At 28.7% G+C, this 72,089-nt stretch overlaps 3 protein-coding genes and 1 long non-coding RNA gene across 5 annotated transcripts; 2 read left to right on the top strand and 2 right to left on the bottom strand.

Annotated features, from left to right (window-relative positions):
• Window positions 1–4,207: 4,207 nt before the first annotated feature.
• LOC129304940 (dihydroceramide fatty acyl 2-hydroxylase FAH2-like) lies at window positions 4,208–8,646 on the bottom strand. Of its 2 annotated transcripts, XM_054944792.1 has the most exons (8): window positions 8,445–8,646; window positions 7,699–7,756; window positions 7,337–7,429; window positions 7,006–7,202; window positions 6,719–6,824; window positions 6,044–6,190; window positions 5,293–5,360; window positions 4,208–4,581 (listed from the first exon to the last, which is right to left on the bottom strand). In XM_054944792.1, the coding sequence occupies exons 2-7, from the start codon at window positions 7,747–7,749 to the stop codon at window positions 5,331–5,333; spliced, it is 624 nt and encodes a 207-aa protein (XP_054800767.1). In that variant the 5' UTR covers window positions 7,750–7,756; window positions 8,445–8,646; the 3' UTR covers window positions 4,208–4,581; window positions 5,293–5,330. The 2 variants fall into 2 exon arrangements, with proteins under 2 accessions (XP_054800767.1, XP_054800766.1); XM_054944791.1 differs by lacking the exon at window positions 5,293–5,360 and having other exon boundaries at window positions 8,445–8,641.
• Window positions 8,647–25,697: 17,051 nt separating this feature from the next.
• LOC129306554 (uncharacterized) lies at window positions 25,698–27,568 on the bottom strand. The gene has a single exon (XM_054947217.1). The coding sequence runs from the start codon at window positions 27,389–27,391 to the stop codon at window positions 25,943–25,945; it is 1,449 nt and encodes a 482-aa protein (XP_054803192.1). The 5' UTR covers window positions 27,392–27,568; the 3' UTR covers window positions 25,698–25,942.
• Window positions 27,569–61,175: 33,607 nt separating this feature from the next.
• On the top strand, window positions 61,176–63,826 carry LOC129304672 (tubulin beta chain). Its single transcript, XM_054944410.1, has 3 exons — window positions 61,176–61,675; window positions 62,382–62,651; window positions 62,935–63,826. The coding sequence occupies exons 1-3, from the start codon at window positions 61,282–61,284 to the stop codon at window positions 63,609–63,611; spliced, it is 1,341 nt and encodes a 446-aa protein (XP_054800385.1). The 5' UTR covers window positions 61,176–61,281; the 3' UTR covers window positions 63,612–63,826.
• A 1,333-nt stretch (window positions 63,827–65,159) lies between these two features.
• Window positions 65,160–67,307, top strand: LOC129307476 (uncharacterized). Its single transcript, XR_008592376.1, has 2 exons — window positions 65,160–65,599; window positions 66,974–67,307. It is a non-coding gene; the product is annotated as an uncharacterized LOC129307476 (long non-coding RNA).
• Window positions 67,308–72,089: the final 4,782 nt, after the last annotated feature.

Below are 72,089 nucleotides of genomic sequence, written 5' to 3'. Positions count from 1 at the left end.
ATAGGCATGGACCAAATTTGGGCTTGACTCTCTATGTGCCTATTTGGATTGAGGGATTAATCGATTTTAGGGGCAAAAAAATGGATTAAAATAAAAGTTACCCAACACCAACTTCTTCCCAAAATTGATTTTTTGGAAAAAAAAAATCAACTTTTTCCCACAGCTGCATGATTTAGCTTCTCAACTTTTGCATTTTTACAAAGTTATATGAGAAAATTATATAGAAAGTTCAAAAAAAATTATAAAAAAGACACAAAATTTAATAAAAATAAAATAAAACTCTCTTCTCTTCTTTTTTTTTTCTTAGTAACATTCAAACTTTAGATACTTTAAAAAACTACTAGCATAAGTATTCAAATAAATTACGTTATAATATAATTAAAATCCAAACGGATATTATGTCATCCATCACAGCAGATGATTGTAGATTTGAAATATCATATACATGAGAGAATCATAGCACAAAAAAGAAAAGAAGAGAGATTAAGGGAGAAGGGTTTTGGTTCTGTTAGGGTTTAATATTTTCAACTAATTCAAGCCATTTGGAGATGTAAACCACTAGGGTAAGCTTCTAATAATCTTTTCCTCCCTCTCTAGCTAGATTTTTTATTGGGTTATGGTTGTTTGATGGTGAATTGCAAAAAATCAGTGTAAATGTTTAGAGTGTTGCAAAAGTAACTATACATTGCTTGGAAATGAGTGCAAGTTTGGAAATGCAAAGGCTCTGAAGAACAAAGTGAGGAGCAAGGTAATCAATCTAGATGGCCTAGATCAAGGAGATATTTAGATTTGATTGAGAGTCTGTTGAGTTGTGGTGATGATTATGTGTCTTTCTTGTGCGCCTCCCGTATATTACATGCTCAAGCTGTCACTCCATGAAGGCAACCATAACTATTCACGACTTCCGTAGGAGCCAGGAATTCCGTGGTGAGGGAGAGTACCTCACTCAGGGCTCTGCGTTTCTCGAGAAGGCGGGTGTGTGGGTTGGACCGGGTCGTCACTCCATAAAATGTTGTGTAATGCACTCAGGTCCAGCCTTTGTGGGTTTGGCTTGGCCGAGCAATAATTAGTCTAGCCTAAAGATTAATTTCGGTCCAAACACGTTCATTCCATTATCTGTTTATTGGTTAATACTCATTGTTTAGTGCACATGGATATACCGTTAATGATGTCAATGTTTAGCTCCATGTACCTCTTTTTTCTTTTTCAATTTCTCTTCCAAGTCTAATTATATATAGATGTCATTTCAGTATATAGCAATACGTTTCATGAAAACAAATACTCCCTCCGTTCAAATACTCCCTCATTTTATCATGAAAAATAAAATAAATAGAGGCTATGTTACATTCTGAATCTCATTTTTCAGTATATCATGACAGGTTTTCATGGAAAAAAAAATATTGTCCCCCCATGTTTCAATTTCTAGGATGTAAATTTATCTGAATATCTATTATTGTTATCATGAAAATGAATAAACGGAGGCTATGTTACATTCTGAAATCTCATTTGTTAAGATATCATGATAGGCTAATGAAAAATATGGTCTCCTACATTTCAATCTCCAGGATGTAAATTTATTTGAATATCCATTTCTATTATCACAAAAAATGAATAAATAGAGTCTATTTTACGTTATGAAACCTCGTTTTCAGGTTATCCTAAAAGGTTTTCATGGGGAAAAAAAAAACATGTTGTCCATGTTTCAACGAAATGCAAGAGTCTTTTGTCAAATACAATTTTCTTCCATTATATACAATACTCTCCTGTTAGGGGCAAATTTATTCCATAGATGCAAAAATCCTTGAGTTAGATGAAATACTTTGTCAAAAAGTAGCATATATGTCCTCAGGTGCAATACATCTCCCGCAAAATGCAAATATCTTCTACTATATTGAAGGGTCATCTATTGGCGCACATTTTCTTTATCTATATGCAAGGTCCTTTTATGACATGCAGTACTTTCCCACCAAGTATATATTTCTTTCATAAATACAAAAATCCTTCCGTCATGTGCAAAACTTCATCACAAGTTGGCATATGTCCTTAGGTGCAATATATCTTCCATGAAATGCAATTCTCTTCTATCCATAATGTCTTTCATTGGCACACATTTTTTTCATCCACAGTGTTTTTCCATGATATGCAATACTCTCCCACTAGGTGCATATTTCTTGCATATTTCATGAAAACTTAGCCTCTATTTCATCATTTTTCATGATAACGAGAATTTATATTTGAATAAATTCACTTCCTAGGAGATTAAAACATTGAAAAACATCTTCGTTTCTTCCGTGAAAACCTGTCATGGTATCTTGGAAAACGAGGTTCCCCAATGTAACGTAGCACCTGTAATAACTATATTTTCATGAAAACGTTTTGACATGTCCTAAAAATTCAGAAAATGATGTGTCTAAGAAAAACATATGTTTTGCATCTCACAGAAGGAAGTTCGATCATGTGAAAACATTTGTTTTCATTCAATTTGATTAGTATATCCTGAAAACTAAGTTTAACTGATTTAAAATAGCTTATGTTTCTTAAGCTTTCATGATATCCCATTGGTATATCCTAAAAAATGTCCACCTTCTCCCCCATCTCTTCGATTGATGTCTGTCTCTTCTTATCAAGTCCCTTCTATTTCTTCCCTTCCTTAATGTTCCTTCCCTCTTGATCATGGTACCTAAATACATGTTTGCTTCTCTTCCAAGAACTCGCAATATAACAAAGGATAAAAGACAGTTGCCAACCTTGTTAGAGGATTGATGACAATATAGACTTCTAATTTTTGAAATCTCTTGAAAGGACCAAGGTCCTTTGCTGCAGGTAAAAATGATTTCATTGGATAATACTCCGGCAATTCTGACTTTTTAAATAGTTCAAAAAAAAAACTTATGAACCATGCGGAGAATGTGATACAAATTTAAAACATCTTTATTTAAATAGAGGTAAAATTAAAAATTTATTTTATTTTTAAATAATTAATAAAGATGCCTTATAATAGAGACTGAAGAGAGTACTCCGCTTATTAGTAAATGGTACATTTTTAGAAATCAGTTGTAAATTTATAGATAATCATACTTCTAAAATTTAGAATAGTCACTTGTAAATTTTTGGATTGTTAATTATGAATTTATATGTATTTGTGAAACTAAAGACAACTGCTTGTGAATATTTTAAATTTCAATTATGAATTAATAAATAATCAATTGTAAATTTTTTAATTGTCAATTGTGATTTTATAATAGATAGTCCTTTGCCAATTCTTAAATAGTTAGTTGTGAATCTTTAAAAAGCCAGTGATAAATTTATAGACAGAATCTTTTGTTGCTTGTGAATTTTTGGATAATCAATTGTCAATTATGAATTTATAGATAGTTATGTGAATATCTAGTCCAATGAAGTCACTTCTAATTACAACAAAAGACTTTGTTCCTTCCATGAGATTTTAAAAATTATAAATATGTAATTATGATTAATCCATTAACAGGGTTTGCAACGGTTTTTTCCCCTATATTTGAGGTTAAATTTTGGACTTTTGAGATTGCTATTTTGGATCTACCTTTGAGGAATCTCACAAGGATTACCGCCTAAGCCATTATTCCTCTTTGGAGATATGCATGGTATGTTTCTGATATTGCTGCATCACAATTTTACATGTTACCATTAACAACATTGCTATCAATATTTTAATAACGTGTTTGATGGAATGAGACTTAGTAATAACATGAAGAAATTATAGAAGAATCAGCAGAGAGATAGGGAGAGGGAGAGACTATATTGGATAACAGGATGAGGAAAGTCTGATAATTAAATAATTGTCGTCTTCTTTTGGTTGTTCTTTTCTCCCGTTTTTTCCTTTTCCTTGTTAATATAACCATTTCATACTTCATCCATCTCATCTCAAGTTTATAAGAAACATTTAAAATAATCTAGTGTCTCAAAATATAAAACTCTTGAATTGCAAATCCTTAATTTTATTAGCTTGTGAGCGAGCAAATAGTTCAAATACTAATTAGTTAGTTGTCCTAATAACAACACCAGCTCCCTCCTTCATTTGAAAGAGGTCAAAGGTTCAATCTTAATGTTGACATGTTTGTTTGCAACCATGGATTTGTGTTTCTCTTTAGGAAGGGGTAGGTTAGGGGTTAAAAAAAAAAAAAGTCACTGATACGGAGTGCTGATGTTCCCGCGCGGTTAGGTATTGGGCTAACTGAACGAGTTTCTCACTTAAATCTGATGAATAATATATAATAACACTATTACATTGTTCAACTGCATAATGGAGGCACCATTAAAATTAGCACAGGATGGGCATAGTGAACCTCCAAAACATCAATTGAGAGCAAAATCCAACTGCCAGAAAAAGCAGCAACCTCTACAGCTGCATTTTGCCTGAACTCTGAATTTAATTTTTAATTTTGCTGCGAATAACCAAATAATGGTAGGGACATTGGCAGCAAATCTAATTTATGCACCACCTGCTGGTGATGGAGGCAGCGTCCCAAAGATCCGATCCCACAGTGGGGAAGTGATCCCAAAGCCTTTGTTCTGGATACGAAAATGATGGTTCAAGTGGTACTTCTGCAACATCAACAATGGAAAATTGATTATTATCTTTTGGTATACCAGAAAACTGCAAAACTTCCTTTGCATCGTCGGTCCTTTTGGTGGCATCCAAAAAATTGAAACTCGGGATTTGTTTGATTGCTAGAAAAGATGAAAATGGTATAAATTAAAAAAATCAAAACAAAAAAGAACTAAATTATCATCCATCATAGTAGACATGATAAAATCTCACGTACCACAAATATGGAAATCCTCATGTCCTCTACAAACCTCACGAATCATAACTCTCAATTTCATAAACTAAATTACCCTTCCCTCTCATGAATATGATTAATGTATCTCTTCCAAATTTTGATCATTTTGTTTTTGCCTTTTTTTTTTTAATCTATTCTATTCACATCCTTTTTAACAACCAAACAGGCTCTTAATCTAGAAGTCATACTATTAAAACCAAAAACCATCCCCCTCAAAAACTGCTTTAAGATTTATACCCTTTTGTTTATTTAATGTTAACCTTGTGAGCAGTAGCAAATACCTGCCACTTGAGAAACTCACGTTTGTCATGGCGTATTTCTATTCATCAAGAAAAAAAGAAATAACTATTCGAGCTAGTTCATCTGTTCATGTTGTGGTAAATGAGGAAATAGACCAAAGAATTCGAATCTTATTTTATAAAATACAACAAAATGTTGAGTCAGACGCAGCAATTCTGGAAATATATGATACCTGATGCTTGGCATGACAGATTGACATCCACAAACATACTACACTGCCCCTGCATCTATGTATATATGCTACAAATGGAGTGGGAATACCAAAAATAAGAATCAAGAGAAAACATTAACAAAGCCGAGTGCTGAGGATGAAACTAGCTAAAAATTCTTCCGATTATGGAGTATGATATCAGAGCATTTGACTCATTTAAGGAGCCCAGAAGATAAGGTTTGAAAATAATGTGTCTATGTCCAGAGTCTGAACTAAGGGTGCCAGTCCCTAATCAAATATCTAAAAATGTTTTAAATGCAAGTTCAGATAAGCTTAACACATCTGTTAAATGGTAAGCTACAAAAATAAATAAATAAATATTCCTAGATCAAAATTAATTCTAGCTGGGGGAAACTTCCAAAGATGCTCACTCATCAACCCCTAACTATCAAACATCAACTAGTACCCCATTGATCCATTAAACTTTATTTGTGTTAGCAGAATTCAAACTTTTATTAAAACAGGAAAAGAAAAACAATCACAATAGTAATAACTATTTGATCAAAATTTTATTACAGTTTTTATTAAAAAAATTTTGATCCATCAAACTTGATTATTTCAACTTACATTAAAACATTTGGGATGTTAAGTAACATGTCTGATAAATAGTGATCTATAATAAAAACATCCCCAGATCAAAATTACTAAGGTAGCCACTTGGTTATTATGGCGTTTAATTGAAATCAATAGTTACAAGAGGAAGTGCTTTTACCTTGAGATTTTTGGGTGCATGACTCTTTGGCTGACCATGATGCAAGAAGTAATGGGTGCAATCATACATCACATAACCCAATAAACAACCACCAAGCAATGCCGGAGCAGTCGAAGGGGTCGATAAGAGCTTGATTAAGTTCCAGAACTGGACAAAGCAAACAAATCAATTGACACAGCCTTTTATATGCAAGAAACCTACTACTTGATTAAGTTCCAGAACTCAAAAAAGGAAACAAATCAGTCGACACAACCTTTTATGTACAAGAAAGGAGTATATCAAGTGAAAGGAGTAATCTTTATGAGACATCAAACAGAAAAGAAATGACATCACAAATTAGCAGTCAAAATCAATGCACAAATCATTCACGTAAAAGTCAAGGAAGTTATTATAATACAATTATGACAATATTGACAATAGTCTTGGGCATTAATTTGTGATCTAACAGTAATTACTTGATCCTCTCATTTTATACATACTCCCTTGCATGATTATCAATCTATGAACTGTCAAAGACAAAACATTCTATCCAATTATCAGGAATGAATTGAGCTTTTAGTATTTGGCCCCAACAAAGGGGGTCAGGAAGAAGTAAAACCACATACTTTTCATATAAAATGGAAAAAAGGGGTCAAATTCTTAAGAATTAAAGGAGTTATTGCAGAAAGGACATACCGGTACAAGCAATATAGCTGTTGCAGCAGGGGGGAAAACAAGTCTCAAGCCGTCCATGGGGTGCTTGTGGTGACAGCCATGAATAAGATAATGCATGGTATTTCCCCTAAACCAGATAATCAGCCAAAGTAAATAAACAAACCAAAATAGTTTCAGTGTTCTTCGAGCTGTTAAGAAGTTTGTCCACCTATGCATCCAAATAGAAAGAAAAATAACAAAATACGGCACAAGAAAAAATGGAGGGTAGCACAAGAAGAGAGAGAAAGGGGGGGGAGGTAGAGATCTACCAATAGCTCGAAGTTTTGATGTGGAAAAGGAAACGGTGTAAAGTGTATTCAGCCAATGTCCAAATGAAAAGGCCAAGGACCACCAGGAGAGCTACATGAGAGGGTGTAAGGCCCATTCTTGCAGAGACAGAGATAGAATAACATACAACTGGCAACCAAATAGCTGGAACAGCCCACCAGACTGTGCGCGTCAAGAACTGTTACATGCAGTTAACAAGACACCAAAAACCATAATATCTCAATATATTAAACATAAAGAAATCTTCATGAGTAAGTGTGAACATATGACCTTAAGGTAGTTTTACTTTCCATGTATAGTTACAGGTTATACCTCCATAAAATCACTTTCAAAAAATCGAGGTCCTTCCTTGCTAACAATTGGCTGGTGAACCCACTCTTCATAAGCTTCTCCAAGATGCCCAACCTGTAAAAAAGTTTTATAATAGTCAGATTCATGTTTTGAGTCCTGTTTATTTAAATTATTCATTGTTCAAGTAAATTATACATAATTTGGATTGTATAGTCCTTATCTGCAACTTTCCTAGCACATGTATTTCTCAATTTTCAGCCTTTGAAATGGCTATGATCTTCCAATTTCAATCTTTTTAACCCCTAGGTCGATTTTAGACAAATTCTTCATCTTAACAACCTTTAAAAAATTATGGCAAAACAGGATAAAAACACTTCCCGCACCTGGAAGACAAGGGGCTTGTTAAGATCAACTACAAAATTCTCTGCAACCATCTTGGGACTGCAGATGAGGGCCAAACAAATTTTAAAAAAATTAGAATACAAGCAAGAATTTAATAATAAAAGCAATAGCTAAGTAAAAATTAACTTAGTAGCATTCATCTAATAGGTTAGGAAACCGATGAACTGTTTCACAGATCAGGTGGCATAGATTCTGACCTTTCCAAAACTGAAAGATATAGGGGTGTTAAAATCAAAATATTGTGTTGAAAGTTAACCAAGAACGCACAGTTGCAAATAAATATGATAAGTTAATGTATCATGCAGTACAAACTCCAAAGGATTACTGAAAAGAAATATGTCCTTTAAATTTTAATGCTTGTACGCATACGAAACAGAAATATATATAAACAAGTTCCTGAAAATCATAAAAATCAATAGAACCACCAAGCCTCGTATTATATTTCAATCAGATATCCAATCAAGCAGCAGAATGACAAGGCAAAAACGCAAACCGGCCAATCATAAATAGTTTACAGCAAACAAGACCCAGTACCACAAAAATTTCCAATGCACGTCACAAAAGAGCTAGAATGCTCTCCACACATAATGTCCATTGCAAAAATTCCAAGAACCCAACTCTTTCCCTAAAAGATAATCAAATGAAACCAAACCCAGATCTAGAAACTGAAATCGAAGGACAAACAAATAGAAAAAAGAAAAAAAATGAGTTATGCCGATAAACTTACAAGGGTGCAGGTTGTGCGGCGAGATCGAAATCAATGGGTTGCTCTGGCAGCTGATTTGTCTCGGAAGAACAACCACACCGCCACCTTTACCACCTTGCGCTGCCCAGGCAATTAATTGATTTGCCTCCGCAAGTGGTGCAGTGAGGGAGAAAAAGCATGATTGAATTTGAAAGAGAGAGAAAAGGGCATATATATTTAGAAGATGATGAGGACCGTCAATTTGAAACTCCAGGTTAAGGAATTCAGCCAACAGATTCAATCACGTGGGATTCGAACCGTTAACAGGCTGGAACTTTGCAAGGCCCACGCACGCCACCTTCTTCTTGAAGGCTCATGGCGCCACCACAAATCTAATATATACTCCTACATCTTACATAACCAACTCCTAACTAATTTGTCAAAAACAACATAAATTAATTAAAATAATATAATTGTCTTAAAATTAATTTTTTTTAATTTTAAATTTTAAATTTCAATAAAAATGATTTGACATATAGAAAGAATTTTTTTGAAATTGGAATGTGCATTCCTTTTAAAATGTGTGTGGAAGGATATTTTTGACATTGTGCATAAAAAATTACATAAAATAAGGAAAAACTAGATTGGCTTATTAGAAAATAAAGATCAAAATGATCTTCTAAAAGGTAACTAATAAATAAGAACAGAGGGGGAGTATAAGTCAATTCTAGTTATTTTTCAAAATTAAGAAAGATAATATAATTATTGATATTGTTTAAAAGAAGAAAACAACTTTTAAATTTATTCTTATTAAATTAAATAAATCATGACATTTTTCTCTGTTATATGCAACCTCTTAACATACTCATAAAATTAAAAAATTTAAAAAAAAGTAATTAATAGTTTATATTTGGATTAAAATATACAAAATTTTCTTAAATTTTAAAGTAGTTGTACAAAACCTTTCTCATCTTTAAAAATTTAATATTAAACTCCCTAACTTTTTATTTTTTATTTTTTTACAATAGACTCTCTTACTATTATTTTTTAGTTATCGTTTTAACAAAAGTTATCATGTTATGTTAAAAAAAAAAAAATAGAGATGCTTATGTGACATTTAGTAAAAATTAATAATAACTTTATAAAAATTTTATCCATATTTTTATTATTATTAACTTATATCGGATGTCACATAAATTGCTATTTATCTTTTTTTAATATGACATGATAACTTTTATTAATAATATAATTAAAATAATAATAATATGGGAGTTTGTGATAAAAAAAATAAAAAGTTAAGGAAGTTAACTTAAACAATTTTAAAGTTTTATATATTTTCTCCTAAAGTGACCTATAGATGAATCATCAATTTCCTGTAAAAACTAACATGCATATGAGATCTTAAGGAGCATTTTCTAACTAAGTATGCAATTTTGGAAATACTTTGAAGAAACTCAATTTTATAAATTTCACTTTAAAAAATATTTAAAATAATTGGAGAATGACAATTAAATTCTTATAAAGAAAATTAATGACATTTAGGTCTTGATAAAATGTTCTTAAAAATTATTCAAACATTTCCAATTATTTATCATGCTTCCCACGTATCATCCACTCTGATTTCTAGATCTTAAACTTCTTTTCAAAATTCACGTTGATTGAAATGGATTTTTGGGATGTCAATTCCTAAAATGTTTTTGTATTTCACCTTATTCTATTTTTATTTTTATTTTTTGTACTTAACCTTATTCTTTGGAAACTTTGATTTCGATCAGTCCTTTCTACCATAGTAACTCATTATAATAATTGTTTTCTTTCTAATTATCATGATAAGGTTAATTTAAGGTTAAATTGGTAATTAAATATGTGGTTTAAATTGAGGGTATTACACTACACAACTCCCAAGTTACAACCAGACAAAAAATGATATATCTCTAATTCAAAGCAAATTCATCAGCAAAGATGACATCAATGATACATATCCAACATCAAAGGTTCACTTTCTACTACGCTTCTTTCTACATCTCTTTAAAATCCTACTTAAAAAGTCTTCTAGAACCAATATGAAAAGTCATTCATGCAGTGGTGTCCATCCCAAGCCAATAGTTTTGTGCGCGCATGCATGTACACATCTTTGATAGACTTGGGCAAGTATTTAGGTAATGTTTAGGATTTTTTTTTGTTTTTAATGAAAAGGAATAGAATGAGATGGCTGGAAGCCTTATGCCATTGTTTGGGAGAAATTTTTAAAAGATAGTAAAATGGTTTGGGGTGGCCTTCTAAGACATCTCTTACCATCCTAAACCCATTTTTCTTAACCACAGAATAATATGATATAAATAATATTCTTACAAAATTATCCTTATTCTTCTCACCCTCTCTCACTCTTTCACTCCCCTTTATCTTAAAACTAAAAAATATAATTATATGTAATTAAAATATATTAATTTTATAATTATTCTTAAATAATGATTAAATAAAATTATTTATTTTTTTAATGAAACTCTCAAACAATGGAATCCCATTTCATTTCACTCAGTCCCACTCCATCACATTGCATTCCTTCAATGATCATTCATTTTCATTTTGTCATATACTCTCAAACATACCATTAGGCACGAAGGCAGATGCTGGAAGAGGTAAATTAATCCTATATGAATAGCTTTTAAATGCGATTGGTAGGAAAATTTCTGGCTAGAGAGCCATACTACTCTCTCAAGCTTCACGTTTGACTTTGATTAAGCCTGTCCTATCAGCTTCTAATGGCTACGTACCTTCTTTCCCATCTTATCGAAGAAAATTTACAACTTAATAGATTTTTTTTTTTTTTTGTGAATTTGACAGTGACAAGAAGAGAGTGCATCTAGCAAAGAAAGAATTACTTTTTGCTCTTGTCTCCAATTGAGGTTTGGGCATTCGATCCACTCACCCAATGAACTTAGCTGTTCTAGCTAAGCAAATATGCAGGATTCTATCCTCACAACCAATTTTTTTCCTAGAAAATACACTCTAAATAAAATACATAGATACTTCCAGCAATTACAAGCTTAAGAAACCATATAATGCATATGTTTTGGAAAGGAATACTAGAATCTCAAGATGTCATCCTTAAAATTTTAACATGGCATCATCTTGATATTCGTTCCTCATATGTTATTTTATGTCTAAATGTTAAATCTTTATCTCATCTATTTGGAAGTTGTAGTCACACAAGACCTATATGGTTTGGTGCATTGTCCATTCAGTCCTCTAATGTTGTAGATGATGGTTTATCCAATTGGCTCATCTCTATGCTAGTTTCCAAATTTGCATAGGGATGGCTTAGACTATCAGCTGAGGAGTATCATCATGCTCCTTAACATTGCTTTCCATAGAGGTATTATCCTCCAGCCTTGTGAAGTAGTTTTAGAATTTCACAATCATTGTCATTATCCTCTGGACATTTGTCAATGGTCTGATACAGGTAGAATATGAATACTTAAATATCATTAACTCTAACTCATCAACTTTTGTGTGGAATAACCTTTCTACTGGGTTTATAACTGCTTCAATTGAGTTGGAACATTAGAATGCAGAAGTTCAAGCATAGCCATGAAGTATTTTGTTTTCCTATCACATATATTAATTTAGAGCATTTGCACAATTTTAAGTGGAGACGTTCTTCCAACACTAGGCCTCATTATTTTTCTATGTATACGTGCTCTGTTGATATGGATTAGGGGAGCTTCTGCTCACAGGATCTCCCCTCATTGTGGCTTCTCATTACTGTGTTACCGGAAGAAACTTTATAATTGTCTACTCCAAAACCATCATTATATTTCGCCTTTAGTTTCAAATGCGAAGTTCTTAGTTAAATCCTTCAGAGCTGTTTCATTTCATGTATCTCAGGATAGATTTTTCTTTCTTTTACCCTTTCTCGTTGACTTGTTTGCAAACTAATGTGTTGTTATCTTTTTAATTTTTTAATTTAATTGATATTTTTATAAAAAATAATTATATTTTAATAAGTTTAAGATGTCAAATCTAATTATATAATTATATGAAATTATTTTTTTAAAAAAACTACTTTTTAATACTAAATTTGCCCCTTCGGAAACGAGAATATCATAAACCACAAGATGTGACAATTGCCAAGCTTCAAAGGCCAGACTTGGTGACAAATTATATAGTCTCATGGGACATGAACGAAGACTCAAATGTTAATATAATATATCAAAGTTGCAAATCTTTAAAAGGGTCATATGTTTAACTTTAAGGAATCAAAGTGTCAATAATTTTTCTACAAGGGATTCAAATGTTATTCTCCCAACATTTCTTTTTAAAAAAAAAATCACATTCTTTTTATTTATTTATTTTCCAACGGAGAGGCAAGTTGTGAGATATTTTATGACTTGCTTCCCAGTGTCTTGCACTCTTTTGGGTGCAATCATAACCCTGATGCACTGGACCTCATTAAAATTTTACGGTTAAATATGTTTGGACCAGAGTAATAAAAGAATGGGTAACCTCATAAAAAGTTCTCGTATTTCTCCCATCCTTTAAAATTTTCTTACACTCTTTTATGACTTTAATCTAGAGCTTGATTAAATAGGGCTAACGCAATGTCATGTTACCCTAGACTTTTACTTAATTATAAAATTTTTTGTCCAAATATATTTCACATAATTTTGTATTAAAGTTCATTTTTGTTCTGAAGTTATTTTTGTAGAAGCACCAATGTCCTAAATTTTTTATCTTTAAAATAATTAAATTACAATAATGTTGCCCCTAATGTTAAATGAGAAAATGTTGACCATTAACTTTGCTAACTCAAATTTAGCATTAAGGATAACATTATTATGATTTAATTACTCTAAAGGCAATATTATTACTATTTGAGTCAAACTTATTTTTGAGTCAGCAAAAGTTAATCATCAATGTTTATCTATTTAATGTCAAGGGCAACATTACTATGACTTAATTACTTTAAGGTCAATATTGGTATAACAAAAAGTTTAGGACATCAAATGCTCCTCAAAAAATAGATCAAGAACAAAAATGGATCCAAAAAAAGACCTAAAATTTTTAAGTTAAAAATGTAAATTAAGTGTTATTGTAATTGGAGACTATTGAGCATGCATATATGAGACATCAAAATTAATTAGACTTACCCCTCCTTGAGATGCACAGGAACTTTAGGGCAATATTTTACTATTTATCTATTTATAAATATAGTATTTAATTTCAAATTATAAAATTGCATTTCAAAGCATGGCATCTTAAAAAGCAATATCATCATGAAAATTATACGATTCAAGAAAATTAAAAAAAAAATCCTTCCAAAAATCAAAGTGAAATGCAAAAGGCATGGAAGGAAAATTTTCAGAAAAAAAATATCAAAAAGTCATGGGATTTACTGATGTGTTGAGAAGCATTATAATTGTATATAGCCATCTAATTTATTTAGGAAAATGATCACATTGGAACCTCCTAAAAGAAAATTAAAAACGAAAGTACATAGATAGAAAAAGCTCCAAGGACAAAATGGCAATAGCACTGTTCTGTACTATTTCATTAATATCCTGCTTTCGAATTGAAAATTGAAGATGATGATGATTAAAGGCACTTTTTTTCCTTTCTCTGAATTCTTGTTGAAAAATACATAAATATAATAAATAAATTTGATAGCAGTTCCAGATTTGAAATATCACAAATTTGAACCATATCCACATTGATCATAACTATCATATCACACTATCATCTCCCTGTGTATCGTAAGTTATTGTACTCACGAACATCAATCATATGCATCTTTTGAAAAGAAAAGAAAACAAAAAAGAAATAAATAAGCACGTATTATTTAGTACTATTGAGTAAGATATTTAAGCATTGTTGAACCTAATTCAAGGTAATTTTCAATGTCATTTTTTTTATTTATGAACTCTCAACTTCACTTAAGAGGAATTGAGTCTCTTTCAATGAACTTAACTATCATCAGTATATAATGCCTTGAGGTATTTAGAAATGGATTTTTTTTTTTTTACACAAGTATCCCCAAACTAATAAATTTGGATCCACTCAATTGTTCCTCAGTTATTGGACATTAACCATTAGCTAAGCCAAGCTAAAGTTTCATCAAATAAGCCTAAATTTGTATGGATAAGCTAGAGGCATTAACATGACCGGCCTGAGCCTATACACGGCTTTTGTAAGGCTTTTTACTTTCCTTTTAAGCATGATTTTACTTAAAACTCAGTCTAGATTGTATTGTCTCTTTTTTCAGCATCCCTCATCATTCTTAGATCATATCTTTTTAAATGATTTGTGGCTTCATAATGTGCCTCATCACAAGGCTTTAAAAAAAAAGGAGAATAACAGTAAAGCTAAAAAAAAAAAAGAAATTAATGATAGTTAAATCTTTGACAAATATTTTTGAAAAAATGAGTTGTAGAAATTGATTCAAATAATTACAACCAGATATTTCAATTGTAAACTAAGAGTCATATTAAAATTTAAATATCTTACAAGTTTTTTAAAAAAGAAAAATGACAGCACTAAAAATTTAAAAATAGACTGTTCACTGTACAAACGTGTTTTTGAAAGGGAGAATAACAATTAGGTCCTAAAAGAGAAATTTAATAACAAGTAAGTCTCTAGTTTTAAAAAAAAAAGTCAGTTGCAAGTACTTGTCCAAATAATTGCAAATTCAAAAATTTTAACTCTACATAAGATATTTAAATTATAAATGTAACGTTCAATCTGCAATTAAAATTATTGTCTATAACTGACATATCATTCATCATACAAAAGTTAATTAAAAAAAAAATATAAGCAATGAATAATCTATCTAGCTAGTGCTTTCTAGTTTTGATTTAAAGGAAGAATAAGAAGAAAGGAGGTGGAGTTGATTATTTTCTAATTCCAAAAGTAAATATTGAAGGTGTTATATTAGATATATTACATTATATATATATATATATATATATATGAAATATATTACATAATAATGTGTGTGTGTGTCCGTTTAAAATTATGCATGGCCTATTTACCAAAATAAATATAATCAAATATCTAAACTTAACCTGTCTTATTTAGTAAATAAATTAGGATATAGACTCTCAATAAACTATTTGACCTACTTCCACCCCTATCTTGATATTTTAAACTTAACATAACTAACCCCAACTAACTAACGGTGCCATTATTTGAAATGCAAGATTTTATTATCAAGTTTGGCTACTTCCACCCCTATCACCAGCTAATTATATAATGAATGCTAATTATATAATGAATTTGGATCACTCAATTGAGCTCAATTAAGGGGCATTGACCATCAGCTTGTGATCTGATGGTAAAAAAATGATTAATGATTAAAATCGTTTGGTTATTTTTTTTTATGGTGATTTTTTTTTTATTTTTTTAAAAATTCGTATGCCCCTATACCATTAAATCACAATAAAATAGTTAATATCGCTCAATTGAGTTGAAGGTCTCCAACGAACAACAACAACTAAGGAGGACTAAACCCGTTTGAGATTTAGAGATTACATAAGTGGATTTTGCCTTTCGCCTAATGAAGTCTTTTTCACATACATGGCTAAGAATCAAACCCCCAATAACATTTTTAAGAGAACCAACTATTTATCAACTGTACCAAACCTTTTTGGTAATAGAAATGTATCTTTATTCAATACCTTAATACATTATATAAAAACTAACCAAATAATTTATTATCTTCACTCCCAGATATATCTGTTTTTATTTATTTATTTAGTTATTCATCATCATCATCATCATACTTATTATTATTCTAATCTTTACTTTTTTTTTATTTTCATCTGAATTTTGAATTTTGAATTTCTTTCCTATAGTATTATTCAAAGCAGTAAAATTTTCAGTGAACAAGTTTTTGTATCAGATTATATCGTCCACATCACATCCAAAAAGTCATGTTTCCACCCAAAAGAAAAAAAGAAAAACAAAAAAAGATACAAAACAATGGGCAACTATTCAAGAGTTGGGATGAGTGGGCTGAAATTTTTCCAGCCCAGTCTGTTTGGGATGGATTGGAAAGTCAATGGGCTACAAGTCCACCTTTTATTTAAAAAAAGAAATGCCTCTTAATTTTTTCCATCTATACTAGGTACTTTTCAATTTAATTAGCAATAAAAATGATTCCTGCCTTAACAACAAAACTTTTTTTATCCTCCCTCTAAATCACAATGTAAATCATCATTAATTAATTTATATTTTTCAAAACTAGTTGATTAAAATCTTTATTTTCTTAAAAATTTATATCTTTTCAATCACATTTTTAAATGTAATGAATGTAATATTTGATTTATTCAAACACGCACTTTAATTACTTGAAGTGAAATATAATGAAGTAAGGGTGTAATTAAAAAAAATATAAAACATACTCAATATCCAATGTTTTGGATTAAATAAGACTTCTTAAAAAAATGACATATATTGTAATTAAAAGCACATAATAAGAATGGTAACACAACCACAAGAAACTAGTAATGGAAAGACAACGAAAGTAATAAAGTTAAATGGTTTCACCTACTTTTTTCAACTATAATAGAAAGACAATAAAGTTGTTGATTGAAAGACAAGCTCACAAGCGCACGTTATTAACCAAATTAACTTCAAAATCTCTCCCTTTTTAAATATAGGAGAAACATGTTACATGACTAACTTTCAGGTAAATATAATAATTATGTCTGAAATTAAAAAAATTGAATTAAATTATTCTTATAATTAATAAAACAAATTTGATAAGGAGGAGGAAGTGAGACTTGCTAGAGGCCAAGGAGACAGAGACTCGTCTGGGTGAGATGGAAGCAAGCATGATGGAGTGGTGAAGAAAGCATGAAGATCCCAGTTTTTTGTAAGGAGGGTGACCAAGTAAATAGGTGGATTCCTAACTCAAACAAGATTTTGTAATTTTGCGGAATTATATGACAATTTCTTTTATAATAAAAGAATACATTTAATAAGTTGCATGAGCCATAATAAAATTTTTACTGATTCAATTTTGTATCAATTATCAATTTACTTTTTTAAATTTAATTTTCACCAATAAAGTTCTCAATATTTTTTAAATTATTATGTTAGTCTTTTAAATTTTAAAACACAAATTAACAGTCAAATTAATTTGATGATATGTAAAATATATTAATGATTTTTCCATGTATATATTGATAATTTTTGTAACACACCAAAATTTTTTTTTAAAAAATAATTTAACTTAACCATATAAAATATTTTATAATTGGCTTCAACCCACACAATATAACATTTTAGATAAATTTTTACCTCCCACATGCCATTAGGCTAAATTACATTTGTCCATCCTTATACTCCCAACAAGAAAAATAAATAATTTAGTCAATTTTCAACACAAGTCAGTTATTTGGCCTCATAATCATGCCATTTTAACCAATTCAAAGTAAACCAAATATTAAAATTACAGTCATCCAAAGTATATCAAAAATAGAAATAGTTTGAAAGACATGATTACACTTATATATTCATATAATTGTCAATAAACAAAAAGCTTTAATATTGGCAATATAACACATTATAAATCATAAATCAAATACCTAAAAGAGACAGTGGATCTAAACCACTAAGCCTCTGGGACTCCTCCACGTGTCACTTGTGGCTCTTCTCCTGAAAATTGTTAACCACATAATGAGACTCAAAAGTCCCAGTAACCAAAGCCAATTTATGATAGTATATACAAACAGTTAAGTGTGTGCTTATTAAGTGAGAATTAAAAATAATATAATTCTAACAAATAAGAAATATTACAATACACACAAACAACCATCCTTATATCCCTCCATTAACCTCGAGTCGTAGCCCTCACTCGGTGCTAAATTACCCGGCCAAAGGTAGATTAGCCCGAGCCCTTATAAGCCATCTATTAAGCTTCAATAGGGGCGTACCACATGGCACATAAATACAACAATAATAGCAAGTCTCCCAACACCTCTCACAATAATCAAACAAATTCATAATAATATTGCACAATTATACAATATTACAAAATTCATAATTTTCTCAATAATCACCCAATTAACATGAAATAACACTAATCACAAATTAAAAGTATGGTTACCTTGTGGCTTTTTCAATAAATTATTCCTTATAATTTCTCTCCCACCACAATCTTCACCAATAATACAATCTACAAATAACATTATTTATAAATATTAGTTTCAATTTTTTTGAAACTAATAAAATAATTCTAATAATAGAATTAAAAATATAACATAATTTCTAATCTCAATCTTAATACAAATCTAGAGTTAATACTATTAAGTAAAATTTTTAACTCCTCTTTTAATTATCAATAAACATTAATAATCTAAAAATCAACTTCTAAACTAATTTCTATTATCAAAATTTTCTTTTTATTTCATAAATTCGTACCTAAAATATTCAAAAATTAAAAATTGAGTCTCTAGCTTAGAATCATAATCCTATAGCCATAATAATTCATTTTTCATCCCAAATAATCATCTAAACCTCAATAAATCAACATATATTTTCAGATCTAGTTTAAAATTTGATCCATAAACCACAAATTCAAAGATCACCAATAAATTTATACTCTAGAATATTATTATACTACTAACAACCTCAAAAACCATATTTATTCAACATAAATTCATCCCTCTTTCAGATCTTAAATTTTCTACCACCACAAAATTAGAAACCAAAGAGGAAGGATGACTAAGAAAATTTTTTAGAACACTTACTTAGTCTTGAAAAGCTTAAAATCGCACCCTAAATATCCTATTAAAAACTCTTACCTTAAAAACTCAGATCTCTCACACCGGCGACTCACGCTCACTCTCCCTCAACTCGCGCACGAAAGAATGAATGAAGAAATGAAGGAAACATGTGAGTTTTTATAAAAATTCAGTGGATCCCACATCTTTTTTTTATTATTTCTTCTTTCCTCTCTCTCCCTTTTTTTATTATTATTATATATATATAATGATTGCAGCACGCGGCGGCGAAAGCAAACTCATTCTTCTTCTTCTTCTTCCCTTTTTTTTATTCATAACTTTTCTCTTTTTTTATAATAATAATAATAATTTAATAATATTTTTAATTAATTAATTAATAATTTTTTAAAAAAAAATTTAATTTAGAATTATATCTTAAGTTAGATTTAATAATTATTTTCTACTAATTTTCTTAACTCTAAATATTTTTTAAAATTTCTATTAACCAAAATTAACTATTAAAATTTAAATTGGGATGTTAAAATTTTCACAAGTTATCTGATTTCCTTATTTTTTCTTATTTGATGACTTGTGAAAATAAGAGAAAATAAGAAAAATAAATAAACCGATCATGACTTGTGAAAATTAAATCACATTTACATACAAGTTATTAGCATATTTTACATAACATATTAATTTAACTGCCAATTTGTGTTTCAAATTTTAGAGGACTAGCATGATAAATTAAGAAAGCATAAAAGATTAAATTGATAAAAATTAAATTTAAAAGATCAAATCAATAATTAAGATAAACTTAAAAAAAGAAAAGTTTTATTATCTCATTATATCATTTAAAAACAATAAGATGATTAATGGAGCTTGCTCTAGGTTACGTGTCTCTTTTTTATTATAAAAAAATGATAGAAAAATTCTTTTAAAATATTTAAATGATAATAAAATCTTGCAAAATGTAATAATTTTTTTCAAATCTCTCAAGACTTTTTTTTACATTAATTTTTTTTTTGGTGAAATGACTATAATGATTCCAAGTGACTATCTTAATTTTAGTAATGATTAATTTTTTTTCCTAGTAATGACTAAAATGAGATATCAAATGACAAGTTTTGCTCTACAAATTTTTTAATAACTAAGGTCCAAGTATTATAAATATTAGTAACTACTTAGGTTAAGTAATAATTACTTTTTTTTTTTGTAATGACTAACACAAGATAAGTAATTACAACTTTCTATTTACAAATTTTTTAATCATTGAAGTCCAAGTATTGTACTCCCTCCGTTTCTATATATAAGTGAAAAAAATGTATCATATAGTTTAAGAAAATTAGTTGACTATATTAATTATATCTACATATAAAAAAATTAGATTAAAATATCCTATGTTAATCAACATAAGCATATATTAATTATTTTTTGTTAATATAAATTATGAGAGGTCTACTTATTGAAATAAGTGATTTTACTTATATAAAAAAATAAGTAAAAAGTAATATTTTATCTAACAACAAAAAACGAAGAGAGCATATGTCAATAACTTCTTTGATATAAATAAGGACTACTTTTTTAAAAAAAATAAAATTGGATAGCAAAGTTCTGCTCTGCAAATTTTTTTCAATCACTGATCCATTTCTTTTTTTATTTTAAATTAAGGATAATATAATTATTTTACAAAAGATATTAATATCAAAAATATCTCATTTGAATCCACCCCATACATGGCGATTTTCTGACGACTTTTGTCAGTCTTTCAAGGCATGAGATTTGTCTCGCTGGGCCTCTTCAATACTGTTGGCGATACCCTTTCGCTAGATTAGGCCGGGTTCTTGCATTTTTTGTGAAGGATTGTTTATTAATCTTCACTAGGGCCATGCGTCCAAGACTTGCAGGCTTTGATTTTCTTGTTTGTTTCTGGTTGCTTTTATTTACGTTTCTACTTGTTTAATTTGTTGCTTGTGCTGGACTTGGACTTTTTCTTAGTCTTAACCTCAGAACTAATGTAAAGCTCAAGTCTTTATAATTTTTCTTTTTTATCTTTTAATAAAATTGTCCTTGTTTCCAAAAAATAGTTGTTAAAACCCTATATAGTTAAAATAAAACATAGCCAGCCATTACTTCATGATAAGCTTGAAGTTGAGGAAGACACTGGTGAGGGTGACTTGATTTTAATGATACTCTGGTTATGGGTGTGGTTGGATAATTGAGCTGCTCAAATCTGTGCCTCTTCAACATTACTGAGGATCTTGACCAATGCCTTCAATAGATCTTCTGTTACTTCTTCCTTTGTCATTCTAGATTTAAGTTACTACTTTAGCATGTTTAAAGTGTGGAGTCTATTTCTGTGTAGCTTGACTGTACTGGCTTTTGTAATTTCTGGTTGCATTGTTACTCCCATAAAAACCAGAATATCGCCAGCCGTTATAATAATTAATGAAAATAATCAATAAGTTTCTTACAATTCAGCTCTAAGTCCACATATCACAGCTACAAATCTAATCCAATCTGAACTTCTCCATGCAAAGCCAGGGATCTTACCATAAAACAATCAATGCCATTCCTAATAATATCCCCATGGCCATATACTCCTAACAATCAATGCTGAATTTAAAAAAAGAAAAAAAAATATAATTATTGATTCTTATAGTTTGATTGAATTTTGCTATTAATTTATGTAGTTTCTTTCAGCATTTTCAATCATTTTCAATAATAAATGTCACACAATCTTGCTGAAATTAAAGGGATTGAAAATACTAAAAAAAACTATAAAAACTAAATAAAATTTGATAAAACTATAGAAATTGATGATAGTGTTTTTCTAAAAACAAAAAATGAAAAACTACCCTCAATTCATGTGATTGCATGAGCAATAAATAAAGGATACCTCACAAATCAATTCAAAATACAATGAATAGGATCAATCCCTAGAGAAAGTGTGAGTATCCTCTTGCCATGCTTGAAGATATGAAGCAGCAGATCTTTAAATTAAAGCTAAAGTATACATTTAATTATTTAATTTTATTAAGTGTCTTTTTATTTTTTTTAATCCTAAAACCTTTAGTTTTATCACAAAAAAATTTTACATTGACCTTTTAAATATTGACAAAACATACTCAAATCTTGATCTATTAAACAATGATTGATACAAAAAATAATTATTTGAAACTAAGGATATTAGAGTTAAGAAACTAAAAAGATACTTTATAAAATTATATGATTAAAATGAAATCTTATATACAATTAGATGACCGAAAGTATACTTTAACCTTAAATATATAACTAAATTAGAGAACTGAAATCATCATGGAAAAGTGGCTAGAAAGGATAAAAGAAATAAAAAGGTTAAGGATTCTTCTAATGAGTGTAAGAGCTTTAGATTTAGGGTCCCTTAGTGTCCTTATTTCTTGAGAGAATTACATACAAGTTTTACATAAAGAAATTAATTATTACGAGGTTAATTAACAACTGAATTAAAGAAGAGAGAATTATATTGAAGTCTCACACAAAAAAATTAATTATTACAAAGTTAATTAACAACTAACTTAAAGGCCTTAGTTTAGTTATTTTTAGTTCAGTTGTTAATTAATCTTCTTATAATTAATTTTTTTGTGTGAAATTTTAATATAATTCTCTCTTATTTCTTTTTGTAATAACCCTTTTTTTTAATTGGCTTTATATATAAGTTTATCACATGAGACTCATGCTTGTTTGCAGCGATAAACAATGCCCATTTTTTCCCTATTAGACATAAAATAAGTGAAAAAAATGAAAAATTAATCATTTTGATTATTACAATTTTGATTCAGTTGAAATTTAATTTCTAAATTTTGACTCAATACCACGTAATTTATATGATTTTGATATAATTAAAACTTAATTCTTGAATTTTGACTCAATAATACAACTTATTTCGTATAGATGGAACCATTTAAAATATTGATTCCTATATATATTTTTAAAAAATAAGATTATAAGTACCAAAGTTATTTCTTGAAATTTAAAGACTAATGTTTAAAATTGCTAAGAATACAAGGACTGACTTGTACTTAGTTAAAATTTAAGAACTGAATTATATAATAAAGTAAAAATTATAAGAACAAAATAATTATTTATTAATATGATAAGTATATATGTTTATATATTGCTGGTCCTATGTATGGGAAAGAAATAAAAGATTTTTATGTTATATTTATAAGTCATATTATAAAAATTTTATCACAAATTTTATTTTCTATCCTTTAATAAATGTTAAAAAGAGAAAATATATTATTAAAATATATATATATATATATATATTAATGAGTTGTAAGGCTTTTTTTAATTTGTTGAAGCATGTTAGAAATGGTTTATAAATAAAATTAGAGGAGTACTTCATTCAATTCAAAATATAAGTAGTTTGTAATAATAATGCACGTGCCAATAAAATTATTATTTTAATACAAATATACATTATGTTTTTTTTTACTCTTTTTTTTGGTCCATTATGTTTTTTTTTTTTTTTTTTACTCTTAGCTCCTGATGAGTGTCAAAAACTTCACACACGAATAACTTCACTTATACTTTGAATGGGACCACATCAGACAGGAGGGAGTATGCCTTAAGTCATATACGCAGACTCCGTCTACACCAATCCAAAAAGTAAACCAACCACATCCTCACGAGAAACGTACTTTTTAATTCATTAAGGAGGGTCTGTGTGGTTTATTTATGAGCAAGATATTGATTGTTGGAAGCGATTTTAATTCATTCAGTTAATTCGCCAGCATTTGCATTCAATAATTTACGCTCAATTTTTAAGTTATTAAATACAAATTTAATACTTTTTCTGTTAAAAAATATAAAATATTTTTAATTAAATATCATCTTAATAAAGTAGTTAATTATCTTTAAATTAATTATTTTTTAATTTTTTTATTTAATAAGGTATTTCACATATTAAATAATTTATTTATTGTGAATATTTTTTGAAGAAAAAGCATATTAATTATGTTTTAAAATATTAAAAATGCCTCAAAAAATGTACATTTTTTAATAAGAGTATAAAACACCAGAACACATAGTAAAACATCAACAAATAAAAATGTAAGGACTTAAAACATAAAAAAATATAAAAATTAATAATAAAACGTAAATAAAATATAGGAAGTTAAAATTATTTTTTTAAAAAAATATAAAAAAATTATTATGCACCGATAGTACGCAATAACAGTCATAAATATCGAAGGCTATACCTTTTATAGGGATTTAAATATAGAGAAAAAATTTGTTTACCTTTTTACTTATATCCTCATAAAATTTGTATTCTACCTCTACCATGATTTAAACATCCATCTCCCTCAATACACACATATACTTCCTCACATTTTATTTATAGATCACTTTTGATATGTTTTTATTAGAATTAATAAAAAATTTTTAAATTTTATTAACTTTATTTTAAAATTTAATAGGTTTCTATTTTTAGGAAGAAAAAATTTATTTTTTATGATTTTTTATAATATTTAATAAAAATAAAAAAATGAACATAAAAATAGTAAATTATTCTATAAATAAAGCTAAAATTAATTTTTTTTCTTCCTTATAAACAGGACCAGCGTATATATCTACTTTCATACATGTGATTAAAATTTATAAAGGTTCTCTCCCACCAAAAAGTGAGGAAAAAGCTGCAAAAGGTTCAATAAAGTACTAACTATTTAAACTACAAACTATTTAAACTACAAGAGACTTTTGATTATTTCATAAAGATTAAAAAAGTAGTTAAAATTTAAGAGTGATTTATATTGTTAAAATGATAAAAAAAAAAATTACAACTACATTTGGCAAAGTCTACTTCCCGTGGGTAAAAAAAAAAAATTGATCCGTCACTATCTTTAAATTTTTTTTTCTTATATATACATTTTTTATTCAAAAATAGAAAGTATTTGTTAGATAAAATGTTAAGAAACTATAACGCATTTTGGATCTTTAAAAATGCAATTAATGAGATTTTTCTAAAAATACCATAAATTGAGTGATATAATTAATAAAATTTTTTAATTGAGACACCTATGGATAAGTATTTTTAAAGAAAATTAAATAAGACATTGGAAGTCAGTTGAAAAATGACTTGTAATATTGGATGGAAGGATTAATATCTTTCTACACTAAAGTTAATAAGAGTATTTTTAAAAAATAAAAATTTGATACTATTGATTTTTTTTTTGGGGGAAAATGTCACACATTTTATCTAGACTAACATCATCAGATAAAAAATACATTATAATTTATACTCCCTCCTCTCCTTGTTGTAAGGAAATCTTAACTACCTCATCAGAACTAAAGAAAAAAGATAAGTCATAAAATTTGTCTGAAAATATAAATTTTTAATTTCACCCCAATTCAAAAAAAAAATTAAATTTGTAATACATTTTCTTTCATAATTAATAAATTTAAAAATCAGTAATATTGCAAAGATGTAATTAATACCGACACCTTATATTAAGGATAAGAACATCTTTCGAAGAAGCGCCCCTGTAATAAGAAGAGGAGGGAGTATTTTGAAAAAGTGAAAGTACCATTATGGGCTTAAATCTTCCAATAGGAACGAGAGGCTGCAATTAATAATGACAAATATAAAGAAAGTATATATGAATTTACATTTGAGTATACAAGACAAGCACCGCGTTGGATTCCCAACAAATGGTTGGAGTTACAAGAAACTTCGTCAGTCGTATGCACATTATAGCAACTACCATTAAAAAGAGCAAAAGAATAAAGAAAATTAGGGTATGTTTCACCAAACACGGAAACACACCTCATTTTTCACCTCCTTTTATCACTAGATTGATACAAAGACACTTTGATCAGAGACAGATTCAGTAATCTCCCTCTGATCTTCTTCACCATTTTTATCATGAAACAACCAGCCATTGTAACTAAAACTGCTATGGTTCTTCCTCCCACAAGCCCAGAAAGAGCAATTAGAATCAGTACAATGCATTCTGAATTCCCATCATTGTCTGTTCTTGCAGATTCAACAATGGAACAAGTTGTTCCATAGTCAGGCTTTTCTTCATCTTCTTCTATACACTCCAGTTTACTTCTTTGGATCATCTTTTCTTGATCTTCTATCTCAAAACTTGCTGACTTTACTCCTTCTATGGTGGTCAAAGCTTCACTTGTTGACTCCGCCATTTTGTTCTTATTTCTCTTTTCTTTCTTCTCTTTCTTTGGGGCTCTCAACTTCCTAGGCACAAGGATCTTCATCATCTTGGATTTCAATTCAGCCCTGTGTTTACCTTTTCTTTTACCTTCAGAAATTTTACATTCATCAACTACTTTCTTGTTTGAGTCGTTGTCTTCAATTTCTGGACAAACCAATTTCTGGTCTCCGTTGATAGATTTGAGTTCATTATGAATCTCGATCTCACTCTCTGTAGCTTGAACTACTACCTTTTCTTCTTCATGAACCATTGACTCTTGTTCTGAGCCTTCATAACTCTGCATTTTCTTTGCTTGAAACCAAAAGGAACAAGAAAATCTTGAGGCCAGATATTTGAATTCCTTGTTCGTACTCCAGAAAAGCTTCAAATTCAAGCAAGAAGCCGTATGTTTTCCAACATACTCAAAAAATAGCAACACAAATGCCGACAAAATAATCCCAACGCTGAGCTTCTTTACCCACAACATCAAAACCACCACCGCAAACAAATTCAAAATTGCAGCCAGAATCACATTCGGTTCGGTTATGCAAACCCGATCAAGAACCCGACCCGAATTACCGCCTCCGTCGACGTGTTTATGAGCGTCTTTTCGAACCAACCAGCTCGAGTGAGCCTCTGAGTCCCTCGTCTCAACAGAGACCTCCACGATATTTCTTGAATTCGATCGCTTCGTCGATGCTGTCGCATCAGACCGGCTTTGGCATTCGCCGACCGGAATAGAACTGCTACCGCAATACGGACCTCCATCAATATCTTCGTGAACGGCTTTATCACCGAATCTTGCTGGAGAAACCCTCAAACTAGTAGCTAAACTCGACGGCGACGGCGGAGGAGCCGGCAACAGAGGTTGAGGATCGGAGATTTCTAAGGGGAGGTGTTTCTTAGAGCTCCGTCTCTGGAAACGGCTTCGATTCTTGACGAAGAGGTCAATGAGAGAAGTGGGGAAGCCAGTTTCAACCACAAGAGAGCCGCCGTGTTTGGGAGAGTGAAGATCGGCGACGATTTGGGAGATACGAGTGATCTTGGTCTTCCTCCATGGAAGCGGCATGTTGAAGAACAAGAAAACGTATCAAGAATGAAAGAGTGAAAATGGACAGAAGTAAGGAGAAGAAGAAGAAGTAGAAATAGCAACGAAAAGATTTTCAGAAGGGTGGGCAGGATAGCTGACTAATAAAGAACGGTAATGAGAGAGAGAGAGAGAGAGAGAGAGCGAGAGAGCGAGAGCGAGTTGTGCCGGTGAGAAAAAAAGAAGAAGGCGTGAGGAAGGAGAAGGACGAAAAAGAGTCAAGGCGCGTGATAGTTGGGGTGTTGTTGAATTCATCATGCCATTCACAAGGCAGTGGACCATTATGTTTTAAAATAATTTATTTTTTCGCACACATGAAATGATGAAAGCAATCTAAGAAATAAAAATAAATACTTTTTTAAAAAAATTATATTTATTTTAAAAATATTTTAACTCTTTTAAAGAGCACCAAAAAAAGAACCCAAAGCTCAATAAAATATGGAGAAACATAGTTATATTTAAAGTAAATTCTTAAAAATTATTAATATGTATAAAAATTTAACAAATAATCAACTTTGCTCATATTATATATACATATTTTAATAATATATTTTTAACCAATATTTAATTTAATGGAACTTAAAAAAGTATGATAAAAATTTAATACTCTAACTTATAAATAGGTTAAAAAATTAACCTCTCCCTGTTTTATAAACAAAACCAAATAGAGTACTGACAACCAATTTAAATATGGAAACATGGCTAGATGTTTAAAGTTCAAACTTTAAAAAAAATATATATATGAAAGTATGTCTAATTATCCGACAACTCACCAAAACTACAGATATTGCGGCTTATCCACAAGACTTTATGTTTGAGCATTTGCAGATGTGAAAAATGTCTTTGAAAGATTTAGTTTAATTGAACTCAATAATAATCTAATCTAATCTAACTCATAATATTCTATAAATATATAAAAAATATATTACAACTTCTTTTCTCTGAACCACAATAAAAGTTATTTTATCAAAGCTTTACTTGATTCAATATATTAGACATTAGGTAGTTATTATATATTTTTTTCAATTATACATTTAGTTTATCAGATAATTATTGAAAATATTTTGAACAAATCAAATGTTATAATTATTGTATGCAAGGGAACGATGTGAAAATTTTTAAAAATCAATATCTTAAATAATATTTTTAGATACATAAATTTATTAGCAATTAAGTGCGAAAGATTATTGTTTCAGACTTTGTGCAACTCACAGAGGACCGAATAACCTAAAATAATAAAAATTACATGAAAGATGATGAAAGCCCTACATTCATTAGTTATGAATGATTTTTTCTATTCATTCTTGCTATTATAATATTGATTGATGATTGATGATACGGATCCTAGTGTAATGTGCTAATGTTACAAGAAGTGCAAAGAAAAAGAAAAACATATTGACACGAACGAAGTGGGGGGCCCATTTCATTTAGTACATAAATATTGATTTGATATTTCAAAAAATAGATAAACACACTTCTATTAAATATTAAATTGTATGGTCTTCAGTAGTTCAATACATGCATGCACCCAAATTACTTAATGCAAGTAAATTGGATTGAAATTGAGATTATTTGTAGTAATCAAAACCAACTCATCATAAAAGTGTGTATAGGAAAAAGTATTATTAGAAATGAACAGTGAAGCTCACATCAAACTTCATGCAAAGGGTTTCAAATTTTAGCAATAATTTTTCGAATAGCTAATATTATCGTGTTATTAATTAATCTATGTTTAAGTTTTGTTAGTCTTAAAATAAAAGTAGTTCCCTCACGCACTTATTTTTAAAACTAACATCACATTGGAAAAACTAAAATGTGAGTGATATCCAAACCTAAGTAATTGAATACCTACTTATGTATACTTAGAGTCTCCAAAAAGAATTAGGCCAGGCCTTTTGCATTACCTATTTAGGCCCTGCATTTTTAGAACTAGGTTTCAAAAAATAGGACATTTTTGCATTAACAAATCTTTTGAGTTTGGCCTTTATAAACCTTTTAAAAGTAAGCTAGGGCACTAACTAGTCCTTTTAGGCTTGTATTTTTCTCTCTCTGTTTCCGTCTGCATGTAAATTAAATTATTGAAAATTATTTGGATGAAACTGTTGATATTACAAAATGACATGATTAAAATTGTTTTGATTGCTTTTATTCTTTGAATTAATATGTGAAAATCACTCAATTTGTTAAACTGTGTACTAGCATAATTAAAAATTAATATTAAAATAATTTAAAAATATTTATGCAGGTTTTTTGAAACTTATCCCTGTCAATGAATTAAGGTCGAGCTTAAAAAATATGATTAATTTAAAATGTGAGAGTATATGAGTTTAAGTCTTTAAAAGTTGGGTTAACTTTTATTTTGAGCTCTATTTATATTCACACACACTTCCCGCTAATGTATCTTTTTCTTTGGGAAACAAAAGGGGGGAGTCATATTGAATGCTTAGATTATAACTGAATTAAACTAATTAAAAGACAAAGGATATTTAATAAAATTAAGAAACTAACTTATAAATAAATGAAGTTCATAGACGAATAGGACTATCAAAAGAAGCAAGACACAACGACAACAAAAACATTTAACTACATAATATATTAATAATAAATTATAAACCACCTCAATTACAAAAACAAAAGTAAAAAAATTTAGATGTACCAAAATCAACATCCTCTACATGCTTTCTTTTTCAACAACAAACGATGTGACCTCATGAAAACATTATCAGTTTTTTTTTTGCTTTTTATAACCACTATTTTGGCCAAAAAAAAAAACCACTATAATTTTTAAATTCTTGTTAATATACACCATATGTTTATCAATTGAAAAGAAAATGGAATACAGTTGCATTAATGTCACCAATGGGATACATCAAAGGCAAGAGCGAAGGAGTGAAGGTAAACAGACATATTGACTTTGAAGTTATTTGGCTTTTTGTATAAATACACTTGGCGATGATGTTGAACCATGTCTCCTCCTTCTGTCATACTCATCACCCAATTTTCCGTCAAAATTAAATTCAGTAGTTGTTAGAAATCAGTTTAGTTGTAAATTAAATATGCAACTTATAATTATATTTTCACAAAATTATAAATTTTATACAAGGTTGTTCAATGAATTTGATAGATTCAGTCTAACTTGAAATTAGATCATTGAAATTGAACGTGGAGGCAAAACCCACTCCCACCTAATTAAAGGTTTGTGTGTATGCACGAGCGCGCTCTTAATTTATATTATTTTATTTTTTATGAGATTATTTTTCTTGATACATTATAGGTACTAAATTAACCTTGTCATTATCATTTTCATGAAAATTTTCAAGAATTCAATATTTTAATTTTGCTGAAAATTTTCAATCATGTTCTTAATATTGTGTAAAAATAATGCATACTTATAGAGTTTTTATAATTTTAAATAAAGTTACTTTTCATCCCAGTATTACCTTTTCAATGGAATATATTTTAGAGGGAAATAATTATACTTTTATTAAAAGATAAAATTAAATTTTTTTTATTTTCTAATTTTTAAATATGAGACAAGGCTAAACCTGTTATTAATCAATCTATATTTAAGTTATGTTTGGCTTAAAATAAAGTAGTTCCCTCATGCACTTTTCTTTTTTTCAAAAAAAACTAACATCACATGGAAAAACTAAAATGTGAGTGATATCAAAACGCAAGTAATGGAATGCCTACTTACTTATACTTAAAGCATTTGATGAGAATTAGGCCTTTTGCATTACCTATTTAGGCCCTGCATTTTTAGAGCCGGGATTCAAAAAATAGAGCTTTTTTGCATTAGAAAATCTTTTAACCTGGCCTTTATAAATCTTTTTAAAAGTAAGCTGGGGCACCAACTAGTCCTTTTAGGCTTGCAATTTTCTCTCTCTTTTTTCAATCTGCATGTAATTTAAATTATTGAAAATTGTTTGGATGAAATTGTTAATATTATAAAATAATGTGGTTAAAATTGTTTGATTTATTTTAATTTTTGAATTATGTGAAAATTACTTAATTCATTAAACTGTGTATTAACATAATTAAAAATTTATATTAAAATAATAAAAATATATATGTGCAGGTTTTCAGACTTAGCCCTATCAATAAATTAAGGTTAGGCTTGAAAAACATGGTTAGTTCAAAATCTGAGGGTTTATAGGTTTCAATTCTTAAGAGTTGGGTTAATCTTTATTAACGGCTCTATCTACATTCACACACACTTCTCACTTATGTATCTTTTTCTATTCAAAAAGTCAATATTGAATGATTAGATTATAACTCAATTAAGCTAATTAAAAGACAAAGGATATTTAAAAAATTAAGAAACTAAATTATAAATAAATGAAGTTGTTAGGCGAATAGGACTCTCAAAAGAAGCAAGACACAACCAAAAAAAAGTTTTCTCAACTACATAATATGTTAATAATAAATTATAAACCACCTCAATTGCAAAAACAAAAGTAAAAAAAATTAGATGTACCAAAATCAACATCCTCTACATGCTTTCTTTTTCAACAATAAACGATGTGACCCCATGAAAACATTATCATTTTTTTTTTCTCTTTTCGTAACCACTATAATTTTTAAATTCTTGTTAATATACACCATATATTTATCAATTGAAGAGAAAATGGAATACAGTTGCATTAATGTCACCAATGGGATACAGCAAAGGCAAGAGTGAACGAGTGAATATAAATGGAGATATTGACTTTGAAGTTATTTGCCTTTTTGTATAACTTGGCGATGATGTTGAACCATGTCTCCTCCTTCTGTTATACTCATCATCCAATTTTCCGTCAAAATTAAATTTAGTAGTTGTTAAGAATCGGTTTAGTTGTAAATTAAATATGCAACTTATATTTTTACAAAATTATAAGTTTTATATGAGGCTGTTCAACCAATTCAATAGGTTCAGTCTAACTTGACATATTGGTTAGGTCCTTGAAATTGAATGTGGAGGCAAAAGCCGGTCCCATTGAGTGAGATATGTGTGTGTATGTGCTTAATTTATATTACTTTAATTTTTTATTAGGTTATTGATACATCATACGTACTAAATTAACCTTGTCATTATCATTTTCATGAAAATTTTCCTGAATTCAATATTTTAATTTTGCTGAAAATTTTCAATCAAGTTCTTAATATTGCGTAAAAAATAATGCATACTTATAGAGTTTTTATAATTTTAAACGAAGTTACTTTCATCCTAGTATTACTTTTTCAAGGGAATATATTTTAGAGGGAAATAATTAAACTTTTATTAAAAGATAAAATTACTTTTTTTATTTTCTAATTTTTTTAAATTTGGGACAAGGCTAAACCCATTGTTGTATGCCAAGTCGACCTCAGGTCACAAAGGCTAGAAATCTTATGGATAAGATAGTCAACTCCGATCTCACACTATTCTTGTTTAAGAACTTAGTTAAAAAATAATATGTAAATACACTTATAAGCTTTTTTTTTTTTGTATTTTATTGCCAGTATTTTGAAAAACCTAAGGCATTATTATCTTTTATTCAAACTAATTCGAACTCTCACGGCGTGAAAAATAGTGTTAGGAATGAAGATATAAGCATTTCGTAAGGAAAAATTGCTATAAAGTTCTCGCTTGAGAATTTTATTCACTAAAGGACCTTAAATCTTTTTAAACACCAAGGTCCTTTATATGAATAAAGTTTAACTATTCAATGAGCAAACTACCCTTAGCCACTTTAAATAATAGAATTCATGAAATTTTTTTCATGAAACAATAAAATAACCAAATTATCCTGGGTGACTTAAAATGGGAAAAAAAAAAATCATTAAAAGTTTTCATGAAAATCTGCACTTATATTCCAAGAAAAATTAGGGTAACCAAGGTTGTGTATGTTATAATACAAAATTCTTCAAGAAAATCATGGACGTATATATATTCTGAAAAATGGATATAAAATGTACAATTTGTTTTTCGTTTCTACAATCTTTCTTTCATTGTATGCATTTTTCCTCTCATCGGATGCAAGTTTCTTTCATAGATACTAAAAATATTACATGTGCAAGTTCTCAGGAGTTGCAGAACAGCGTACGAGACTAGTAAACCATTAAAAGTTGAGATATCACGTGTTTGACAAGTTTGACCTTTTCAAATCAATAAATTTTACTTACAAATTTTTATTTTAATAATTGCAAATCGTAAAACGAGAGTAATATTTTTTTTTTATGGTATTCATTTTTCATTTTTAAATCTTTTAGTCTTTATTTAAATTTAATGCAATCTTTTGATCGTTTACCTCCATGTCAAAAAGATATTCATATTTCATACCTCCTCCTCGGCTAAAAATCAGACTTGTTTTCATCTGAAAATAATAAATTATTAAACTCAAGATATCTTTATGACATAAAACAGAAAAAAAAAATCATAACCCAAGCGATTTTTTTTAAAAAAAAATAAGTAACTTATTTATATGTTTTAATTATTATCTACCTAATTTATCATAAATTGTATTATTCTATGATATAGCTCATTTTTCGTAATGGCAAGAAAATCATTTTTATAAAGAGTAAGAATCTGTAACTGTCATTTTTTTAATCGTCAACTTACATTCTCCATAATTTCCCCATCACGCGCGTTCTGGTTTTTTTCTTAGGCCAGCCATCACACGCAATCAAAACAAGGTGTAATGTAATAATTGGATTAAACAGGATAATCAATTGAATGGGACCCATTTCATTGTGGATCAAATGACATATAATGGCCTTTTACGCATGCTTCGTAAGAAAGTACTCTTTTTCTCTCTTAAATTATTTTTGGTCTTCTCTCTTTTAAATTCTTTGAAGAATCTGAATGCATAATCGGCAAAATAAAAAATGCAGACTTTAGGAACGGCAGAAAAGTTGTTGGTCAAAAGAACAAAGAATAAAACACAAGAAGACCGGCAGAGGAAAGTGTACAAAGAGCGGAAGGGTTTTTCAGTTTTTTTTTTAAATTAACTTGTGGCATTTTAAAATTAAAAATTTGCTATTTTAGATCAATTTCATTTAATTAGGGTAATACAATCTAAAATGTACATAATATCTCTTAATTTTATTTTTTAAAAAAATTTTAATCTTCAAGTTCTTCTAGTTTTTCATAATTTTAAATTAAATTTTTATAATTTATTTTGTTTTAATCAAACCCTTATAATTGATTGATTAAATATGTTAACCAGTTAAAATCCTTCAATTTTTTTATTTAAAAACATAAAATTAAGATCTTTTGTATTTTATTAAATGATTATATAGTTTTAGAATTAATTAAAAAATTTAAATAATTAGGTTATGCGTTCTGAATAACTTTTATACATATAGAATTTTCATAAATAAATAATAAAAATGTAAATACTGTATTAAATCATTTTTTCTAAATTTTACAAGTATTTTTGTTTTAAAAAAGTTAATCATTTTTTAATAATTTTAAACTTTAAAAACTAACATATTTAATCAATCAAATTATAAAAATTAAATTAAAATAAAACAAACTACAAGTACCTAATTCAAAATCAAGAAAAACTAGAATAACATGCAGATTAATTTTCCCTTTATTTTTCAATTGTATATTGTTTTAATCTAATTCTTTAATATTTTGTTAAAGTTTCATTTTTGTTCCTTGACTTCATTTATTTCTTTGTAGATTTGTAACTTTACTTTAAGTTTTATTGGACTATTTTATTTTGTCCTAATTCGCCTCATTCGAACTGATTTCATTGTATGTAGTCTGTTATTTAGATCTTATTAAACTTAAATTTTAATTAATCATACAAATAAAAAATAGATTGATTCAATTATATCATGAGTGAGGAACGTCGTTTGGAACAAAGGATGCTAATGAGGACACTCTTTGTTGGGCCTTATCATGGCTGCATTATGGTGAGTGTCTGAGTTGGGACAAGATGAAACGTTAAAGACAAGAGACGATGATTCAAGCTTAACATGGGAAACGCGTGGAATCAAATTTTTGTGTCTCGCGCTACCAACAAGTGATTCTTTTTCTGTAGCTTTTTTGACCTTTTCTTGAGAGTTTTCACTGTCTCACATTTGTCATCATTCTGGCCTCCTCAATATAAAATTTGACGGCCAGCAATCATATTCTTTATATATTTTTTATAGGAAAAATTAGTCATTTGCTGTTAAATCTTCAATTTAATTATAATTCAATCCCTCAGTTCCCGAAATTTGGTCAGTTTGAAAATTTCATGCCTACCATTAATGATCAAATTGGACCCCGCTCACAAACAGTGTTAGTTCTGTTAAATATTGCTTTCATGGGCAGCCACATCAGCACCCCATCAGATTTTCATGGTAATAAATTAAAAATAAAAAAGGGGAAAACTGATTTCTAAGATTAAAAAAAGGAAAAATAAAAATTCAAATCTCATAAGACCATTAATTACAATTAAAAATTTTAAATTATTAAAATTTTAATAATAAATTATAATACTTACTTGAAATTAAAAACATAAGTTTAAAATTAAAAAAAGACACTACTAAACTTACTATTATGAATTGTGACTATTGTTAATTTTAATTAAAAAAATCAGGAACCAAACTTAAAAATGAGTTGTTTCTCAATATAAAACTAAAATTTATTTGTAAAACTTTTAAGAAGCACTTGTGAATATATAATAACTATTTAAAATTTTATCAAAGTCACTTCTAAATATAAAATTAATCACTTGTGGACTTTTATACTTGTCATTTGTCACTATATAATTAAATCACTTGAAAAAGAAAAAAAAAAAAAAAGCACTACTAAAATTACCATTATGGCTTGAGGCTATTGTTAATTTTAGTTGAAAAAGCGAGGACCCCAAATATTATGGTTTGGGACTATTATTAATTCTATTTTTAGATGTGAATCTTGATTTTTTTAATTGAAGTTAACAATAATCTTAATTTATAATAGTAATTTTAGTAATATCTTTTCTTGATTTTAAATTTACATGTTTTAAATTTCACATAAAGACTATGATTTATTATTAAGCTTTCAATAATTTAAAATTGAGATTAATAGTTTTATGGGCTTTTTAACTGTCACTCTACTTTAAAAAAGTAGACTGAGGATAGGGTTTAGAAAAATGGAAGAAGCCAAGGAAAAGGAGCAAGAACTTGGCCAAACGCAGGAAATGGAGGACTTCTATAATTGGCTTGACCCACATCATACATATGAATAAGCTAGAGGTCAGATGTGGGATTCACAATACTGGTTATTTGTTGAATAAGTAAATAAATATTTAATTTAGCTTCATTCAATAAATTGACAAGTACCAAAACGATGGGCCTGATGCAGTGGAACGCTTAATCATATTCATAATATATTGATGAAGCGACTGAAGCAAAATGTGGCTCCTTCAATCACTAATTGAAACTGTTGAAGATTCTGGTTGAAGCAAATGCTCTCACTCCGTGGCAGACACTCGCTGTGGCTTCCGCTTTTGGTTGCAGCGTCGGCCGTGGTCCTACTCGTTTTTTTCCTCCTTCTCTTCCATTCTTCTAAACCCCATTCCTTCTTCTGGCCCCTTTTATTATTAGATTAATGGTCTTTCCCTGTCGGCTTTATTTAAAGGATAATTGAACATCTTAAATTTAATTATAAATTAATTCTATCTTTTAATATTAAAATTTCTTTTCTTGTCATCCTATTGTTAACTCACAGTTTATCTATCGCTAGTAGAACTCACATTATATTTTTAATATATTTTATTATAAAATATTTGAGTTCAAAGTGTCCACTAATCTTTTGGAATAAAATTGAGAAGCAAAATGACTATTAATCCAATATTTTTATAATAAAAAATATTAAAATAACAATGTGGACTCACTAATGGTAAAGGAAATAGTAAGTTAACGACATGATGACAAAAGATGAATTCTTTAATTTAAAGGGATATAATTAATCTATAGTTGAGTTCACAATGCTCAGTGACTCTTTGGGTAAAGTTGAGAGGCAAAAATGATCCTTATGTATAGTGTGATATAATTAGTTAAATAATGAATATAATTAGTTAATTTCTTATCCACTCACTTAAATGAAGTTTTATGTATAGTGTGAGGCATATTATAATCATTAGAGATCTCGAGTAGCCATTTAATTAGAGTTGTTACATTGTGTATGTAAGAATAGAAATTGAGTAAAATTACTTTTCTTGCAACATTCATTAAATGCTTATCAAAACACTAAAACACACATGTTTTAAGTTCATTTTTTCTTGGATGAGTAGTGCAGAAAAGCTTAAGTGAGATTATGACTAAAACATGCGAGGAGGCTCTCTAGAACTTGCTTGTTTTAAGAAGGCAAAAGCACAAACTTCTTTAAAAAACTGAAACACACAAGGGACTATTTCAAAACATGCAATGAATGGATACAAGAAATGAATGATTTCTTGAATACACTAAAAAAGGTGTGGGTATGATCTAGAACTCATAAATTTTGTATTTGACAAGTTTTAAACATTTAGGAAGAAATGAACTAGCTCAAGTGTTCAAGACTCAAACTTAGGCAAAACTTAAGTAACATACTAAAACTTATGATGGTCAAAGAAGAATGCACAAGGATGAAAAAGTTTAAGTATCTAAGTTGTGAAATGGGCTCAAAACACGTGATGGTGTGGACTGATCCTAGTGAGGATGAATAGTCTAGAAACAAGCTTAACATTGCACTTTAAAACTCATGAGTTCCACCACTAAAATTTGCATGTTTTGAGTGTAGAGAAAGTTCTTCTCGTCCACACTAAAACTCGCATGTTTCATACCCGAAACTCACGTGTTTGAGTAAAATAATCAAAGTCAAGAGTTAAAAAATAAGAGAAAGCAAATTATTCATTTGTTTCTTACATTTTGATTCAATTAAAACTTAATTATTGAACTTTGGATTAATGCTATTTAGTCTCTATAGTTTTGACTTGATTAAAACTTAATCATTGAACTTCAACTGAGTGCAATTCAATTCTTATAATTTTAATCGTTTAAAACTTTGGTTTTTAATATTCAAGAAATAACTTTGACATTCAAGAAATAACTTTGATTTCTGTAGTTTCATTTTATAAAATGTAAATACTAACATTTTAAATGATTAAAATGATAAAGATAGAGTTACATCGAGTCAAAGTTCAGATATTGAGATTTTAGTAAATTAAAACTAAAGTGATTAAATGATTAATTTTTCTAAAAATTAAAGAAAGCTACTAAAAATCCAAATCATAAAAGTTTTGATTCCAACCAATATTTATAACTTAAATCAATATTCGCGGGTGGTGGTCATTTGTCAATTCCCCTTCATCGTTTGGCCAAACATATAAACAATGGAATATTATACTAACAAAGCCAAGAAACACTAGCAAAGCCGAAGTCCGTGTATGTGATAAGCAGAGCTAGAATCCCATAGGCCTTTTCGATAATGGGCTTTTCCTTTTTTATGGGCCCTACTAATAACCAATGGCATGGATTGCATCGAATTGAAATTTAAATACCAAGTTTTAAGCAATTTAAAATTAAAGGAACTAAATGATAAATTTTTTAAAAAGTTAAAGATAAATATTAAAAAAATATAACTCATAAAAGTTTTGATTCCAACCAAGATCCTTAATCCTTCTAAGAAATTTATAAAATTCATGGTTTTTAACTTAAATCAATATTGTTAGAAGGTCCTCATATGTCAATTTCCCTTCGTCATTAAGCCCAAACATATAAACAGTAGAATGTTGTATTTCCAAGCCTTGAAACATTAGCTAAGCCGAAGTCCATGTATGTGATATGCAGTGCTAGGATCCCACGGGCTTTTTGAAAATGGGCTTTTTATCTTTCGTGGGCCCCACCAGTTGTATGGTCTTTTTGACCCCCGCAATCACTTTATACATTCAAACAAGTAGTTATATCCGGCCAACGAGGGTTAAGTTTAATTGAATATGCTAATTTCTCACAATATGATGAATAAAGGTTCAGGTCCTTATTATAAGAGGTGCCTCCATTCTTAACAATGCCTTAAATATGATTGCTTCCAATGTAGGGATACATGTAAGTAACAAGAAAAATGTAGTTGTGTCTTGTGTGGTACCTTGGAAAAATCAAACAATTGCTTCTCATAGTTTGCACTAAATTTCAAACGAATTCCCGTGGCTCAAGAATTTGTAATACTGTCCTCATAAATTTCAGTGTTTAACTTATTATTACTCAAAATTTCAATTGTTTGAATTTAATTAAATTGCTATGGCGCTCATAAGGTTTGAAGAGGCAAAAGAAATTTAAGATATGGAGGAAGCAGAGGCAATATGCGATGTTGGTGAGGACAAAGAAAACATGTGACAGTTAGGTTTGCAAAGCTTCATAATATGCACAGCTAACAAGCCAACAAAGGCATGGAGTAGATCAAAGGCCAATTTGATTAAATCTAAAGAAAAAATGATTTTAATTAGGGAAAATATAATGTGTAGTTTTTATAATTTTATTGGGTTTCGCTTTTAGTCTTTATAGTTTAAGGACTAAAAAAACTAAAAAAACTGAAATTATAAGAACCTAAAAAACATGGACCAACCAATCTTTCTAAAACTATAAGGATTGAAAAGACTAAAAAAACTATAAGGACTAAAAATAAAATGTGATGAAACTATATAAACCTATGATAGTATTTTCGCTTTTAATTAAGTTGGACAATTAAGTCATTGGGAAAAAAAATTAAACTAATAATTATCATAATGTGACAAATTAAGGTTGTGGAGGTATGTCAATATTTAGTATCAGATTGTGTGTTGAATATGATTGCTTTTAATAGAAAGATACATTTACACAATAAAAAAACAAAGCTAATCACAAAAGTCTTGTTGGAAAAAAAAAATCTATTTTTAGGTTGCTTTTTATACATTATTCCAAATGAAATAACTTGCCGTAAAAACCTTTTTTTTTTTGCCTTAAATTCACTTCCCATATTCACTTTCCCACAGAGAGACACAGGTTTCTTCTTATTAGAAAGTTTCTTCTTATTAGAAAGTAGTCATGTTTGAAATATACTCAAATACTAAATATAGACACTCCTTTCAAGAATGATTTAAATATTAATTCATCATATTGTGAGAACTAACCTTTTTATTAGATCTAATCCTATTGATAAATCACTTAGCATTATTGACATTAAGACTTAAGCTTGATCTGTCTGGTTGCATGGTCATGGAACTCATGGATGCCATCAAACGCTCAGCTTAATGGGGCACCACTAAAACCAAGACCTCCTCTTAATTACAATGAGGGAAAATTTTTACTTGCCGTTCCAAATAATTGTCATTTGCCACCTTAAAAGTTGCTCTTGCTTCACTTAAGTTGTAAAAATTCCAATGTTCATCACTTGAACATTTTCTCCATTGTTCGACCAAGAAAATTAATGCTATTTTGTACTGTCAATTTTGTAGGAGGTATAAATATTAATGTTTTGAATAATTAATAAAAATATTGGTTCCTTGATGATGATGATCCTTTACTTTATTAATAATTGGGCATAACAAATATTGGTTCGTATTACAAAATAGCATATAAGAATACAATAAAATATTTTTTTCAACATCTCAAATAAAATATTTATTATTTTTGGTTAAATTATACATAATTTTTCTAAACTTTAAATTATGTACGTATAACGTCTTTAACTTTTGAAATCTTATAATGAACCTCCTCAATTCTTATATTTATGCAAATAACTCTACATGATTAATTTTATATATTAATTATCTATATATAACTTAAAAGTTAGAGAGTCATCCATACATCAATCAAACTTTGAGCTTAAATTAATGCACATAAAAATAAGGTTTAAGGGTATATAACCAATGTTTAATGGTTATTTTCATAAATTTAGAAGCTCAAAAAGGTTTATTATTAAGTTTTAAAAGTTAAGGAAGTTATTTGTAGATATTTCAAAGTTTAGGGGAGTTGTGTGCAATTTAGCCTTTATTTTTTTATATTAAAATAGGAAAAATGACAATTAAAGACCCTCTAAGAATATTAATCCTGATTAAGGACTATAACATTTTGAAATTTCAAGAAGCGATTCACTAACACCATTTGGAGATTTACTAACCTAACTTGAGAAAATTGCTAATGTATCTTGTAAAAATATAAAACCCCATTTATGAATCGATTGTTTAACAAAAAGCGTCACTTGAAAATTCACTAATTCAATTTGAAGATTTTTTTAACATATATTGTGAAAACATAAAATCTCATTTAGAAATCAATTGTTTAATAAAAAACATCACTTAAAAATTCAATAACCAGACTTGAAAAATTTTTGTAGCATATATTGTGAAAAAATGAAACCCCACCTGAGAATTGATTGTTTAATAAAAAATGACTTGTCCAAAGTAGAGTTTTTTGTTAAATAATTGATTATGAAGTGAGGTTTCATATTTTCATAATATACATTAATTTTTTTAAATTTGGTTAGTGAATTATCAAGTAGCGCTTTTTGTTAAACAATTAATTCCTAAGTGGTGTTTCATATTTTCACAATATACAAACAATTTTCTTAAGTGAGATTAGTGAATTTTCAAGTAATGTTAGTAAATCTCATCTCACAAACTATATTTTTTATCCCAATTAAGAACCATAATATTTTAAAATGTTATGATCCTTAATTGAAATTAATGTTCTTTGAGGGTTCTTAATTATCATTTTCCCTTGAAAATATTCATCTTAAAAGAATGAGACACTTTTCATCTTTAAAAAAAGTGCATGATACTAATAGCTAATACTTATTGTAGAATAATAAATTTTGCTTGTATTAAGATAATTTTATTTTAAGCTAGTATTTTTTTATAGTTGTTTTATTTTTTCCTTATGTATTTAATTTTAATAATTTTATTATTATATTAATTTAATAAACGTTTAAATTATATGTTTAAAATATTAAATTTTTATTTGGCATAAATTTTTCCTTCATTAATAAATTTTTCTCCATCACTGGATTCCATGAACATTAGCTTGCTAGCATGATGGTGAATTTTGGATTTGAAGGCCTCTTATGGATCTCAAGCATGCATGTATTCTGTTTTCTTTTTCTGGTAAGGAGAAACAAAAAATAGATAGTTGAATCCTGAAAACTCACCAAGACCAGTGTGTATACCTTCATCTCAAAGAATGCTTATAAGTTTTCATATTCACATTGATATTTGAATTCACAACCTTATCTGTGATGAATCCAGTTTTTATTAACTATATCAATTTTTATTAATGGCACCGGAGTTGCACATTTTTTCACCAAGAAGTATGATGTGATTGATTTTCTGTGGTTTGTTGTGTTTGGGCCTCGCTTTTTTGCATCTGTATGGACCTTTCGTAAACCTTCTATTAACATGATGTGGCTCGAATCTATTTTTAATATTATATTATTTTAATTAACTAAAATTTTACACGTCATCATTTTTAATAATTTTATTTTTATAATAAAATATTTTTTTTTAATTTCTTATCTTCCACTCTTTATTATCATCTATGATAAAATTAATTTATTTTTAATTTTTTATAACTATTTTATATGACATCTTTTTACTGAATAATATATAAATGATATGGTTTATGGATCCATGCAAGATTTTCTCATGTATGGTGCTATTTATGAGATTTAGAAAAGCTCATCAAAATAATAAAAATATTGTTTAGATAAATTTTTTTAAAAAATATATCTTTTAATCCTTACACTTTGCTTATGTTTTGTTACAAGTACCTGCATTTTTTTTAGTGTTTTAAATTTCTATATTTTTATTTTTGATATTTTATGTTCATTTAAGATATCTATACTTTATTCATTTTATTCATTTTGAAACTATAATATTTAAAAATAAAAATTTAAAATATTTTAAAAAAATAAAAATTTATAATAAAACATGAGTATATGAATACACTTTTCTTAAAATTTTATTGAGAAGCTCGTTGGAAGGAACCACGGAAAGTAGCTTTGAAATGCGGCGGTGAAGAAAATGACTAAATGAGAGAGAAGAGAGAGAAAACCACGTTGAACTGATGTCATGCAACCTAGTTGCACAGATACACACCCTTCGATTAAATTTGTTCAATATTGAGTGTTTTTCTTTTATTGAATAAGTTTTCGTTTCCTTAATGCAAGGATATTTTTTTTTCCTAATAAATTTATGGCACTAGATGTGAATTTAATGCTTTATTTTAAAATAATATAATTTATTTTTATATTAAATTAGATGAGGTTAATTCATTGGTACTATTATAATTTTTTAACTTTATGTATAAATTTGAATTAGGATGACTGTTAGTTTAATTTAATATTTTGTAATTTATCATTTTATTCTACTTTCTTACAATTTACTCTCTCCGTTTAAAAATATAAGGCGTTTTTTAAAAATTAAATATTAAAAATGTAGGACATTTTTAATCTTTTGAGGTATAATTATTATATTTTTTTAAAAAATACCCCCATTGATAATAATTTTATATTTATTGTAAAATATTTAATAGAGATAACTATAAAAAGATAGGGTTAATTTGAAAGTATGTAACTATTTTATTATGAGTAATTTTTGATTTAAAATACTTTATTTTTTTAAATGAAGGGAGTAAGTTTCTCTAATTTATCAACTTATTTTATCTTTTTAAATTGAATATTTTATAATCTATTATTTTATTTTATCTTTTATAATAAAATATTTTGTAATTTATCATTTCATTCTATCTTTTTTAAAAATTTGAAATTTAAAAATTTTTTATTTTTAAAAAATATTAAATGAGTCACAAAAATATATATTATAAAATTAATGTTTTTTTGTCATTATACATCTATTTCAAATCAAATAATCTAAATAAATTTTAATTTACTTAATTGACTTTTAAAAAATATACCTAAAAATAAATTAGATTGCAATCACATATTTGTATTCCTAACCTCAATTTGTTAATTTCAATTAATTCTAACTTCAAGTGAGAATTTTTTTAATCCAAACATACCCTATTTTTTTAAAAGAAAAAATAATTTTGCATCCTTACATTTTATTTGTATTTTACTCCAAATTTCAGTATTTTTTTTTTTGGTATTCTGAATTCCTCCAAGATCCCTTACATTTTGTCATTTAAGGATCATAATGTTAAAAGATAAAAATATAGAAATTTAAAATATTAAAAAAATACTAAATTTATAATGAAATGAGAGAAAAGTGTAGGAATTTAAAATTATATTTTTTTTTAATGCCAAATTTCCAGCCAGTGACTCAGACAAGATAAGCAGGAGGTTGGTTGGATCAAATTTAAGTGATGTTGGTGACTGGCTTGTAAAGCAACTTGGCCAACAGCTTACATTGCACTCATCAAATTCGGAGGAAATCGACATTATGTTCCCCTTGGTCCCAAAAAACAAAAACAAAAACAAAAACAAAAACAGAGAAAGACATTATGTTCTCTGCGGGCCCCACGCCAAGCACGGACTTATCTATTATTACTCTGCAATCTATATATTCTACATAGGATCGGATTGCGACTGCCCTGAAGCCTATATAGTTTTCATCATTTCTCTTTAATTCTTTCTTAGTACGTCATATATCCTTTCGTTTTCAATCTACAGTACCTTTGTTTCGTGAGAGAATGACGTGTGAGGACCCCATTTCATGGAAATGGGTTACTTCCTTTGATGTTCCTCGGTCCTTCTGTGATATAAGTTGCTTTTGGGAACTGGCCATAAACAAGTGATAATTGATTTTTTCCAAATTTGTTTTCTCAGTCTACAAATTTATCAATCTTTGGAGTTAAATGACTATAATGATTAAGGTAATGGCTTCTTTTGTTGTCCATAATGACAAAAAACATTTAACCAACAATTATTTTATCTCTAAAAGTTTAATAATAAATTAAAACCTTATTTGATTGGAGAAAAAAAAAAGAAAGAAAATGGAGATATGAGTGACAGGAATTGGGGATCCCCCCAATTCAAGGGGGCGTGAAGAGGTTTTGGAGGATAGAAAAAATTTTTAAAATTTTCTTTTTCCTTCACCTTATCAAGCTCCCCTCTTCTTATTTGGATAGAATAAGGGGAGGCAAAAGGCTCTCCTCCCTTTATTTGGTAAGGTGGAGGAGAAGAGAAATTTTTTATAATTTTTTCTCCTCTCCTTCTAATCAAACTGGCCTTAATAATTTTTTGATTATTGGAGCTCAACAAGCAAGCAGTTGGAGTTTGAGTGACTGGGGATGGTGAAATTTGTCTTTTTTTAAAAATAGTTAATATGATTATTTTTTAAAAAATTATGTTTAAAAAATGACCTAGAGACTTTAGAAGAATTAAGATAAATGAGAAAATTATCCCTAAACTTTAAATCTAATAATACTATAGATTTTAAATTTATTTATTATACAAATTATTCTTTCAATTTTTAAAAATGGTGTAATCTAATCTTATCATTAACATAAGTTAGCTTTGACTATTAGTTTATCAAAAAATGATAAAAAAGAACTTCACAAATTACATAAAAGACCAAAAATTACAATAACGAACTCAAAAATTATAAACAATAATCTAAATTTTTTTTAGATTCTTTTATATCATTTTTTAGTCAATTAACGATTAAAATAACTTTTGTTAATAGCAGGGACAAGATTGTACTGTTTTTAAAAGTTAAGGGAGCAAATTATACAATAAATGAGTTCAAGATTTATAATATTATTAGACATAAAGTTCAGAAAATAATTTGCTCATATAAGGCTTAACCCATTTCATGGTCTTTTCATGTAATATGCCTATTTAAAGGTCATCACAAGTCATTTTTTCAATAAATTTTTTGTTTTAAGTTTCTCCCACTCAATTCTAGAGCCATCAGTAAAAATGAATTCTTTTTGACTACTTGTTCAGGTCCTATATTTTTTGAGGGCTGGGCATGAAAAATAAAAATTCTTATTGCATAAAAGAACTTTTAGATTCAACCCTTATAAGTCTTTTAAAAATAAATTTAGGCTTGAGTTTGAACTAGTTCTTTTTGGGCTTTGTATTTTTTCTCTATTTTTAAGCCATTATGTGTTTGAAATTGTTAATATTGCAAAATAAAATGGTTTAATTATTTTATTTATTTTAATTTTTGAATTAATATATGAAAATTACACTATTTTTTAAATAGTGCATTAGCATAATTAATATATATATACCCTATATTAAAAAATGTAAGACATTTTTAATTGAATCTCACTCACCAATAAAATAATTATCTACTTTCAAACTAACCTTATCTTTTTATATTTGTCCTTATTAAACATCCTATAATAAATATAAAGTCATTATTAATAAGAGAGTATTTTTGAAAAAAGACAATAATTGCATCTTGAAAGATTAAAAATGTCTTATATTTTTTAACATTTAATTCCTTAAAAAATACCTTATATTTTTTAACAGAGAGAGTATATATTTTAGGTTCTTTATTTGGAGGAAAAATTTATACGAGACTGATAATGATGTTGATCACTTGGCAATATAGAAATTAATGATTGAAGGCCGAAAATTTTGCTACTTAAAAAATTATTGTCTTGCCATATTATTGTTGAAATAATAATGTTTCAACGGGTATTGAAATAAAATTATGAGAAAACGTTACAATATGCTTAGAAGCCATGCAGACAAATGTACGCCCAATTGAAATTGATTATAAAGTCAAAAGAGCAATAAGATATTAAAAAAATAAAAAGTACTTATAAAATCAACAAAACCACAAGTTATGAAGAAAATACTCGAAAAAGTTATTGTAAAGAAAAGATGAAATAATTATAATTAAGCCTGAAAGATAATATGACGTTCAAACTTGAAAGGATATGTGGTGTTTAAATCCAAAGATTATGTCCAAAACCTATAAAGTATTCAATTGTTATTAGTGTTTAAAATTATTTCCATTAATTTTGTGAGATTAAATATTAAAAATATTTGACATTGATTTAATCTTGAAATAATTTTATGTAGTGTTTGGATTAGTGGATTTAGATTTTTGATTTTAAATCTCACAATTAAAATTTAGATATTTAAAATTTTTTGTTTGGATAATTTAAAAATTTTCTAACAAAGAAGAGAGGCAAATTGCAATTCAAAGTGAAAAAACAAGTCATAAACTTACATCCGTCTTTCAATTGATGAAATGAAAAGTATTAATAGTGAAAATGTGAAGAAAATGAGATGTACAAAGTGACTAAAATTTTAAATGACTAATGTATTAAAAAAAATTACAAAGAAATTATAATAAAAAATGAATTTATAGATTTTTGTGCATTCAAATGAGAAATTTTGTTCAAGTTCAAATCTAAATTCCTATTGATCCAAACTCGACATAAAAAAAATTATCAAACACCCTTGTCATATGCGTAAAATTGTGTCTATATTTCTAGCATATTTTATGAAGAATTGAATATGAAATGATTTATGAATAACTTTAAATTTTTTTATATATAAAATCAAAATTTAATATAAATATAATGTACAGGAAAAACTCATAAAACTAAAGTATTACAAAATAATCAAGGAGAGAAGCTAAATATAAAATAAAATAAATCTTCTTGGACGACTTGGAAGTGATGGTGCCAAAATTTATGCAGCAAATGATTAATGTTCAAAACCAGAGAATGCTGTTGGAGAAAAGTGTAGTTTATGAATTATGTTAATTTGAATTGTAGTGTTAGATAGATCATGATGAGCATAAAAGGAATTTATCAATCAAAGAGCAACTCTCAAGCAAAGCAAAGGAAATTGAGGTACATCTTGAATTTGTTTCATCATCAACTTTCTTTAATAAATTGAGAATTAAGGCAGATTACAAAAAAGTAGAAAAGTTGTTTGTCCTTTTTAAATTTCTTGAGCCAGATTGTCCATGAATCACAGTTGGAAAAAAAAAAAAATAGGATGAGCTACAACCAATTGTAAACTTGACAAAGAGGACCTTGGTACCAAAGAAGAAGGATGGCAGTAAATATGGTCAAGAAAGTAATATTGACTCTTGAAATTCCCTAACAGAAGAGTTGAGTTGGGAGCTCAACCTTGATGGATGATAGAATTCCTCAACAACCATAACTAATTGATTAAAATGATGATGTGTTGAATCAAATCAAAATGATGATCCTTGAAAAGTTGCTTGAAAGTGAACATTAACCAAGAGATCAAACTACCATCTTGGAAGGTTGCAGTCTAGATGCTCAAACCATTAAACCAAAGGGATCGAGCAAGTGCACAATGAGAAAAGACATGATCAATAGTTTCCTCACATTCACAACCAAAAGGACACAAATTAATGTTAGTAAAGTGATGCTCTCTAAGAATTTTACCAAGTGGAAGAGCTCTATGAAGTAATTTCTACACAAATATAACGTGTTTTAAAGGGAGGTGTAATTGCCAAATATATTTCCAGCAAGAAAAATTCATCAATGAAGCTGGATTTCTATGTTAGGAAGCTAACACTTCAAAACCTTTCTTAGCAAGATATTCTCCTGTCTTAGAAATAGTCCAGCACAATTGATCCTCTTATTGATAGAAAGAAAGAGGAGTGTTTAAAATTAAATCTAACACCCTATGATCATAAAGAGATCAAATAAATTGTGAATTCTACTTTTTAGCTAACCAACCACTAGAATGGTAAAAAATGAAATCTTGGACATGACGCGATGTAGGATCAGAGGTGGAAAAAGAAGAAAGAGTAGATAGAGAATTTAGTTTAAACTAGAAGGTATCATTTAGAGAGATGTTTGAGCCAGAACCCATTTTCCATTGTAAATTTGATGTAGTAAAGTTAGTAGAAGAGCATATTCCTTTCCATAACCAAGGAGAATTGTGAGGCTTTTTTAATGATGGTTGTAGAGTTTAAATTTATATGTTTGACCTTCAGAGTAGTAGATAGCAAACAATTAGCATCAGCATTCATAACTCTCCAAACTTGAGTTGTGCGCCGAAGACCCAAACTACCTTAATTAATAGGCAGAAATAGAATATTCTTATTTTTTAGGTGCAGACACCTAGAGTTCTCATTATAGCCCTAAAAAAAATCAATGCAAGCAGCATTTATAGCCTAAAAATAGATTTTGGGAGCTTGACACATGCATGAGATAAATATTGAAGGCTGAAAGAATAGATTTGGTTAAAGTCAACCTTGAAGCCTATGAAAGCATTTTGCGTCTCCAAGAATTTATTCTACTTTTAACATAGTTGAGATCTTGGGAATAAATAATTGACTAATTTCTCTTAACATCTATCCAACTTCAAAGCTATTTTCCTAATTCATTTGAAAGATTAACTCCTAAATAAACCGCCATATTAGATTTAAATTGAGGGGAAACATTTGGGCTACAAATGAGAAAAGATTGATGGCCTGGCCCAACCATTTACAGTAAGTGTTTAACACATCCTTAACCCCAAAAAAAGTATTAACCTCAAAAAATAATACCAAATCATCAGCATATAGTAAATGAGAAATGCGAGAAGAGTCAACACAAATTTTGATGCCATTGATCATCCTAGAGGCCTTGATTGGGCAGTGAGACAAGATAAAACATTAGCAGTCAAAATATATAAATAAGGTGAAAGTGGATCTTCTTGTCTAAGACCCTTATAGGGAAAAATAGGTATAGAAAAATTACCACTAAACCTTAATTATTAAGGGACTATTGTAAGGCATTGCATAATGAGATTGATCCATTTCCTGGGAAATCTCATTTTAATCATGACAGCTTCAATGAAAATCTAAGACAATTGATCAAATGCTTTTGAGAAATCAACTTTCAAGGTAGCCAATTTTTTCCTTCAAGAATTAGATATGTGAATTTGGTGCATAAGATTAGCCACAAGTAAGATATTATCATAAATAAGTTGTTTTGGGAGAAAAGCACTTTGGTGAGGAGATATTACAGAATGAAGGATCTCTTTGAATCTAATACAAATAATCTTAGATAATGTGAGTTTTGTTGAGACATTACAAGGACTTGTTGGTCTTAAGTCTTTGATTATTGCATATTAAGACCCTTTGAAATGAGAACAATGTGAGTTTTATTGAGGCTATAAAGAAGAAATTTAGAGTTCCAAAAATGAAAGTCATAAGTATCCTTACCTATAAGTGACCAGAATTTTGAAAAAAAAAAATGTGCATGAAAACTATCTAGACTCAAGGCACTATATTTAGCTAGGCTAAAAACTACTTGTCTGATTTCATCAAAAGAGGGGAGAGTCATAAGCTGAGTAGCTTGGGCATCATAAATCATGGACAACTGTAGCAAGTTCATTTCAACTAAAACTTCATCAGTACTACAATGATCATGATCACAAAAGAGACTAGAATAGTAGGACCAAATTAATTGTTACAACTCCTATTGATTGTCAATCCAATTATCGTCATAATCATTCCTGAGACTTTGAATAAAATTCCTAGCAGATCGCTTAGATACCACATCATGAAAATATTTAATATTTCTTTTTCCCTCAACTTTCCATTTGAGTTTTGCCCTTTGATCCCAAAAACTATTTTGACAATCACCAATATGGGTTTGAATTGAAATATGTTGATTCTCCAAATATTATAAAATTAATTAGTTCTTGAAAAACTAAATTAAATGTTTCTTATTCAAATTAGCATGTCAAAAGCGCAAATATTTAACAAAATTTGATAAATACATCTTACAGATGGTTATATGTATTATTCTTATTAGTTTATAACCTAAAACGTGTAAAATCATTTGCATAAATCATTATGCAAAGTGTACAATTTTCAAATTATGTAATCTTGACAATTCTAATTGAAAAAGTTAGTGAATTTATACCTAAGGCTTTTCAATGATTATTAAATGCTTACAAGAAAAATAGTTGAAAAGCCTATTTAAAAGTATAATCTAGCAAAATCATTCATCAAATCCTCTTCTACAAATAATTAGATCAACATTTATGAGAACAAAATTCCCATTTTCAAATTAGGATATTTGAGTTTGATATCTACAACTCTGCATATATTAAACTAATAAAGTATTGTTGATCATCTTTGCAAGTGTATGAGATCGACAAAGTAATAAATTTCAAAGTATTTCAAGAGTTGAATCCAAAGGAAAACAATTATATTTGTAATTTAAAAAAAACAAAAAAGATTTTTTGGAAAATATTTAATAGTTAAATAAACAAAATCGATAAAAGTGATGAGAACGATGGACCAACCTATCAAATAAGCACCAAGGATTAAGATTCACCTATCATGATGGATTATCATAATTCAATTAATTATATTTCCTTCTTTTATAGTGACAACTGTTTATAAAGTGTCCTAATTATCTTTTAATATATTAGGATATATTTAATCAGAGTTAGATTTAGCTTTCACTAAATTCTACTCTCTAACTAAACCATGAAACTACAATCTAAGCCACCACAAAAACTTAAATTATTTTTAATTTAGTTATTTGCATCTATCTTTCTAGATTTAAGTAAATTTTTCACCCTTCAGTTTATTTAACTACCCACAGACACTTTATATATTGGCCACATATATAAAAAATGATTAAAATGAGAGAGACAAATACAAAAGCAAACATAAATTTTTATTTAATGGAAAAATAATCAAAACTAAATAAAGAAAAAAATTCATCCCAACCAAACTGCTTCCTACCTTGACTAGGAATTTAGTAAGAACTCATAAAGTTAAAACTACAATTCCAAATAAAAGGCATACATAGAATTTAGAAAAGAAGAGTCATCTAGCATTGCATGTGCCTAATTTCTTGGATTATCTGAAACCACCTTAAGCCCTCCACTTTGTGTCCTTTTGCTTTCCTTTGTTTCCTTTGTTTTTGTTTGTTTCCTTTGTATATATATAAAAAAAAGAATCTAAAAAAGAAGAAAAAAAAGAAAACTCCTAGCTTGAAAGACTCTTTCAAACTTTGCAATATGCCTCTTAACTTTCATATATGAGATTAGATGTCTTGAAAGGCTTTCAAGAGGTCTATTTATAACAAATCTAACCTCATAGGCTTAGAATCCATCTAGATCACACATTATCTCACTAGATATAATGATATCTAATTTCAAATATTTAAATCATATTTTTTTTGCTTATTTTCTCTCATTTGCACATGGATGAATGCTTCACAGTCTTGTCAGCATGCAGTCTAGTGTTAGATAGCTTAGAATCTTCGATGTAAGTTACATCTACGTGTGGATGAAGGCTTCATGATCTTGTCTGTGGGTGGATAAGACTTTTCGTTTTGATTTCTTGGTCTTTGACTTTGGATTACCATTAGACAAATAGGTTACAGGCCAGCCTACGTGGTCTGGCATTTTTGTCGATTGGGTTGGGCCAGCTTGTCAGATAAAATGAGTCGGAAAACCCAACCCAAATTATTTTCTAGTTGGCTAGTTTGCCCGTGGGCTGGCTTGCAAAAATTTACTAGAATTTTTTTTAACAATTTAAAATTTATATAATATAAATATATATATATTTATTCACATTTTAAGGCAAATTAGCAATTAAGAACTTGTAAATAAATAAAATAAATATAGAATTCAATCAAGCAGATTTATTTTGCCAGATTTTTACTATTAATCATCTCCTCACCTAGCCACCTAGGTGTATTATCTTTTCCATTAAGAAAGAAAATTTAAATATAAACCCATATTATTTTTTCAATAAATTTATATTTTTAATTTCAATCAATAGATTTTATGAAGTTAACAAATAATATATATATATATATATATTTAAAATATTTTTATAAAAACTAAGAAATCATTGATTTACAAACTATAATAAAAATTTCATTTGCAAATTGTAAGAAAGATTTACATTATCTTTCACATGTAAAGAATATATTTGAGATTCATAAATTATATATTTAAAAAATATTATTATTATTGTAGATTTATAAAAAATATAATGTGATTAAAAAATAAAAAATTATTTTTTAAAAAATATGCTAGCCCGCAGGCCTGCTCGTTTTTATAGACTAATTTTGTGAGTTAAGCTAGCCTAGCTCGTTTTGAAAAAATGGGTCAATTTATTCAACCCAACCTGTCAAATTTGACAGGTTAAACAAGCTAGCCTATGAAATCAACCCGTTTTTCTGGTTCTACTTTGGACTTCCCATTTTAAAGCCTTTTTCATGCTATTTTGTTTCCTTTTCCCAAAAATAAACCAAAATTTTTGGATGAGATATTTTATTTTATTTTATATTTAATTCATGTATTAAATAATTAATTTAAGAATAGAAATAATATATAAATATGCTTATAATACCCACTTATCAATTTTCAATCATTCTCATTAAAATTGGCTTTTGATCAAGAGCTAGATATATGCCATCTTAGATTTTTGAATGGCCCGCCAAACTGTTCATAGATGAATATAAAAAAAAATTGCGATATATGTAGGGTAAAAATCTCTTCATTTTTATTTGTCTTCAAACGAAACAAAAAAACAAAAAAGTTTCTAAAGGCAGTAAATGAGTTTAGGACACTTATATTGCATAATTAGTTATTGGACAAAGGAAAAGAAAATATATGAAATGCATTATTATTATCTTTTTTAGATCCTCACATATAGCAAAATGAACAAAAAGTTCATCAAATATATCATTCATAAAATATTAAAAAAGAATTTGCCAAAATACAATCACTAACTTGAATGAGAATTATTAAATTTCTTGTTCCAACTAAAAATATTTCAATTAAAATAAATGAAAATTAGACATGCTTGAAGTATGAGAGATCAATCAATTCCAAATATAAATTTCTCATAAAAGAGGCAAATAATCAAGATTATATATTAAGGGGTAGACACTCCATGAGAGGGACGAGACATAACAAATTGTAAAAATTTTAGTAGAAATTTAGGTACATGAAAAGTAATAAAAAAATCTCAACAAGTTATGTTATAACAAGAAAAATAGAATTGAAAAGGAAAAGACAGAATTGCCGACAATATTTTTGATAAAAAAAATATTACATAATCAAATGAGGATCTAATACAAAAATATGACATAAAAAGTTAACATGAATATGATAGACCAAAACAAAATGAAAAGAAAACTAAATAAAGATGTGATGCGAGTAGAACTACATTTTTTTAATATATGAAAATTATAAACCTCTTGAGACTAAATATTTGAAGTATAAAGTTATCATAAATATGTGAGTTATGTGATAATAGAATAAGAAGTCATTGGAGACGAAGCATGAATGAATTGTAAGGATTTTAATTTTACAAAAGTACAACATTGATTATGATGAATTATATTATTAATGGTGGATATATATATATATATACACACACACACACTTCCCCTGGTCCATTTATTAGTCGCTTTCTAAAAGATAAAGTGGTCCAGTTTATAAGTCACTGAATTAACAGTGATATTTTATTTCAAATAAAATGTTTAAACTACCTTTAAAAAGTAAGAGAGAGAAAAATATAAAAATAATATTATATAGTCTATTTACTTTTGGAGGGTTATGTTTGAAATTTCACTAATTTTTATTCTTATACTTTTGTTGTATTGATATTAATGAAATTGATAGAAATAACTTATAAATAAGATTGGAGAGAATATATATTATTAGTTTGATAGTTTATGAAAATAAAGTGTGTGTCAATAGAATATTGTCAACGCGCAATAAATAGTAAAATTTATATAATAACCCTTGAAGGATTTAAAATACCAAAAGCATGTAAAAATTTTCAAGAAAATTATTCAATACACATTTATATGAGTCGTTAAAATGGGTTAAGGTAATCTAAACATATATATATATATATTTAATACTCAAATGGTTTTAAAAGCATTATACTATTTTTATTTTGTCTATGAGAATATACTAAATTAATTGGTTTGGAAGTACCATATATTACTACTAAAAAATTAAAATTAGTGATAAACAAATTTGTCACTACTAAACAAAATTTGTCATTAATTTTGGATTTAGTTAAGGATTATCAATCACTAATTTCCATGGGAAATATGGCATTTTAGTTACAGTAGCAATCTTCTTAATATGTGTTTGGTTTTTAGTTTACCAAAACTTCATTTCCTGAAAGTTTATTTGACAAAAATCAATTCAATAAAAATTAGTTATTATAATAAAATTTATATTTTGATATATTTTTTTAAAAGTCATTGGTAAATTACAAGTTGTTTCGATTATGATAGTAAATGTGCTTTTGAATATATAATTATTAAAAAAGACATTAATTTATAATGAGTTATAATTTTTGTTATATAAATGTAATAGATTTAAAAGTTTTTTAAAATGTGATAAATAGCATAAAATTTAATTTGTTAAATAAAAGTTTGATGCACTAAAGTTTTCTACACATCGAGGGCAAATTTAAGAGTTTGTTATTATTTTATTGCATTGATTAAATTTTTTATAATCTAATATAATATAACTAGATCAATATGAAATTAAAAAAACTATGTGAATACTTATTAATGCAATTTTTTTAAAATTTATTATTTATCCATAGATATAAGAGGAATACAAAAGGTTGAATACGTATAGTTAAAAAAGAGAGGGGAAGGAGAGAAATATAGAAGGAAAAGGGGCAGTATGGTAAAATAAAAAATTAAGTATACATTTGACTTTATTATTTAATATTTAATACCCAAACCCAAATGTGAGTTTTAAAAACTCCCAAAAGTTATATTATCAAAATTCACATTCACCTATTTTTAAGAAGCACATTCAAAAAGTTCATTTCTCCTATTAAAACATGTTTAAACAACTTTTCACATCTCAAAAATATTTTTAAAAGTGAAAAAATACTTTTGAGATGTGAAAAATTAACAAACTAAATGAACCCTTAGTAATTTATTTTATAATTGAAATTTATTTTGCAGGTCACACCTCTACCATGTCATCATGCACATCATATCATTGCTGTTTAGACTTCCAAGCCACGTCATTGCCAAATTTGCAACCTCTTTTAATTTTTTCTACATGTGATATTGTTCAACTCAAATCCAAAGACTACTCTATTGATACATGAAGTTTTCATCTCTCGCATTTAACCTTGTATTTCACACCAAGGGATCCCCATGAAACTTTTCAAACTCAAAATGTAGTTATGGTATAATTAAACATATAATAATGTCTTTCCAAAAAATTCACTATAACAAAATACTACATTTTGTTACCTTTCATGATGAAACCTCTATCTTTCTTGAGAGTGAAAAGCTTGCCCTTGGAGAAGTTGTTTGTCCATTTAATAAGCTCTAGTTTATATTTACACATAGCGGTTAATGAGTTATCATTAATTACTAATAGCAATTAATAAATCCTTAATTGTGATTACAGCTTAACCTTTAGTTTTGTATTGTTGAGCATATTTTAGCTCCAAAATTAATTTCCTTTAATTTATTTGACCCCTAATAAGCCAAATAATCATTGCCAACAACACTCATTAACCAAAATTTAATTATTTAATATTAGAGTTAACTCTCAACCTCTTTTTTAATGGCATTAACTGTAGTCAACTTTTAGAATATGGATATAGGAACATTAAATAATCCCACAACAACCCATTTAATTCACTTTGGTGAGTGTAATTTAGCCACAAATTTGGGCATCAATTTCCAAAGGATATAAATTAGAAAAGCAAGGTGAAAAGAGGTAGGAGAAGAAGTAATAAGGCTTACCTAAGGTTGTAAAGCTTCAAAACAACCCTATGGTCCACCAATATAAAACCCTAGCAAAGCTCAAGTATTTTCCTCTTGGTCTAACTCTCAAATTCTGTCTTAAAAAACTTAGATTGCGTTTTGTGAGTTTTGATGCGCTCATCACGATGAACAAGCCCAAATAGACAACTTCACTAATTTCAAGAATCTAGGCCCAATTTGGCCCATCAGTCTCTAACACCCTATTTTAAGCTTTCCTAAGGGCTCAATAGGCCTAAATAGTCATTCTAACCAAATTATTAACCCTTAATTAACCCAATTAATTTAATGAAATCTTTGAATTAGTTATTCTACTTGCCACATAATTTCTAACATAATTTTTGAGATATTACATGTTTTTCATAAATAAATTACTTTATATTTATTTTAAAGTAAAACATTCAATTAAATAGGAATAAATATGAAAAGATAATATTAGTTTAAAGATGACTAATTAGTTTATTGCAGGGTGTGATTTAATTAAAAATACTTTATATATTTTAACGGAGAGAGTAAATGAATATATATTATTAATATAAATATATTATTTAATGTCAATTAATACTCCCTCCGTTAAAAAATATAAGACATTTTTTGAAGAGTTGAATGTTAAAAAATATAAAGCATTTTTAATTTTTTAAAGTGTAATCATTACCTTTTTTTTAAAAAATGTCCCTATTGATAGGAACTTTATATTTATTGTAGGGTATTTAATAAGAATAAATATGAAAAGATAGGGTCAGTTTAAAAGTAGGTAACTATTTTATTGGGGGATGAGATTTTGTTAAAAATACCTTATATTTTTGAATGGAGGGAGTATATATTATTCAAATACATATTTATGTATATAATTTTATATCATCTGCATTATAATTAAAAAATTTTTGTGTGATAAAAATTTTATTTTAATATGTAAATTAACAAATTTTTTATTCATAATAAAGGAAAGAAATTATGTGTAATTGAAAATTTAGCTTAGAATTTTGAAGATGTTTTCATGTGAATCACTTTCAATCTATGTTGATTTTTTTTATTTTTATAAAATATTTAGGGCACATTTTACTAATTATTTTAATTAAAAATATTTGTCACTAATATAAAGATTTAGTGATAAAAATTAATGATATGTTTAAACCTATTAGTAAATTTGTCCGGTTTGACAAAAATGTGACAATATTTTGTATCTATCACTAATTTATGTAATTAGACAATTAGTGACATATTTCAATCGATCATAAATTTTTCATCATTAATGTCTATGATTAATGATGGATTTAAAATCCATCCTTAAATATCTATCATTAATTTTAATTTTTCTAGTAGTGTATTTATCAAGGTACTAAAAATAAGACTTGTTATTGAATTGGTCAAAATATTGATTTAAGAATTAATGATTTTAAAATTATAGTTGAACCATGATCAAACCAATCATAAATAAAGCATTTTATTAAATTAGTTAAGACATTAGTTTAATAATTTACTAGTTGAATCAGCAGGTTAACTCGGATGTCCATACTATAATATTTATTAATCTTTATATATCTTGCCAATATTATATTTGTTTGATTTTATTATCAAGTTTCAGTTCCTAATGAACAAATATATATTAGAATAGATATTTGATGTCATGAGAAATTGTTTTATAAAGCATATGCAAAATATATCATAATATTATTTAGAAAAACTTTTGTTGGTACCTTTGCATATGATAAGTGAACAGTATATTGATCATTCAATATTCAAAAGATAGAGCAGAGCCACATTAACTTGAGGGGTGCACTTTGGTAAAAATTACAAGTAAAGCATATAAATCTTGCAAATTTATACCCTCTATTTTTGATATTTTGCACATTTTAAATTAAATAAAAGATATTTGAGTTCAAAAATTTATTAGATATATAATATTTTAATAATTTAGATAAAGTATGGAAATTATATTTACAATAAATTAAAAGACTATATTAACCTATTTAATATAAATTTTTAAAATAAAAAATAATGATAAATTTATTTATGTTATTATAATTCTAGTTCTAGCATAATTATTATTTTTAAAAATATTAATTTTTTATTAAATTGTTCTTCACCCCTGACTCCGCTATTGGAATATATTTTCAAAACTTATACTATAACAATGCACCTCGTATGGTTCAACCAAAAATGTAAATAATGCAAACAATGATGTTACGAGGGAGAGTAAATTGCATATTAAAGAATGACATATTCTTCTTTTTTTTGCTAGGCTTTTATCCCCCTAAGTTTTTTTTTTTGTCAAATTGAAGATTTTTAATGGGGTACTTTTTTTAAACAATGGACGTTCAAAGAACAGTGTTATAAATCTCAATCCATCTCCCTTAATGTTTTCATCTTATCTCAAATAAACTCCCACTATGTTACTATTCAAGAGATTTATTTTCCTAATCACATTTTTGGACTTTATTCTCTCTGTTTTTTTTTTTTTGGGTCCTTCTTGTCTGCCAATTTGACAATTCGAACTTAATGTCCAGAAGAGTAGTGTGGAGAATACTAACCACCAATGTACAAGTCTTCATGGCTTTACGGACTTTATTACCTACTGTGTTACTTAACATGGTGATGCCTTTGATATGTAAGATTATGCTTATAAATAAGCATGTCATTTATAATGAGATGTTCAATAATATAACAAATTATTTCTTTTGTTTCTAACGCCCTCTCTTGTCTGGTTCTCTATTGTTTTATTTGCTTTATTTTATAATACAAACAAGTCCATAGATTTTGGTTTTGGTGTTCTTTGAAAGGAAGCTATTTCACTTATTTTAGTGTTGCCAATATTTGTGAATACTTTGTCACTATTTTCATTGTTTTGGTAATAATTTTTAAAGAGAATCACATTAAAAGAACCTGGCAAAAAACTTATTCTCAAACAAGGATCATTATAAATATATTTTTGTTAAATTAAAAATATGAACTTGTTTTTTTTAAATGGGATTTATTATTTATACTCATCTACAAATATATTTCTTATTAGGTTCTTAAATGTAATTCTTTTTAATTTTTATTAGTTAGATGAATGTCCATGTATATTACGTGAAATTAAATTAGACGACGTAAGTTCATTTTTGCCCATATACAGATATACTCTTTTTGTTAAAAAATATAAAATATTTTTAATCAAATCTTATCCCTAATAAAATAGTTATATACTTTGAAACTAATCCTATTTTTTCATATTTATTCCTGTTAAACATCCTATAATAAATATAAAGTCACTGTCAATAGAGATATTTTTTTAAAAAGATAATGATTATATATCGAAAGATTAAAAATATTTTATATATTTAAATATTTAACTCCTCAAAAAATATTTTATATTTTTAAACGGAGAGAGTACTTATATTTTTTTTAAATTTTTTTATCCATATATTTGTTAATGCGTGGTGGATGATTATCAAAAGCTGTACTTCTATTTTTTCTCAAAACGTTGTCCTACCTCCCCCTCGGAGCGCCGCTGGTGCTGCATCCATTGCAAACTAGATTCTTTCATGTGAACAATTCGAATTCGAATCAGATCAAATGTTAAATTTTCTATTTTCAATCCACTCTAATATAATATTTTTAAATTTAGAATATTTTTATTATATATTTTTAAAATTGAAGAAAAATAAATTTTAAAGTTTTGCCTATTTAAATGAATGATTAATTAAATAAGCTACTCAATCAAAAGATTCATTTTGCATTCTCCCAGAGATATTAATTAATTAACAATTATTAATTAGTGGATTTTTTTAAAAGAAAAGAAATCAGTGGACTTTTTTTTTTTAAAAAGATTTTTCCGTTTCAACGGCCGGAGGGAATTTATTTAGAATTTGGAACAAACAGTAAACCACCCTCATAATTCAGACAAAAATAAACCTAAAGATTCATAATAATACAAAACCACAAAGAATAATGCCAATCTGGCTCAGATGGTCAGATCCTCTGTTTCCAAAATTCTTTTACAATTCATTACCACCAATAATTTCTAAACGAATCACAAACAACACCAACGTTGGCCGTCCTTTTCCTAAATTACCCCTCAGAACGCCCTTAATTACGTGTAGAACCCTCTTTAAATACTCGTCACTCCTTGCTTCCCCCTTTCAATCTCTTACCGCCACTGAACAGAGGCTTGTTCGTCCTCACCCCTCGTCCCTCTTTCCCTCTCAGATCTTCCCTTGATTTTCCGTCACTTTCCTGAGAAAATGAGAGAGATCCTTCACATCCAGGGTGGTCAATGTGGTAATCAGATCGGCGCCAAGTTCTGGGAGGTTATCTGCGACGAGCATGGCATTGACCATACCGGCAAGTACAGCGGCGATTCTGAACTCCAGCTCGAGCGCATCAATGTCTATTACAACGAGGCCAGCGGAGGCAGGTATGTTCCGCGCGCCGTTCTTATGGATCTGGAGCCTGGTACCATGGATTCTGTTAGATCCGGTCCATTTGGTCAGATCTTCCGCCCGGATAACTTCGTCTTTGGGCAATCTGGTGCTGGAAACAACTGGGCTAAGGGTCATTACACCGAGGGAGCTGAGCTAATCGATTCGGTATTGGATGTTGTGAGAAAGGAAGCCGAGAATTGTGATTGCTTGCAGGGTAATGAGTTCATCGATTCATCTTTTAGGTTTCCATGTTTCTTTTTCAAATAATTTTCGATTTGATGCAGAATTTTTATAGTGGAATTAAAATAGACATGTTCGGATTCCATTATGATTTTACAGTTTGCTGGTCCTTGATTGTATGCATGTATTTTAGGGTGTCAATGCCGTGATTTTATTTTGGTATTGTTAAATTCTTATTTGCGATGCTTTATGATCTTAGGTTCCTGTTAATTTGTTTCTATTGGTGATAGGAAGGGTATGGTGGTTTTGTAGCCATTTTTTTATTTGTCTGATTAGGCATTATCTTGATTGATTGTAGCAAATTAATTCTCTTGATAGTGGAGGCTTTCCTTTTCTTTTCTTCCCCTGCACCTGGGAGTTTCTTTGTAGTCATCTATGAACTTGCTTGATGATTTTGCATCGTAAGTTGGAAACATATCTGGTTTTGGCAGTCAACCTTTGTTGTTTGTTGTAGTTTGTACATTTCCAAAATCTTAAAAACTGCAATCTTTCATTTCCGATTTGTTTTGTTTTTGCTGTTAGTCTCAGTACTTTACGGACTTTAGCTCAAGTATAAGACTGCAATTATGCAATTCTTTTTTTGATCTCTTCTACTAAAAGTCAATCTATTCAAAATTTCAGATACTGCTTTTATGCTAACAGAATGAAATTAATTCTAAATCTTAATATTTTGTGACCAGGATTTCAGGTCTGCCACTCTTTGGGGGGAGGAACTGGCTCTGGCATGGGAACGCTTCTCATTTCAAAGATCCGGGAAGAGTATCCAGATCGGATGATGTTGACCTTTTCTGTCTTTCCCTCCCCAAAGGTTTCCGACACAGTTGTAGAGCCCTACAATGCCACACTTTCTGTGCATCAGCTTGTCGAAAATGCTGATGAATGCATGGTCTTGGACAACGAGGCTCTCTATGACATCTGCTTCCGAACTTTGAAGCTTGCCACCCCAACTTGTAAGTTTTTTATTGTTTACGGGTTTTAGTAGGTTAGTGCAACTTTTCTGCTTTTTCCCCTTGTTGATGCCGAGTATCATTTGGTATACCTTTTGATCCACTATCTAGTGGTGATTTGATATCCTTCTAGGTCATGTGTCTCACTCATAGTGGTTGTGCTTGTTGAGCTTTTGTCATCATTTGGTTTTTAGTCAGTTCCTTAGGAAGGAAGGCATTAGATTTTACTCTCATTATAGATAGAAATTATTAATCTCATCTGTTTTATTTTCTTGTCTTGTTGCAGTTGGTGACCTTAACCACCTCATCTCTGCTACCATGAGCGGTGTTACTTGCTGCTTACGATTCCCTGGGCAGCTGAACTCTGATCTTCGAAAACTTGCTGTGAATCTTATCCCATTCCCTCGTCTCCACTTCTTTATGGTTGGATTTGCACCTTTAACGTCAAGAGGATCCCAGCAGTACCGTGCCTTGACAGTGCCTGAGTTGACACAGCAAATGTGGGATGCTAAGAACATGATGTGTGCTGCAGATCCACGCCACGGTCGCTATTTGACTGCGTCAGCAATGTTCCGTGGTAAAATGAGCACCAAGGAGGTGGATGAACAGATGATCAATGTCCAAAACAAGAACTCTTCTTACTTCGTTGAGTGGATTCCTAACAATGTCAAGTCTAGCGTGTGTGACATCCCACCTAAGGGCCTTAAGATGGCTTCTACTTTTATTGGAAACTCAACATCAATTCAGGAGATGTTTAGGAGAGTCAGTGAGCAATTCACTGCTATGTTCAGGCGTAAGGCTTTCTTGCACTGGTACACGGGTGAGGGAATGGACGAAATGGAGTTCACGGAAGCCGAGAGTAACATGAACGATCTGGTGGCTGAGTATCAGCAATACCAGGATGCTACCGTTGATGAGGAAGAGTATGAGGAGGAGGAGGAGGAAGAGGGGATTGCTGTCTGAGGAGTGCCTGTGAGTTCTCAAGGTTGTATGAAATTTCATTATGGTTGGCTTTGAGCGAGTGGTCAAGTTGTATGCTATTGTCTGAATTGTGGATCATTGTATAATCTTGGTTTGTTGACAACGCTTCTGTTTTTTGCAATTTAATCTTGAATGTCTGTAGTAGCGAAGTAGGTAGATAATTCTTATACATCTTTGCAGTTTTCGTTTTTGTATAATCCTTTGTCTTTCTATTTTCTTTTTTATATATCAATTTTCTTTTTATATATCAACTCTTGTTCAAATGTTTTTTGGTTTGGCATGTTTCTGCCTTCAACCTCGCGTCTTTTATGGTTGTTGTCTGCTTTTGTTTAATTAATCTAATTCTATCCTTGTACCTGTTTCAAATGAATCTATGCCAGGTTAAAAAACTATGATTTGCCTGCCTTGTTCATTTGTCGGATTATGATAAATAACGTAACGATAAAATGGAATAGATAAATAAAATTACTTTTCTGCCGAGCCGAAGTAAAGCACGAGTTGTTGCCAGCTGAAAATACTTGTACAACTGTATCGTAATGTCATAAATTGAAAACTTGGATGCTTGGTTAATTTTGTTATATAGGACACTGTTAATCAAATGATATCCCAAATGACATAGTTAATTATCTTCAAAATTATATATATTTTTTTATGTTTGCTTTTATTTGACAGTTGTCTTTATTTAGAAAATGCTCTTGTTTATAATTTTTATTAATTACACTCTCTGACATGTTAAAAGATTCAAAATATTTTATATTTTTTAATGTGATATTTTAAAAAAAATATCTTATAATATTGAATGGATAGAGTAACTTTTATTATTTTGAATGAGCAATTATATTTTTTCAAAAAATAATCAGTAACTTATAATTCATTTTCAACATAAAAGAACTAAAATAAAATATTGGGCATTGTATGAAAATAAATAAATTAAATTAATCTAAATTTAAATGACCATTTTGGTCCATTAATTTTATTTAAAACTTTCAATTCAGTTGGCTCAATATAGTTTAAAAGTCAGCTTAATTAACAACAATTCGGTTGATTTGTTTAATAATTTATAACAGGCAGAAAATTTTTAAGAAAAAGATGAATAAATGCACACCGTATATATCATTATAGCCTTGGATTCTTCAATTCTTCCCCCTACCTTCGAAATCCATAACCTAATCCAAAATTCAACCTAATCTTGATCCATCATCAAAACCTAATTCAAATCAAAAGCTATAACCTTTGAATCCAACATTTCTACCAATTAATTTTTAAATTAGATCAACGGAGTAAATAGATGATAAAATTGAGCCTAGACTCTCATAGATAGATCATATTAGAACCTGACCTAGGTTTAAGAACACCAAAATCCCCAAATCTAGTCAGTGAAAAGTGAAGAAATCCTCATTCAATCAGTAGATTTAGGATCTAAGACACTCATGTTGATCAAGTCTAGCCTCAAAGGGATGAAACAATGCTCCATAAAGATAAGGTTCAAATGTCATAACACACACACACACACACACACACAAACTAAAACAATGCTCCTTTCGACTCTCAGTTCCCTCTTCTTCCTTCACAAACCCTTGTAGAGGGATGAAACAATGCTCCATAAAGATAAGGTTCAAATGTCATAACACACACACACACACACACACAAAACTAAAACAATGCTCCTTTCGTCTCTCAGTTCCCTCTTCTTCCTTCACGCACAGAAACGTTCGACCAGCGCCCCTTCTCTGTCACGGCATCAGCCGTCGTCGCGCAGCTTCGCTGAGGGCCATCGCGTCAGTTTATCTGTGAAGCTGATGCGTCGGATCGTCCGCATCTTGGTCTTCAGATGTGTGCAGATCTAAGCTGCTGCAGCGCTGTCGCCGCTCCTTCACCGTAAGCCGTCACCGTCGCACTGCCTCTCCAACGCCAAGCTGCTGTTCTGCACTGTCCCTTCTTTCTCTATCTCTTCTGCGTCAAGCTCTTTTGTAAGTGTAGTTTTTCTTCATTTTCTTAATTAATATTGTTTGCTGTTCGTTGAAGCAATCCCAAGTAAGTATTTAAGGTTTCTTCGGGGTGGATTTTATCTAGTTCGGTTCCCAAATACTGCATAAAGTAAGTCATCGTTCTTACCTTGCCTCAATCTACACCGTCAAATTTCCATCACTCACGTTTTCTTATTTGCATAAAACAAAAAATACGGGATTTCGGCCAAAAATGCGACAAGGAAAGATATCAAAAGGGGATGGTTTCTAGTTCGCACCAAGCATCCTTCTTGACTTATTATATGAAACTCTGGTGCTTGAGCACTTGAGCCTTGAGCTTCTCCAAACCATCTCTATGTATATATTTATAATACAAAATCTTTAAAACTCTGCTTTAGCATCTCCAAAGGATGAAGTGTTTATTTGAATTATATCCTTTTCCATGCTTTAGCTCTTCATTAATAATGTTAAAGTAGTATGTGGTCTTAATGGTTCTAATCATATTAAGCATTTTGTTTACTTCGTTTCTTTCCATGAAGGTGGTGTCTTATCAATTTATTCTGGTAGTACTATTTCTTCTACAGTTCTACTTAATTAACTAACCTTGCTTTGATACATTTTGATGCTAGACATGTAATCTTAGGACTTCCACTATTGTACTTAGGTTCCTGTACTTGTTGCATTTACTGTCAAATTTAACAATTATAGTGATGACCAACTTACAGTGTATGTTTTTCAAGTTCTGGAATTGTGATATCAAGTTCTCGATTTGTTAATGCTGTCAGATATTGTGTGGTCGTTAGAACTCAAAGAAATTATCCTTTTCGTATAGTGTATCGTGTGATCTTGTAATGTGAGATATAACTTATATATTACTTGAACTCTCTATAGGTGAAGTGAGACCCAATTTCACTTTCTGTGTAGTACTTATCAAAATTAATCCCTTAGTACTATACTGGCAACGCCACTCGCTTTCTAGAATCCAAATATACAAAATTAAAGTTGCAATGATTTTTTTGTAAATCTGGTATGGAAATGCAATGACTTTAGAACCAATGACATTTTTTTTATTAGTCTCTTTAGATTCAGATTAATGTTTCCTTTAGTTAATGCATGATGTTAAACAAAACTACAGGGAGAAAGTCTTGACATAGGTTACAGATCTCCCCAAACTTGTTAATTGATCAAGTTCTGAGGTCTGTGATTTTTTCAAATAGTTCTGCTATGTTTAATCTAATCAGCTTTGCTATGCTCTGTTATGCTTCAGCTTGTTTATTTCATGAATTGATGCTGGTTTTCCTAGATGAAGAAGACTTCAATTGTGTCTCTAACTCTTGGGTATGTTAAATTCTTACTTTTTTGTTCTTATTTTTGCAGGAACCTGTATTACTATTTTGTTGTATCAGAAAACAAACCTTTCGAAGATCCTATGGTTCTTTGGTGATGGCTTTATATATGAGCATGTTTTTGTTACAAAATGCAACGTAATTTTTTCCTAATTAATATTGCATGTGAAAGGAGGTGTAAGATTGACAGGCGTAAGATTGACGTGAAGTTGGTATTGTGTAAATAACAATAAAAAATTAGGATGCCATATTTAGGAATCTCATGGTAAATAAAAAAGGGAGACAAGACAAAGAAAATGCTTACAAACTCTTAAGCTGTAAATCTACATTATAGTTATGTAAATTGCAACATTCAGATGTTGAAATTTTGTATATCGTAAAATTGTATATTAACTAATGAAATTATGTTATTATGCTTAATTTGCTATAAAGCACTGTGTATTTAAATTCTATTAAAAAAGTATGCTATGAAATTTAAAACAAAAATGAAGCATATATGCATTGTGCTTTAAAAATGAATTTATTTTTTTTAAAAATGGCATGTGCTACTGTATGCTTTTATGTAGAGTGCTCCTTGAGAGTAGTTTAGAGTGGCCCTTACCCATAAGTGCTCCCTGTAGGACTATCCATGAATTTTGTGACCTCATTAAGATGCTTCCGGGAGTGCTTCCCCCAAAACCGCTCCCATAGGCCACTGCTGAAGCTATAAAAACAAGTACTTCAAAGAATGTCTTTTGTAGTAATGTTTGCTCTAATTCATGTGTTAAGTCTTAAACTTAGCATGATAATTAATAGGGATTTGTTTGCAACTTGTTTTAGGAATAGTCTTTTATTCTTCAAAACAAAAGAAAAAACAAAAAAGTTTGTTTAGTAACATATTTTCAAAATATATTTTGGAGAACAAAAAATATTATTTTAAAAAATAAAAAAATGAATTTTTTTTGTGTTTTAAAATTATTGTTCTGAAAAATAAGAAAGAATGAAAAAAAACATTTATTTTCATTTTTTTATTTTCAAAATATGTTATATAAAATATAAAAATAATAAAATAAAAATAGTTTCAAGTATACTATAAACTTCCTTGTTCTTTTCACTTTTGAGCAAATTTCTACTTAATCCATTAACCCCCTATACTTGACACATTAGCTACCTTGTTGTTTTCATTATATTTTTGCTCTCAATTGTTTTTTTACAAAACATCAATTCTTAAAACAATAAAACCAAAAAAGTTTTAAACAAACCATAAGCTTCCTTGTTCTTTTCACTCTTAAGCAAATTTCTACTTAACCCGTTAACCCTCTATACTTAATACGTTAACCAGCTTTTGCCCCAAATTAAACCATCGAAGAACTTTACACTATGTTGATGTGTTGATTATTCCTTTTAATTAATGTGTGAAGTTCAAATCCAGAAACACATTACTCTTGGGAAAATTCCTTAACGCGTTAGTCTCCCAACTTAACATTTTAATGGATGCGTTTCAAGTCTTTGCTTTGATTTCACTTGTTATCCCAATTAATATGTTAACTCTTTCTACTTAACGTTAGAATGAGACGTTGAGGAGCCAAAGTTCTATGTTTTCTACTATACTTAATGCGTCAAAGAGTCTAATTAACATAAGCTTTTATTTATTGTAATAAAGCACTTTTTCTGAATAACGTCTCCTTTGCATGTTCTAGCTTTTAAAATAACTATAATCTTATTTTTAATTACTAGAACTCTTGTAGAAACTATAAATACCAGCATATTTATATTGGCTGGTAAGAGTTTCAAACACTTACAAGTGTTCTAACATTTATGGCATTAAATTATGTTTTAAAAATCTCTCCTATACCCTGTCCTAGGTTTTCATTGTATACATCTACTCTTTGAAAGAGATTTAGTCTTGTTTTTCATCTTTTCTATATGCTCTTTGAGATAGAGTGTTGTGTCAAAGCCCTTTTTGCCCTACACTTACTGCATATGATTAGTCATTATTATAATCTACATATATAAATTACAAATATCCCTTAATTAAATATCTAAAATGGAAAAAACATAATTTTTGATCTCTATATATAGTTTCATCAGGTTTTGTTTTTAGTCCATATAGTTTTTTTTAATGTTTTCAATCTTTATAGGGATTGAAAATACTGAAAAATTAAAAATGTAGGAACTTAAAAAACCAAAGCTATCAAATCTTTTTGAAAATATATGAACTAAAAATACAAAAAACTATAGAGACTAAAAAGAAAATTTGATGAAATTATAGGGACTGATAGTTGTGTTTTTCATTTAAAATATAAATATTATTTAGTCATTATTATCATCCATTTTCACTTAAAAATAAAATATTAGACCATTCAATGGGAGATATACCTGGAGGAGGTGATGCTATTTAAACAAACTTACTAATTTTATTTTATCACCTAAAATAAATATTTAACAAATTGTGTTGTTCTCATATATTAATTCAAAATTTCAAGTAAATTATATAAAAAAAATTTTCACAAAATAATTGCAAGGACTTAAGGGCTAGCTCAAGCCAATTTTTGCAGGGTTTCTAAGGGTAGGGCTTGATAAAGTCCTTTTATACCAAAATCCTTTATTTTTTAACTTGGCTCTCAAAAAATATAGGGTTTAAAAAGGTAGTCTACTAGGCTTAGCTCTTATTGATAGTTCTAATCAATGTAAGGCATCCCTAGAGTAATATTTAAGAGTGAGGGTATCCCTTGAGACAAAGAAGTTGTCTATACAGAAAAGAAACTGTAAGGGCTCATAATTGTCCGGTTTGAACTTGTAATTTTTAATGGACAAAATCTTAAAAATCTTATAGGGATTGAAATAGAATAAATCTTTATTTGAAGTCTCTATATCTCTTATGTCTCTTTATATTTCTAGCATATTTACTCATACTCTATTCTTCCGAAAACTTAGATGTTTGAATATATTCTAAAAATCTTCAATTTTTAACTTGTTTTATATCTCTCTATTTTCTCAAGACTGTGAAAGATTTTTTAATTTCTCATGCAAACATGATTTTAAACTTGAATTCTTTTGATCTATTCATTCTTATACTCTGTTTCTCAAGAAAATTAAACTTTCTAAAAGTTGAAAAATTTTTTAAACACCTAATTTACCCCTCAAAAACCCCCACCTTTGCTAGTTCTTTCAAGGAAATGATGTGGAAAGTTGAATTTAAGGAAAAGCTATGGCATTCACATCAAATGGCATGAAAATAATATGCTCAAGTGCATTACGATCTGGTTGAGGAAAAGAGAATTTGATGTGGCATTCATTTCGATTATTAGGTGTCAAAACTAAATGACAATGATGGTAGGCAATCTTTTAAGTTATCAAGATAAGGAAATGATACTAACATTCATATTTAATTATTCTTTCATTTGTCTTAAATCTTTGATGAATTAAATGAACATTTCATTTGGTCTTATTCTCCATTTCACTTGAATGATAAGTGGAGTACATGTGTAATCAAAATAAATAAATAAACGGTGGCAAGTGGTTAATCAATAAACAGTTAGCAATACTACCCTTCTCTTGTACGCATGTTTATTTCTTGAGTCATATTAATGCTTGCATGAGTTAATATTTTATGAAATGACTTGGTATGAATGGAATATTAATTTGTTGGAATATCTTATGAATTGTAGATTTACATTAATTAATCATGAGTTTAAGTAAAAAAGTTTGGTTAATTATTGAGCTCAAAATTTTGTCTTTATAATTTTGAGTAGACTATGATAGATAAACTATAGAAGAGTGAGTCTATTGAATATATAAACCCAACCTATAATTCTGTAGCAGTACATTATTTTTTTTTATCTTTTAGTTGACTAAGTTAAGAAGTTTTGAGAGAGTTGATATAACCAATTCATTTTGAGGCAATTACTAACATGATCTTCTACCCAATTGAAATATCATCCGTTAAGTTTGAAAATTTGAAAACTCAAGTATCGCACGATATAAGAGATGATCATTCTCAATGACCTCTACATATCTTTCCTCTCTCAGTTCTCTCTCTAGTATCTCTAAATAACTATAGGAGCCCCTAATAGGTTGTGAGTCTAGCTACTCTCTTAGTAATTGAGATCATAAGCTGAAGTTATAACATTTCTAGATCAATGGATTCCTGACCAGGTTACACGCACAATAAACTCTTTCATGTTTATTTTGATAAATTAATGAGATATTTTTAGAAATATTTTCAAGTGCCCTTAAGTAGGTCCCTTTATGGCAAGATGAAGGGCAAGGGGCGATTCTTCTAAAGCCATGTGAGGGACTGGACGTAGTGATCCATTCCCAAACTAGGCTATATACAAAATGCATAAAGTCGAGACTTCACTACTCTTCTTCAAATTTTGCAGAAAAAGCTATGAATTACGATGGATCTACAGGAGAATTATATCAAAAAAACATGTCGAGTACCTCCTTAAATAAATCACTCATATACCAAGTGCTTCTTCAAAGTGTCGTACGGTCTTTGAAAATTATTGGTAAAATTCCGTAAGACGATGCTTCAGTGACTGGTAAAGTTATGAGGACACTAGACCAATGGAATAAGCTTCCCTAACCCATATTCTCTTTTGTCTGTGATTAACGGATCTTTCACAGTAAGTCAACTGCCTAACCCGTATTCTGGCGTGTTGATTAAGCTTCATTGTTTTTGTGACAGAGACATATCATGAGATACATCAAATTCACTTTAAGAGACATGGAATCTGAAAAATGAGTAATTATTTGGCATAATTTTATTTGTAACTTTGTGAGGTTGTGCTGGATCACCATCTTCTGATTCCATGTGAGATGAAGAACTCATTGTGTGTAGTCTCTCAGAGGCTATATAAAGCCACTGATATTCTAGGTTTTCTCATAGGGAAATGAGGTATATAACACATTATCATTTTATGTTTCTCTGTCTCATGAGAGGCTTACAATATTGTGGCCTTGGGTCCTTTGTTGAGGCCTCTTTTGAAACTCGAGAAGCCTTTCAAGTAATCTGAGGGGCTTAGTTTTTGATCAGGTGATCACTATGTCTGCACGCATTTATTGGTAACTATTTATGTTTTTCATTAGCTAAGTAATTCTTTAAATTTTCTTTGTATACAAAAGAAACTTGGTGTGAATTAAAGTTGATTTCATTGTTATCA

The sequence above is a fragment of the Prosopis cineraria genome, unplaced genomic scaffold (genome assembly GCF_029017545.1).
Source record: "Prosopis cineraria cultivar Desert tree isolate PC_DT_omini unplaced genomic scaffold, ASM2901754v1 PC3, whole genome shotgun sequence".
NCBI lineage: Eukaryota > Viridiplantae > Streptophyta > Magnoliopsida > Fabales > Fabaceae > Prosopis > Prosopis cineraria.
The sequence above is the reverse complement of the archived record's forward strand: the minus strand, read 5'-3'. Positions and strand labels throughout refer to the sequence as shown.

Coding starts and splice junctions, on each gene's coding strand:
- LOC129306554 (XM_054947217.1), bottom strand. CDS start 27,391: ATGCCGCTTCCATGGAGGAAGACCAAGATCACTCGTATCTCCCAAATC.
- LOC129304672 (XM_054944410.1), top strand. CDS start 61,282: ATGAGAGAGATCCTTCACATCCAGGGTGGTCAATGTGGTAATCAGATC. Junction 61,676..62,381: donor GAATTGTGATTGCTTGCAGG/GTAATGAGTTCA, acceptor TTTTGTGACCAG/GATTTCAGGTCTGCCACTCT. Junction 62,652..62,934: donor GAAGCTTGCCACCCCAACTT/GTAAGTTTTTTA, acceptor GTCTTGTTGCAG/TTGGTGACCTTAACCACCTC.
- LOC129304940 (XM_054944791.1), bottom strand. CDS start 7,749: ATGGTTGCAGAGAATTTTGTAGTTGATCTTAACAAGCCCCTTGTCTTC. Junction 6,191..6,718: donor CAGCTATATTGCTTGTACCG/GTATGTCCTTTC, acceptor TGCTTTGTCCAG/TTCTGGAACTTAATCAAGCT. Junction 4,582..6,043: donor ATGCACCCAAAAATCTCAAG/GTAAAAGCACTT, acceptor TTGATGTTGCAG/AAGTACCACTTGAACCATCA.